We start from the raw sequence: 60,948 nt of genomic DNA, 5'->3' as shown, positions 1-60,948 counted from the left end.
TGTGTGGCCACGTGGTGAGAGAAATCGTGACTGATCCTTGTAACCCTGACCTTGTAATGATATGGGGGTAGTTTTGGCTTCTGCCTCTTTCCGCTTTAAAGAATCTGCCTTATTCAGTAACAGCACATTTTCTGTACCAAACGAACTACAGCAAACAACGGACGGGCCCTCATGGCTGTGAGCCGGGAGCGGGGACCTTGTCTGCGAGTGAGAGCCGAGCGCGAGGTTAATTCACAAGCACCAGCGCAGATCCAGGCTGGGAAAGAGGGAGGACACCCAAAAGACTGCCGGGAGCAGGAAGCCACGCTCGGCAGGTCCGGGCAAAGCCCTGGAGGCCTCCACGCGTCGCCATGGCAACGCGAAGTCCGCGCCCGCCCGGATTGGCCGCGCCGGCGCGCGCAAGGCCTGCTGGGAAAGCACGTCCCCGCCGCGGTTCCGCCGGTTTGAACTTGGCGGGCCTGATGTGGGCCGCAGGGCGGTGGGGGACTGCTTCTCCCCTTCTCGAACCCCGTTTCATGGCCGACTGCAGATCCGGGTCGCGGCCCTCCTCGGGCTTCTCTGTTCTCACGGCAGGCCCCCGGGGGCCGGGCCTGAAGGCGGTGGAGGTATGCTCGCTGTCGACACCGCTGAGCTGCAGCAATTCCACCCTGTCGCTGTTGTCTCCCCTCGGCCACCAGAGCTTCCCGTTTGACAACGACGATGGTGACGGGGAGGAGGAGGAGGATGTGGACGAAGATGCTTATAACTCAGAGGCCAAGGCGGAGAGCCTGAGAGGAGTGGAGTTACAGGGGTGCACCAGGTAAATCCGAGATACAGCCCCCTCAAGATTCCTTGGACCCCACTAAGTACCTTCGTCTGGCGACCAGATACCTTCCTGTCTTCCCTCTCAAAAGGTAGCGCGGGCACTTGCAGCCGCAGGTGCTGCCCCTTTTGGCCCAGAGTCTTGGGCCGGTTCTTAGTCATGACTACAGATTTTTCCATCGTTCTTAACCCCTTTTCCTGACACAAGAAGCGAGCACTAAACACACAAAATTGGTACAGTTTCAGACATTTTATGAACACTCAAAAGTCAGAGTGGGGACACCAGAACTTTTGTTCCAATCTTTAACACCCAAATGTGGTTTACTGCATCTTAGTAATACCTGTAGCGATTATGAAAAAAATCTGGTTGTCAGTGAAGTAGGTTGTAGTAAGTAGTATACCTTTTATGTCATAGATTAAAAGCTGAAGCTTTGAGGTTAGCAGTGACTTTAGCATTCAGAGACAATGTCAGGTCTGCTCTTAGCAGTTACTAAAAGTAGAAGCCATTGAATGCTAGAATCAAAGGGGTTATTAAAGTCATCTTAATTTATTTTTACAATTGTTCTTTCAGCAAACATTTAGTTTGTGCCATATGTGCTGAGTCGCTCAGTCGTCTCCCACTCTTTGTGACCCTATGGACTGTAGCCCACCAGGCTCCTCTACCCATGGGAATCTCAAGGCAAGAATCCTGGAGTGGGTTGCCATGCCCTCATCCAGGAGATCTTCCCAACCCAGGAAACGAACCCAGGTCTTCCTCATTGGGGGCAGATTCTTTAGTGTGTGAGACACCAGATAAGGGCCTATAGATAAGACAGGCATGGTCTCTACTCTCTTGGAATTAAAGCCTACGTCAAGCCATTCATTTTACAGATAACAAAACTGTGGCTCAGAAGATAGATTAAAAAGTCTAATTCAAAGGCTTCCACCTAGTCATTAGAGGAGCTGGGCCTAGTACCAAGGTATACTGATCATGTTTTCTCTTGCCTATGCTACATGCCTATTGTTGGGTATATAGAAATATAAGCAAAGGGCCTATCCCTGCAGGAATATCTTTTTCATAGAGAGGCTTGACGATGCAGGTGCATTTGGAGTTAGACTCATTATGTCAACTTCAGAAAGCATTTACAAGGTTCTGATTGTCAGGCTGCACAAGGCAGTATCAGTTCAGTTCAGTCGCTCAGTCGTGTCTGACTCTTTGTGACCCCATGAATCGCAGCACGCCAGGCCTCCCTGTCCATCACCAACTCCCGGAGTTTACCAAAACTCATGTCCGTCGAGTCAGTGATGCCATCCAGCCATCTCATCCTCTGTCGTCCCCTTCTCCTGCCTCCAATCCCTCCCAGCATCAGGGTCTTTTCCAGTGAGTCAGTTCTTCCCATCAGGTGGCCAAAGTATTGGAGTTTCAGCTTCAGCATCAGTCCTACCAATGAACACCCAGGACTGATCTCCTTTAGGATGAACTGGTTGGATCTCCTTGCAGACCAAAGGACTCTAAAGAGTTTTCTCCAACACCGCAGTTCAAAAGCATCAATTCTTCGACACTCAGCCTTCTTCACAGTCCAACTCTCACATCCATACATGACCACTGGAAAAACCATAGCTTTGACTGGACGGACCTCTGTTGGCAAAGTAATGTCTCTGCTTTTCAATATGCTATCTAGGTTGGTCATAACTTTTCTCCCAAGGAGTAAGTGTCTTTTAATTTCATGGCTGCAATCACCATCTGCAGTGATTTTGGACCCCCCCAAAATAAAGACTGACACTGTTTCCACCGTTTCCCTATCTATTTCCCATGAAGCGATGCGACCAGATGCCATGATCTTAGTTTAGTGACTGTTGAGCTTTAAGCCAACTTTTTCCACTCTCCTCTTCCACTTTCATCAAGAGGCTTTTTAGTTCCTCTTCACTTTCTATACAGGAGATCTAAGAAATACAGACCAGAGAACCCATGCTTTATGTGTAGGCAACCATTTAGCCTCTGTAGCTATAGGGCATGCATACCTGGGGTGAGTAAATTGAATATGAAGCCATATGAAGTGACTCACATACACAGTTATAACAGTGAGTCTCTTAAGAAGGAGCAGTAATAGTAAGTACATTAGTAGGAATGGATATCAGTAACAGTAAGCAAGCAAGCCACTTGTCCACACAGTTTGTAGCAACAAGAAACTGTTTCAAAGGAGTCCATTTTCATGTGGGCCTTTGTACAGATTCTTCAGGACTGAGTTGGTCCCAGTGGTGTTTAGGAGGATATTTATTATTTATTTGGCTGCCCTGGGTCTTTGTTGTGGCCCAAAGGATCTTTGATTTTAGGTGCAGCATGTGGGATCTAGTTCCCTGATCAGGGATTGAACCTGGGTCCCCTACATTGGGAGTACAGTTTTAGCCCCTGGACCATCAGGGAAGTCCTGGTCCCAGTGATTTTTTAAGCTTTTGGAAAATCCTGAGCTTAATCAGCAGGACTGCGCTATGTAGACAGTTGAGCAGCCCCGGGAATGATGGCTATCCAGAGGCCATCCACAGCTCTGCTGCTAAGACCTTGCTTTAGCTTCCAAGAGCCAAAGTCCTGACCAAATGGAGCTTACCATGGGAGGAGCTAGTTGTATTTATGTCAAACCTAGCCAGAGCCCAAATGAGCTGGTAACACCTCGAGGGTCTAGCTGCCTTCCTTATCGCAGTTCATCCCCTCTGATTCAAAGCAATTGATAGGACCTGGTCTGGAAAAAATGCAAGAGTTGTCAGGCCTGTGGGTGGCAGGTGTCAGATGCCTGTGATGTGTTCAATAAACGTCTGCTGAAGGTGTGCTTATTTCCCACTTCCTAGAGAACAGATAGATGCAGTGATTGTTCTCAAATGCTTCAGAAAATCAGTACCTCTTTTCAGGAAAGAAAAGTGTTTAGAACTTTTCCTTATTCCACCTCTCTACCTCTTACCTTTGGTTGGGGCCCTGATTGGGCCTCCTGAGAAATCTGTATGCAGGTCAAGAAGCAACAGTTAGAACTGGACATGGAACAACATACTGGTTCCAAATAGGGAAAGGAGTATTGCAAGGCTGTATATTGTCACCCTGCTTATTTAACTTATATGCAGAGTACATCATGAGAAACGCTGGGCTGGAAGAAGCACAAGCTGGAATCAAGATTGCCTGGAGAAATAGCAAGAACCTCAGATACTCAGATGACACCACCCTTATGGCAGAAAGTGAAGAAGAACTAAAGAGCCTCTTGAAAGTGAAAGAGGAGAGTGAAAAAGCTGGCTTAAAACTCAACATTCAGAAAACTAAGATCATGGCATCCGGTCCCATCACTTCATGGGAAATAGATGGGGAAACAGTGGAAACAGTGTCAGACTTTATTTTGGGGGGCTCCAAAATCACTGAAGATGGTGACTGCAGCCATGAAATTAAAAGACACTTACTCCTTGGAAGAAAAGCTATGACCAACCTAAACAGTATATTAAAAAGCGGAGATAGTACCAACAAAGGTCTGTCTAGTCAATGCTATGGTTTTTCCAGTAGTCATGTATGGATGTGAGAGTTGGACTATAAAGAAAGCTGAGTGCCGAAGATTTGATGCTTTTGAACTGTGGTGTTGGAAAAGACTCTTAAAGGAGTCCCTTGGACTGCAGGGAGATCCAACCAGTCCATCCTAAAGGAAATCAGTCCTGAAGCTGAAGCTGAAACTCCAATACTTTTGCCACCTGATGGGAAGAACTGACTCATTGGAAAAGACCCTGATGCTGGGAAAGATTGAAGGCAGGAGAAGGGGATGCCAGAGGATGAGATGGTTGGATGGCATCACTGACTCGATGGACATGAGTTTGAGCAAGCTCCGGGTGTTGGTGACAGACAGGGAAGCCTGGCGTACTGCAGTACATGGGGTCGTAAAGAGTAGGACACAACTGAGCGACTGAACTGAACTGAACTGTGTAGGTGTGGGAGTGAGTGGCACCAAATGTGGTTGGGGAGCAGGAGTCAAAGATCTTTTGTTTCTGGCTTGGCTAACTGGGTGAGTGTGGGTACTCTCCTCTGAGGTGGGATTATGGGAGGAGGGTAGTGAGTGAGTGGTAGGTGACTAGATTTGTTTTGGATTGATTGAGTTTGATATTTAAGTGAAGCCATCTATCTGATGGTAGAAAATAAAAGTTTGGAACTCAGGAGTAATATCTAGCCTGAAATGCCTGGAGTGGGCCTCATCTGCACCTTCATGACCAGTGAAGCTATGGGAGGATGAGGTAGTGTTCTGCAAGACTTAGAAGGAAAGATACATAGAAAGTAAACAACATACCAACAGTGTTCCTTTCCCACTAGAACACAAATTACATAATTGGATGAACGAATGCAAAAATAGGGGAAAAAACCACCACCACCACCAAGTAAATGGAAATTACAAGGCAGAAAAAACTGAGCATGGCCATAGGGGAGGCAGTTGGTTGCCTGAAGCAGGAATGTTAAAGAGACAAAGAGGCGCTGAATCTTTAATAACCTAGTCTTTCTCTAGCTGCCGCCTGTCCTTTCTTTCCGTGGGCACTAATGGTTCACCTTTTACTATGGGGATCTTGTACCTGGCCAAGGCCTGTGTTCTTTATGTATATATGCACTCACGAGTACTTCCCTTTCCCTTTTCTGTTGAGCTTGACTGAATGGTTACTTTTCCATGTACCTAGAAGAGACAGAGTGACAACTCTGGGAAAATCGTGGCCACTTTGTCTGAGAACTGGCAAAATGGAGTCCACCAAACCATTAAAGAACACAAGGCCATATACTTTATGTACCTTTTTATTTCAAAACAACTTCAAACTTACAGAAAAATCGAGGGTATAAAGAACTCTGTCCACCCTTCACATCAAAACCATAATTGTTACCACATTGGCATTACCATCCTCACTGTGTAGATCTGTATTCTTTCCTTTGTGAACTACTTAAAGGAAGAAAAGGGAAAAGTCTGCACCAGGATTTGGTTAGGATCATGTGTTGTAATTAGTTGTCCAAGCAAGAATGAAAAAAGTTATTGTAATTGAGGTAAATGGACGGAGTGTGATTTTAGATTAGAGAATTCAGAGGCTGTCTAAAGGATAAACTAATTTAAACAATGGACTCTTGTTCTTAGTTTCTTAAGTGTATATTTACATATAAAAATCACAGTATTGTCAGTGTATCATGGAATTCTACTTTTATTGTGCAGCTAAATCATTTTGACTGCTAAGTCAAAGAGTTTTGAGTGCAAGGTCTGCAGTATCCTCTCTTTTGTAATAGCACGGTTGGATCCGAAGATAACCAAGAAGAACAGAAGCAGGTGCGCTTACCAGAAAGCAGCCTGACACCGTGGGAAGTGTGGTTTGTTGGCAAAGAAAAAGTAGAACGTGACCGTCTGCAACAGAAGGCTCTAGAGGTAAAACTAGACAGTCTTTTTTCTACTTAATCCACAAGCTCACAAAGTTGAGCTGCTGTCAAAATCAGAATGTTATTATCAGGATGTTATTATCCCTTACAACAAAGTTTTAGCATATTTTGGTATCAGTTTGCTATATCTGTATTTATAGCTTACTAGAGAAATGATATGTGTTTCAGATTATAAGAACATTTGGAAAATACAGCTAAGCATAATTAGGAAAATTAAAATCTCCAAACTGACCCCCTGAAAACTATTGTTATAGTATGGCGTGTAGCCTTCCAGATTTTCTTCTCTGTAAATTTTTTAAAAACATATGTGCAAATATATATTCATACAGAGTGTCATCATATATATGTTTAACTAAGGTACAGTCAACCTCATATATTTGGTAAAATTTTTGAGAGAGAAGAGAAATAAAAACTGAAGTAGAGGCAGAAAGTCTAGCCTATACGATTCAGAGCTTGTGCCCCAGAGTGAGTTTATGCTGGGAGAAGGGAGTCTGAGGGGCTTTCAGGTTTTCCTGGTTTCTCTTTACCTCCCTGCCTCACTTCTGGGCATTTTTGTATTTTTAATTCTCTCTGAATTCTCCCTCTCCAAACTCAAAAAAATACATTTTCACATGAATCCGTCATTCTTTCAACTCTTACTGTTTGCTATTTAGAATCTAGCAGCCAAATAGATTTGGGTAGTTTTAAATCCTTCAGTATCTAGGTTATCTGAATTCTCTCCATCCAGACATGGAAACCAGGTAGATGTGTGTGGTGAGGGCTATATCTTGTTTTTAATAAATATGATCACTCTTTTGTAACCTGTTTTTTTTTGCCTATTACATTATTAATATGTTTTTATATCATTAAATATTTTATATCATTAAAAAATGGCTGATTATTAAAATATATTTAAAATATATCATATATATAATAGAAGATAATTAGCCAGTTCACTATTGTTGTGTGTTTAAGTTTATTCTCATCTCTTAGGGGCTCCCTGCTGGCTCATCCACCTGCCAATGCGGGAGACATGGGTTCGATTCCTAGGTTGGAAAGATCCCCTAGAGAAGGAAATGGCAATACCCACTCCAGTATTATTGCCTGGGAAATCCCATGGACAAAAGAACCTGGTGGGCTACAGCCCATGGGATCGCAAAATAAAAGCACAGTGATAAAAACAACAACTAATCTATTAGTATCCCTATTGCTGTAAAAATCCTGGGAATTAAAGCTTTGCCTTCCATGATCTTTTTGGAGTAAATTTTCCATTTCAGTTTTGAAACTAGTTGTTTTTTCTGTGATGGCTTTCTAGCCAGGTTCTTGACATGATTCAGATAATTGTAGAAACCAATACGTTCTGCTTTTTCCCTATTGAAGTATACTTTGTATTCTAAAAACAAATTTATTCCTGGAAAAGTACACTGTAGTACTTGTTTCTACTGAGAAGGGCTAGGACTTGAGAAAAACCTTATGGTTTCATGTCAGATAGACTTATTGAAACTTTTACACTTAAATTTCCTCATCTCTACAGTAAGGATAAAATAATACTACCCGGTCACAGTGTTTTAGAGGATTAAATGAGACAAAGTGTGAGGATAGCTAGTAATTTTATTGGTATTGTTATTGATATCATTGCTAGTCACAGTCTTTTTTCCATGAAATATAGTTCATTTACAATGTTGTGTTAGTTTCAGATATATAACAAGCTGATTCAGTTTATACATATATGCCTGCGTGTGTGCTCGGTTGCTCAGTGGTATTTGACTCTTTGTGACCCCATGAGCTGTAACATGCCAGGCTCCTCTGTCCACGGGATTTTTCAGGCAAGAATACTGGAGTGACACACACACACACGCATTTTTAAGTTTTTTTCTGTTTTCACTTCAGTTCAGTTGCTCAGGCGTGTCCGACTGTGTGTGACCCCATGTACTGCAGCTCACCGGGCTTCCCTGTCCATCACCAACTCACACACACACACACATTTTTAGATTCTTTTCTGTTTTCACTTCGGTTCAGTTGCTCAGTCAGGTCCAACTCTGTGTGACCCCATGGACTGCAGCACACCAGGCTTCCCTGTCTATCACCAGCTCCCGGAGATTACTCAAACTCATGTCCATTGAGTCAGTAATGCCATCCAACCATCTCATCCTCTGGCATCCCCTTCTCCCCGCACCTTCATTCTTTCCCAGCATCAGGGTCTTTTCCAATGAGTTAGTTCTTTGCATCAGATAGCCAGAGTATTGGAGTTTCAGCTTCAACATCAGCCCTTCCAATGAATCTTCAGGATTGATTTCCTTTAGGATGGACTGGTTTGATCTCCTACAGTCCGAGGGACTCTCAAGAGTCTTCTCCAACATCACAGTTCAAAAGCATCAATTCTTCAGCTCTCAGCTTTCTTTACAGTCCAACTCTCACATCCATACATGACTACTGGAAAAACCATAGCTTTGACTAGATGGACCTTTGTTGGCAAAATAATGTCTCTGCTTTTTAATATGCTGTCTAGGTCGGTCATAGCTTTTCTTCCAGGGAGCAAGCATCTTTTAATTTCATGGCTGCAGTCACCATCTGCAGTGATTTTGGAGTCCAAGAAACTAAAGTTTGTCACTGTTTCCATTGCTTCCCCATCTATTTGCCATGAAGTGATGGGACCGGATACCATGATCTTAGTTTTCTGAATGTTGAGCTTTAAGCCAACTTTTTCACTCTCCTCTTTCACTTTCATCAAGAGGCTTTTGAGTTCCTCTTCACTTTCTGCCATAAGGGTGGTGTCATCTGCATATCTGAGGTTATTGACATTTCTCCCGGCAATCTTGATTCCAGCTTGTGCTTCATCCAGCCCAGCATTTCTCATGATGTATTCTGCATATAAGTTAAATAAACAGGGTAACAATATACAGCCTTGACGTACTCCTTTCCCGACTTGGAACCAGTCTGTTCGTGCACGTTCTACCTGTGCTTTTTGACCTGCATACAGATTTCTCAAGAGGCAGGTCAGGTGGTCTGGTATTCCCATCTCTTTCAGAATTTTCCACAGTTTGTTGTATTCCACACAGTCAAAGACTGGTGTAGTCAGTAAAGCAGAAATAGATGTTTTTCTGCAACTCTCTTGCTTTTTCAATGATCCAACACATGTTGGCAATTTGATCTCTGGTTCCTCTGCCTTTTCTAAATCCAGTTTGAACATGTGGAAGTTCACTGTTCAGAAACAGTTGAAGCCTGTCTTGGAGAATTTTGAGCATTACTTTACTAGCGTGTGAGATGAGTGCAATTGTGTGGTAGTTTGAACATTCTTTGGCACTGCCTTTCTTTGCGATTGGAATGGAAACTGACCTTTTCCAGTCCTGTGGCCACTGCTGAGTTTTCCAAATTTGCTGGCATATTGAGTGCAGCACTTCCACAGCATCATCTGTTAGGATTTGAAATAGCTCAACTGGAATTCCATCATCTACACTAGCTTTGTTCATAGTGATGCTTCCTAAGGCCCACTTGACTTTGCATTCCAGGATGTCTGGCTCTAGGTGAGTGATACCGTTGTGGTTATGAAGGTCTTTTATGTATAGTTCTCCTGTGTATTCTTGCCGCCACCTCTTAATATCTTCTGCTTCTGTTAGGTCCATACCATTCCTGTCCTTCATTGTGCCCATCTTTGCAGGAAATGTTCCCTTGGTGTCTCTAGTTTTCTTGAAGAGTTCTCCAGTCTTTCCCATTCTGTTGTTTTCCTCTATTTCTTTGCATTGATCACTGAGGAAGGCTTTCTTATTTATCTCTCCTTGCTTTTCTTTGGAACTCTGCATTCAAATGTGTGTATCTTTCCCTTTCTCCTTTGCGTTTAGCTTCTCTTCTTTTCTCAGCTATTTGTAAGGCTTCCTCAGACAACCATTTTGCCTTTACGTTATTATAAGATATTGCCTATAATTGCCTCTGTTATATAGTAAATCCTTGCTTTTTATGTATTTTATATATAGTAGTATGTACCTATTAATATTAAACTTCACATCTTTCCCTCTCTTTGGTATCTATAGATTTGTTTTCTGTGTATTTCTGTTTTGTAAATATTGTGCTGGCCAAAAAATTTCATTTGGATTTTTCCATAACATTTTATGGAAAACCTGAATAAACCTTTTAACCAAACCGATACATTCATTTGTATCATTTTTCAAGATTATGCATATAAGTGGTATCATATGATATTTGTCTTTCTCAGTCTGTCTGTATTCACTTAGTGTGATAATCTCTAGGTCCATTCATGTTGCTACAAATGGCATTATTTTATTTATTTTTATGGCTGAGTGATATCCCTTTGGTGTGTGTATACACACAGAAACACCACATCTTTTTCCACTCATCTGTTGATGAACAATTTAGGTTGCTTCCACGTCTTGGCTGTTGTAAATAGTGCTGCTGTGAACACTGGGATGCGTTATCTTTTCAAATTTGAGTTTTCATGTTTTCTGGATACATACTCAGGAGCAGAATTGCTGGCAACTCGATTTTTAATTAAGGAACTCCATATTGTTCTCCATAGTGGGAACACCAATTCTATTCTCCCCAAAGGTGTAGAAGGGTTCCTTTCTCTCCACATCTTCTGTAGCGTTTATTTGTAGACTTTTTAATGATGGCCCTTCTGATCAGTGTGAGATTATACCTTATTGTAGTTTTGATTTTCATTTTTCTATAATTAATGATGTTGAACATCTTTTCATGTACCTGCTGGCCATCTTTATATCTTTGGAGAATGTCTGTTTAGATTTTCTGCACATTTTTTGATTTGGCTGTTTCTTTTTGTTTATATTAAGCTGTATGAGCTTTTTATATTTTTTTGAAATGAATTCCTCATTGGTTGTATCAGGTGCAAATATTTTCTCTCATTCTGTGGGTTGTCTTTTCATTTTGTTTATGATTTCCTTTGATGTACAAAAGGTTTTAAGTTTAAACAATTGCTTTTGCTTATTACTACATTTTGGTTAGTATTTCCATTACTGTAAAAGATGGATCTAAAAATATATTGCTGCAATTTATATCAAAGAGTATTCTACCTACGTTTTCCTTTAAGAGTTTTTATAGTATCTTTCTTTACGTTTAGGTCTTTAATCCATTTTGAGTTAATTTTTGTATATAATGTCAGAGAATGGTCTAGTTTTATTTATCTACAGATAGTATCCAGTTTTCCCAGTACCACTTCTTGTAGAAATGTCTTCTTCATTGTATAGTCTTCCCTCTTTTGTCATCAATTAATTGACCCTAGGTATCTTGGTTTATTCCTCAGCTCTATTCTGTTCTCCTGATCTCAGACTGTTTTTGTCCCAGTGCAATACTGTTTCTGATTACTGTGGCTTTGTAGTATAGTCAGAAATCAGGGAGCATATTCCTTGAGCTCTATTCTTTTTTCTCAAGATTGTTTTGGCTATTCAGGGCCCTTTGTGTTTTCATATAAATTTAATTTTGTTCTTGTTCTTTGAAAAATGCCATTGGTAATTTGATAGGGATTGCACTGAATCTCTAGATTCCCTAAGGTAATATGGTGATTTTAACAATATTGATTCTTGCAATTGAAGAACACAGTATATCTTTCAATATGTTTGTGTCATTTTAGTATCTTTCATCAGTGTCTTATGCTTTTCAGAATACAGGTCTTTTGCCTCCTTAGGTAGGCTTATTCCTAGGTATTTTATTCTTTCTGATGAGATGGAAAGTGAGATTGTTTTCTTAATTCCACTTTCTCTGTTAATTCCTTGTTTGTGGATAGACATGCGACAGATTTTTGTATAATAATTTTGTGTCCACAAGTTTACTGAATTCATTGAGCTCTAGCAGTTTTCCGGTGTAATAGCATCTTGAGGGTTTTCTACGTATGGTATCTTGTCATTTGCAGTGACAGTTTATGTCTTCCTTTCCAATTCAAATCTTTCCTTTCCCCTTTTTTCTCTCTCATTTTCTTGTCTGATTACTATGTCGAGGACTTCCAAACTGTGTTGAATGAAAGTGGTGAGAATGGACATCCTTGTTTTCTTCCTGATCTTCACCACTTTGTATGATGTTAACTGTGGGTTTGTCATTCAGTTCAGTTCCGTCGCTCAGTTGTATCTGACTCTGTGTGACCCCATGGACTGCAGCACACCAGGCTTCCCTGTCCATCACCAACTCCCAGAGCTTGCTCAAACTCATGTCCATTGAGTCCGTGATGCCATCCGACCATCTCATCCTCTGGCATCCCCTTCTCTCGCCTTCATTCTTTCCCAGCATCAGGTTCTTTTCCAATGAGTTGGTTCTTTGCATCAGGTGGCCAAAGTATTAGAGTTTCAGCTTTAGCATCAGTCCTTCCAATGAATATTCAGGACTGATTTTCCTTTAGGATGGACTGGTTGGATCTCCTTGCAGTCCAAGGACTCTCAAGAGTCTTCGCCAACACCACGATTCAAAAGCATCAATTCTTTGGCATTCAGCTTTCTTTATGGTCCAACTCTCACATCTATACATGACTACTGGAAAAACCGTAGCTTTGACTAGATGGACCTTTGTTGGCAGAGTAATGTCTCTGCTTTTTAATATTCTGTCTAGGTTGGTCATAGCTTTTCTTCCAGGGAGCAAGCGTCTTTTAATTTCATAGGTGCAGTCACCATCTGCAGTGATTTTGAAGCCCCCCCAGATAAAGTCTGTCACTGTTTCTATTGTTTGCCCATCTATTTGCCATGAAGTGATGGGCCCAGATGCCGCCATCTTTGTTTTTTGAATGTTGAGTTTTAAGCCAACTTTTCCACTCTCCCCTTTCACTTTCATCAGGAGGCTCTTGATGAAAGGGTTTATCATACATGGCCTTTATTATGTTGAAGGTATGTTCCCTCCATGCCCAGTTTCTAGAGAGTTTTTTTTGTTTGTTTTATAAGAGGATATTTTATTTAATTGGAAGCTTTTTCTTCTTCTACTGAGATGATCATAAAGCTTTTATCATTTAATTTCTTAGTGGGGTATATCAAATTGATTTGTGGAAATTAAAAAGTCCTTGGATAGCTGGGAAAAGTATTACTTGATTATGATATATGATCCTTAATTTTTAATTTAATCTTTATTTTTATGGGGTATAGTTGATTTACAATGTTGTGTTAATTTCAAGTGTACAGCAAAGTGGTTTAGTTATACTATATATCCATTCTCTTTCTGATTCTTTCCCATATAAATTATTACACAGTTTTGGGTAAATTTCCCTGTGCTATACAGTAGGTGCTTGTTGATAGCTATTTTTAATATTTTAGTGTATATATAAATTAGGAGACTGTTAACCCCAGTCTCCTAATTTATCCTTCCCCCTATTCTTTCCCTTTTGGTAACCATAAGTTTGTTTTCAAAAGACTGTGAATCTGTTTCTGTTTTGTAAATAAGTTCATTTGTATCATCTTTTTTATTAGATTCCACATATAAGTGATATCATATATTTGTCTTTCTCAGTCTAACTTGCTTCACTTGGAATTATAATCTCTAGGTTCATCCATGTTGCTTCAAATGGCATTATTTCATTCTTTTATGTAGCTGAGTAATATCCCATTGTGTATATGTACTACTTTTTTTATCCATTCATTTATCAGTGGCGGAGAAGGCAATGGCACCCTGCTCCAGTACTCTTGCCTGGAAAATCCCATGGACGGAGGAGCCTGGTAGGCTGCAGTCCATGGGGTCGCTAAGAGTCGGACATGACTGAGTGACTTCACTTTCACGTTTCAATTTCATGCACTGGAGAAGGAAATGGCAACCCATTCCAGTGTTCTTGCCTGGAGAATCCCAGGGATGGGGGATCCTGGTGGGATGCTATCTATGGGGTTGCACGGAGTGAGACACAACTGAAGCGACTTAGCACCAGCAGCAGCAGCAGCAGCATTTGTCAGTGGGCATTTAGGTTGCTTCCATGACTTGCCTATTATAAATAGTGCTGGAGTGAACACTGGGGTGCAAGTATCTTTGTAAATTATGGTTTTCCCTGATTATATGCCTGACAATGGGATTGGTAGGTCACATGCTTATATTTTTATTTTTTAAGAAACCTCCATACTGTTTGTGATTTTTTAAGAAACCTCCATACAATTTACATTTCCACCAACAGGGTAGGAGGGTTTCCTTTTCTCCACACCCTCTCCAGCATTTTATTGATAATGCGTCAGCCTGTTGATGGTGGCCATTCTGACTGGTATTAGGTGATACCTCATTGTAGCTCTGATTTTGCATTTCTCTAATAATTAGTAATGCTGAATATCTTTTCGTGTGCTTTTTTGACCTTCTGTATGTCTTTTTTGGAGAAATGTCTATTGAGATCTTCCACTCATTTTTTTGATTGGTTTATTTATTTAGTTTTTGTTATTGAGCTAGATGAGCTGTTTATATATTTTGGCAATTAATCCCTTGTTGGTCAATTTGCTTGCAAATATTTTCTCTCATTCTGTGTGTTTTTTTGTTGTTCATGATTACCTTTGCTGTGCAAAAGCTTTTAAGTTTAATTACGTGCTTTTTCTTTCTTTTTATTTTCATTATTCTAGGAGGTGGATTGGAAAAAATCTTGCTGCAGTTTATGTCAGTGAGTGTTCTGCCTTTCTTTTCCTCTAAGAGTTTTATAGTATCCAGTCTTATATTTAGGTCTTTAATCCATTTTGAGTTTATTTTTGTATATGGTGTTAGAGACTGTTGTAATTTCATTCTTTTACATATAGCTGTCAAGTTTTCCTGCCACCACTTACTGAATAGACTTTTTCTCCATTATATATTGAAGACTTTCTTTGTCATAGATTAATTGACCATAGGTGAGTGGGTTTATTTCTTGGATTTCTGTCCTGTTCCATTGATCTGTAGTTCTGTTTTTGTTCCAGTAATATACTGCTTTTATTACTGTGACTTTGTGGTATAGTCTGAAGTCAAGGAGCCTGATTGCTCTAGCTGCATTTTTTTTTTATCAAGATTTCATTGACTCTTTGGCGTCTTTTGTATTTCCATACAAATTTTAAAAGTATTTGATGTGGTTCTGTAAACAGCATCATTGATAATTTGATAGGGATTGAATTGAATCTGTGGATTGCTTTGGATAGTATAACATTTGGTCAATTCTTCCAATCCAACATTTGGATTCTTGGATTCTTCCAATCCAACAACATACTTTTGCTGTATCTTCCCGTCTCTGTGTCATCTTCAATTTTTTTCACCAGGTTCTTAAGTTTTCAGAGCAAAGGTCTTTTGGCTCCTTAGGAAAATTTACTCCTAGGTATTTTGTTTCTTTTTGATGGTACAGTAAATGGGACTGCATCCTGAATTTTTCTTTCTGATAGTTCATCGTTAGTGCATAGAAATTCAAGTGATTTCTGTGTATTAATTTTGTATCCTGCAACTTTGCTGAATTTCTTGCTGAGCTCTAAGTAGTTTTCAGGTAGCACCTTTAGAGTTTTCTCTGTGTAGTCTTGTGTCGTCTGTAGTGACAGCTTTACTACTTCTTTTCCAGTTGGGATTCACTTCTTTTTCTTCTCTGATTACTATGGCTAGGACTTCCAAAACTTTGTTGAATAAAAGTGATGAGAGTGGTCATTCTTATCTTGTTCCTAATCTTAGAGGAAATGCTTTCAGCTTTTCACTGTTGGGTATGATGTTAGTTGTGGATTTATCATATATGACCTTTAGTATGGTGAGGTAGGTTCCCTCTATGCACATTTTCTAGAGGTTTTTTTTTTATCATAAATGAATGTTGAATTTTATCAAATTATTTTTCTGCATCTACTAAGAAGCACCTACTCCAGTATTCTTGCCTGGAAAATCCCACGGACAGAGGAGCCTGGTGGGCTGCCGTCTATGGGGTTGCACAGAGTCGGACAGGACTGAGCGACTTCACTTTCACTTTTTACTTTCATGCATTGGAGAAGGAAATGGCAACCCACTCCAGGGTTCTTGCCTGGAGAATCCCAGGGACGGGGGAGCCTGGTGGCTGCCGTCTATGGGGTTGCACAGAGTTGGACACGACTGAAGTGACTTAGCAGCAGCAGCAGCAGCATTAAGATGATAATATGGTTGTTAGTTTTCAATTTGTTAATGTAGTGTATCACTCTATTTGCAGTTATTGAAAAATTCTTGCATCTCTGGGATAATCTCACTTGATCATGGTGCATGATCCTTTTAATGTATTGCTGGATTTGGTTTGCTTATATTTTGATGAGGATTTTGCACCTATGTTCATCTATGATATTGGCCTGTAATTTATTTTTTGGTGGTATCTTTGTCTAGGTTTGTTATTCGGTGGCCTCATAGAATGAGTTTGGGAGAGTTCCTTCCCCTTCAGTTTTTTTGGAATAGTTTGAGGAGGATCAGTTTAACTCTTTTTTTTTTACATGTTTGCTCAGTGGTAAAGAATCCACCTGCCAATGCAGGAGACTTGGATTTGACCCCCGTGTTGGGAAGATCCTCTGGAGAAGGAAATGGCAACCCACTCCAGTATTTTCTTGCCTGAGAAATCCCATGGATAGAGGAGCCTGGTGGACTACAGTCCATGTGGTCACAAAAGAGGTGGACATGACTTAGTGACTAAACCACCACAAATGTTTAACACTAAAGAATTCACCTGTGAATTCATCTTGTCTAGACTTTTGTTTGTTGGGAGTTTTTAAATCATGGTTTCAGTTTCAGTACTTGTGATTGATCTGTTCATGTTTTTTATTTCTTCTGGTTTAGTCTTGCAAGATTATGCCTAAGTATTTGTCCGTTTCTTCTAGGTTGTCCATTTTATTGACATACAGTTGCTTATAGTAGTCTCTTATGATCCTTTGTATTTCTGTATTGTCAGTTGTGACTTCTTTTTCTTTTCTAATTTTATTGACTTCAGCCCTCTTTTTTTCCTTTTTTCTTCTTAAAAAATATTTATCTATTTCAGCATCAGTTCAGTTCAGCATGCCAGGTCTTTATTTCAGTGTACAGGATCTTTAGTTGTGGTATGCAAACTCTTTAGTTGTGGCATATAAACTCAGCGTGTGGAATCTAGTTCCCCCAGCAAGTCTGCCTGTTTGAGGAGTGCGGAGTCTTTGCTGCTGGACCACCAGGGAAATCCCTCTCATTTTTCTTGGTGAGTCTGGCTAAATCAATTTTATCTTTTCAAAGAACCAACTTTTAGTTTCATTGATCTTTTTTACAATTGATTTCTTCATGTTTATTTCATTTATTTCTATTCTGATCTGTTGACTTTCTTTCCTTTGTGTTATGTTTGTTGTTCTTTCTCCAGTTGCTTTGTAAGGTTAGGTTGTCTGAGATTTATCTTGTTTCCTAAGGTACAGTTGTATTGCTGTGAACTTTGCTCTTACAACTGCTTTTGTTATGGCACAAAGCGTCAGAGGTTTTGGATCATCATGTGTTTGTTTTTGTTTGTCTCTAGGTTTCCCCCCCCCCCGCAATTTCCTCTTTTATTTATTCAGTGATTCATTAGTTGTTTAGTAACATGTTGTTAGGCTTCACATATTTGTGGTTTTTTACAGTTTCTTTCTTATAATTGATTTCTAATCTCTTAGTGTTGTGGCTAGGAAAAATGCTTGATATGATTTCAGTTTTCTTAAACTTACTGAGGTTTGCTTTTTGGACTAGCATGTGATCTACCCTGGAGAATATGCCATGTGCTCTTGAGAAGAATGTGTAGCCTGATGCTCTCATAGGAATGTTTTATAAATATCAATTAAGGCTGTCTGGTCTAATATATCTTTAATGGTCTGTGTATCCTTATTGATTTTCTGTCTGGATGATCTGTCCAGTGATAGAGGTGGAGTTTCAAAGTCCCCACTATTATTGTGTTACTGTTGACTTCTCCTTTTGTAGCTATTAACAGTTGCCTTATATGTTAAGGTGCACCTATTTTGGGTGCATATGTATTTTCCATTGTTATATCTTACTTCTGGGATTGATGTAGTATCCTTCTTTGTCTTTTGTAGTATCCTTCTTTGAGTCTTTAATTTTAAAGCCTGTTTTGTCCGATATGAGTATTGCTACTCTGGCTCTCTTTTGATGTCCATTTGCATGGAATATGTTTTTCCATTCCCTCACTTTCATTCTGTGTGCGTCTCTGATTCTGAAATGAATATTTTGTAGGCATCATATGCACGCTTCTTGTTTTTGTATCCATTGAGCCACTGTGTGTCTTTTGGTTGAAGCATTTTATCCACTTACATTTAAGGTAACTATTGATATATATGTTTTTATTGCCATTTTGTTAATTGTTTTTATTTTTGTAGGTCTTTTCCCCCCTTTTCTTGTGATTTGATGACTGTTTTTAGTGTTTTGTTTGAAATTCCATCTTATTTCTTGCGTGTATATCTATTATGCATTTTTGGTTTGCAGTTACCATGAAGTTTTTATATAGCAGTCTTTTTTAAGTTACTGAATTCTTAATTTCAAATGCATTTAAAAAACCCTGCATTTATACTCTTCCCTCATGATTACAGCTATTGATGTAATATTTTACATCTAATTGTTTTTTGTATCCCTTAACTGCTTATTGTGGATACAGATGACTTTATTACTCCTGTCTTGTAACCTCACTACTAACTTTGTGAATGGATTCTTATCTTTACTGTATGGTTGTCTTTACCAATGAGGCTTTTCGTTTTGTAATTTTCTTGATTCTAGTAGTGGTCTTTTCTTTTTTGCCTGGAGGAGTTTCTTTAACATTTGTTGTAATGCTGGTTTGGTAGTGCTGAATTCTCTTAACTTTAGCTGGACTGAAAAGCTTTTGATTTTGCCAGCTAATCTGAATGAGAGCTTTGCTGGGTATAGCATTCTTGATTGTAGGTTTTCCCCTTTCATTACTTTAAATATATCATGACACTCCTTCTGGCCTGCAGAATTTCTGCTGAAAACACAGCTGATAGCCTTATAGGAGTTCCTTTGTATGTTATTTGCTACTTTTAATATTCTATCTTTAGTATTTGGTGTTTTGGTTACAATGTGTTTTGGTGTATTCCTCTAGGTTTATCCTGTATGGGACAACTCCATTTTCTGGGCTTGCGTGACATTTTTCTTTCTGAGGTTAGGAAAGTTTTCAGCTATTACATCTTCAAATATTTTCTCTGGCCCTTTCTATCTTATCCTCCAGTGACCCCTATAATATGACTAATTATATGCTTGCTGTTGTCCCAGATGTCTGTTTAGTGGCAGTGATTTTCACTACTCAGTCTTCCAGCTCACCAGTTCATTTTTCCATATCATTTAGAGTACTGTTGATTCCTTCTAGTGTATTTTTTATTTCAATTATTGTATTCTTCATCTCTGTTCAGCTGTTCTTTATATTTTCTCTTTGTTAAAAGAATTCTGACTTCTCTCTCCCTCTGTGCATCCATTTTCTTCCCAATTCTTTCCCTCATCTTTACGATCCTACTGTGAACTTTTTCTCAGGTAGATTGCCGGTCTCCTCTTCACTTAGTTCTTCTTTTGGGGTTTTATCTTTTTCATTCATCTGGAACATATTCCTGTGGTGTCTCATTTTGTCTATGTTGGTATTTGTATTTTTGTGTATGTGGCAGCTTTGTTACCTTTCTGGACTTTGGAGTAGTGGCCTTTCATGTTCCAGCAGTGCCCTCTCTTCTTGTTACCTAAACCATATACCTGCATAGGCCCTTCTCTTGTGGCAGGCTGACTGTGAGTGGTCTGGTAGGCCTGGTTGGCTGCTAGTCTAGTTGGTTGCCAGGCACTGCCTTGTGTGAATGCTGCTGGCTACTCGTTAGTGTCACCTGGTCATGAGGCAGAACCCTAGGGAGTGCTGGGGGTAGTGCTGGCTCACTGTTGGCTAGAGATAGTATCCTGCAGACTCTGGGGCTCTCGCCCACCTATTGGCAGGTGAGGCCAGATCCTGGGGTTAGTGCAGGACCACTGGCAGGTAGAGCTGTGTCCTAGAGCCCAGTCCAGGGCCCAGGGATCCCAGAGCTCATTTTAGATGATTGTTGTTGGAGGCTGGTTCCTGACACAGTTGGATATGGGGCCTGGGTGTCCCAAAGGTTGTTGGCCTGCTCGTGGGCAGGGCCAGTGCCCAGCTGGTCCCAGGGTAGGGTCTGACCTGCTGTTGCTGGACTCAGTGTGCAAGCTGTGGTATTATAGTTTTTTGCTTCTGGTGTCTGCCCTCCTGGTGGTCGAGAGGCTTGTGTGAGCTTCCCAGTGCAAAGGGCCCAGACCCAGCTCTTGGCACCCTGGTGAGGAAATCTGTGTTTAGGGCCTTGTCTGGTGGTGACTGTGAGCTCAGGAAGTCTTTAAGCAGCCTGTTTGTGGATGAGGCTGTGTCTCTGTTCAGTTAGTTGTTTGGCCTAAGGCATCCTACAAACTGTTGGGTGGGTCCAGGTCTTGGCGATAGTGAGCCAACATGGCAGCCACCATCAGCTCATGCAGCTGAATGCCCCAGCTATGCCTGTCACCAGTGTCCATGTCCCTAGGGTGAGTCACAGCCACCTCATGCCTGCCTAGAGGACTCTCCAAGACCAGTAGGTAGGTCTGGCCCAAGCTAATTTCAGATTACTGCTTTTGCCCTGGGTTCCATTGTACATGATATTTTGTATGTGCCCTTTAAAAATGAAATCTCTTTTCCCCCAATTCTGTGGGGCTTCTGCAAGTAAGCCCACTGACCTTGAAAGCCAAATGCTCTTGGCACTTGTCTTCCTAGTGCTGGACTGCAAGGCTTACATGGGGCTCAGATCTCTCATTCCTGTGAGAGAGCCTCTGCAGTATACTTATTCTCTACTTTGTGGGTTGCCCATCCTCAGGGGCAATATGAGTCTGTCCCTCCTACCTGTCTGATTATGGTTCCTTCTTTGTGTCTTTAGGTTCCATCCTTTTTCATCTGCAGTTGTTCTGTAGAGAGTTGTGGTTTGGGGTGTACTGGTGGTGCCGAGGTAAAAGCATTTGCCTACAATGTGGGAGACCTGAGTTCGATCCCTGGGTCGGGAAGATCCCCTGGAGAAGGAAATGGCAACCCACTCCAGTATTCTTGCCTGGAGAATCCCATGGACGGAGGAGCTTGGTGGGCTACAGTCCACGGGTGGCAGAGAGTCAGACACGACTGAGCGACTTCACTTCACTTCAGTTCACTTCATGAGAAAAGGTGAGCGCAGGGCCTTTCTACTCCATCGTCTTGCCCACTCTCTTCAGTCATAGTCTTCTTAATGCTTTTTCGTTTATTTTCAGAATTCATTTGTTGTTAAGGCCCCAGACGCTTAATTTTCTTCCTTCAATCTTAAGTTTTAACATTACTGATTCCATTGTTTAGTTTGTTGTTGTTCAGTTGCTAAGTCCTACTCTTTGTGTCCCCATAAACTGCAGCACGCCGGGCTTCTTCTGTCCTCATTCTCCCTGAGTTTGCTCAAACTCATGTCCATTGAGTCAGTGATGCCATCCAATCATCTCATCCTCTGTTGCTGCCTTCTCTCTTGCCCTCAGTTTCTCCCAGCATCAGGGTCTTTTCCAATGACTTGGCCCTTCGCATCAGGTGGCCAAAGTATTGGAGTTTCAGCTTCAGCATCAGTCCTTCCAGTGAATATTTAAGACTTGATTTCCTTTGGAATTGACTAGTTTGGTCTCCTTGCTGTCTGAGGAACTCTCAAAAGCCTTCTCCAGCACCACAGTTCAAAAGCATCAGTTCTTTGGCACTCAGCCTTCTTTATGGTCCAACTCTCACATCTATACATGACTACTGGAATTATTTAATTTCGTACCTTTCTAAATAATTGTTCACACTGAGAAATCTGCTTTTCTTCATTTCACACAAATGCATAGATATATACACACTTATGTATATACCTGAAATATCTTAACTTTGTGGAGAACTTGGAAATATTCTAATTTTTTTTAAAGCTAGTCATAACCCATGCATTAATTGTAGAATCACAGTTTTGCAAAACACTGATCTAGTGAATCAGTGGTGTTGTGGAGCCCAGTTTATGTTATTTAGCTTTATCTCCAGCCTCACTAGAAGTCACTTGTTATCCTAAGAAAAGGAGGGTCACTTCAAGCCATTTTTAGAGTCAGCATACCATAAATGAATGTAATTAAATTACAGAAATTATAAGAAACTCTGAGCTTTGGAGTAACATGGAACTAGGCTGAAATTCTAGTCTTGCTGTTCTAAATCTGTGATCTTGGAAAAGTTACTTCTCTGAGCCCCAGTCTCTTCATCTATAAGCCAGATGTTAGACAATATTAGAGTGGTTGAAAGCATAAATTCTTAAGTCGTACATCCTGGATTCAAAACTAAGATCTTGGATCTTTAGCCTCTCTCTGCTGGATTATCAGTGAAAGGGGAGAGTGACATTTACCTCATAGTGTTTTGGGAACTAAGTGAACAGCAGGATGTGGCCTAATATATAGAAATCACTTTGTAAAAGTTAGTTGTAATTCTGAAGCAGTTACAGTATGTTAGCATGAATCTTAACTGTATCAGTCATCCCAGAGACATCATAACATACAGATAAATTACTTACTTTGGTATAAACTTATTTTGATCTATTGTGGTATTCACATTTTTTTTCATGCCTTTCCTTTTGTTTTAATTTTCTAAGTCATGCTTTCCTTTTCTGTTCTTATTTACTGTATTCTCTGATTTATTTATAAATCATATCATTAAAATCTCAGATTTTTAACCACAAGGAACAGTTCATCTCAGATCCTAATAAAAGATGAAGGCCAGAGAGCAGGTTTGCCAATGCTTCAGTTAGTGACAAAGCTGGATCTAGTGACTGGATCCTGGTTCTTTTGACTTCCAACTTAATAAATATTTTTTCCACAGTACCAAGGTGCATTTTAGAAATAAATAGGTCAGACTCAGTATTTTATTTTAAGTGTACACTGGCTTTCATATATTCTTCCTTGAAATCTTAAAATTTAAAGGTAGTTAAATCATTAAAAAGTTCATCACCTTTCATAAATTTGATTTTAGCAGCATTTTTTTTGTTGTTTTTCATGTCCCTGTAAGATTAACGCATCAAAATTATGTTTATAGTTTTTATATTTGTAACTGTTGAAGTGATAAAAATAGTAAATATTTCACATTAGTATTGTGAAAAACTAGTATATTTTTGTAGGGTATATAAATTTTATTTAAATTTTTATTATTAAAAAAAAATATTTAGCAGACTGACCGAAATTCTTTATGGCCTTTGGATAATTTTTGTTTTTAACATTTGCTTTAACATTTTGGTACTGTCTATTCTAAACTATAAAAGTTATCTAATTTGTGAATAATCCAGGTTTGTTTGTTTTTTTCCCGTCATCTTGCTTTTGCCCTTTATATTCATCAGTGCTTAATGAAGGAAAAGAGCAGGATATAGAGTTGGTGAGACTCAGAAACTCAGTTTTTCTGATTGTTACCTTAATCGGCAAAAGTTATTAAAATAAAAAGTCCATGTTTAGGATCCTCTTTGGATTTTGGTTTCCTGTAATCAAGTGTTTACTCTGTGGGAAGATGTATAATTCTGTTGAAATTCAGTGGTGTACCAGAAGACGACATAGGGCCTTATGAGAGAAGGCTCCAGCAGTGTCTGGTAGAAACTTGCTTTGGTGGTAAACAGATGGAGGCCTTTAGGGTGGGAAATTCTGAGAGGGGCCAGCCTTGGAAGGAGGGTTGTTTCTCAGAATGTGATGTGTATTCTGAGGTGGCAAATTGCTTGCACAGATACTCTGAGATTAGAGCACTGTTTGGGTCAATGGCAGCATTTTCTAGATACTTTTGACCTTTCCTTCATCTTTAATTCTTACATCAACATTAGAATTTGTGAACCATAAAATCAGAATACAAAGTCTGATTTTTTTCCCTTACTTTTGAGCTTAATTATATGAAGAATCTGAAAAGGTTCATAAAAGTAATCAACCCTGTTTTTAGTTGTATATTTAAATCATTACTTTTCTTGATGATAAAATTTAAGACTTTTTTGGAAAATGTGGTTGTCAAATCTGTATCTGGCTTGTCATACACATAGAAGTATATCCCTCCCTTATTTCCTGATCCAAGTCCAGACTCATATATATCTCCTTCTGACTCATATACTGTGGCAACCTCCTAGTCTGTCTCCCTCAGAATAGGTCTGATCCCTTCAAATGCAGTTTTCAGCCTTTATCATTGAGAGTTCTGAATCATTCCGTTTGCGAAGTATTCCTACTCCACAGTGTTTTCTTTACTCTGCCTGTCTCAAAAGACCTTTTCCTGTCTAGTTAGTATTAATACCACACTCTGATTTTCTAGTCTTCACTCCTCCCCCTTGTAATCAAGCCATTTCCTCACTGTTCCTCTCATGGTGCTTTTTTTTTTTTTTTCTTTTACTTCTTTGGACCATACTCTCTCCTCTCATCTTCCTTTTCCTTTTCTGAGCTCTTATTCTACACAGTACCTCACCACACAGCACTTAATTCTTTTGTGTATACAGAATCAGATTAGGTCAGAGACTTCTGGAATTTCATCCCTGCTATCTTTAGAGTAGGTGCTCCATTAAAAAAATAAATAAGTGAATAATCAAGGGATAGCAGCCACAGAGGTAATGAAGAATCCTTTAAAAACCAAGGTGGATATTTTACTTGGCGGGTAGGGGAGTACAGAGTTGAAAAGTTGGAAGACTGAATGAGTGAGGACAGTTGTTACCTATGCTGAAGGATTTGGGGATGAGAGATCATGGAAGACAGGTATCCTGAGACCAGTTGTTCTGAAATGCGTGAGATATATTCTTGGTGTCAGGTTTCATCTTCATTTCATTTAACACACTGGAATTGTCTGAGAGTTGAAAAATTGTCCTTCCCACTGCCACCCATTGCTAAGGTAGGTAGGTCCTTGGGAAAGGGAGGCATGGGGATGGGGAGCGAGGTCCAGTGAAAGACATGTAAAAGTATCCAATTGCTGGTATCTATGGAGAGAGAAGGAAAATAACTGGTAATTATGGTAGTAGAGTCCTAGGAGTCTAGTTTGAACAGCATTCTCAACTAATGCAGTAATTTAACTGCTGAGTGACGGAGTGGTGGCATTCAGCTTGTAGTTTTATTTGGCCATACTTCCCACATTCTTTCTCCTGAGGAAATGCCCAAACGTGTAGATTCGAGTGACAGCAAGGCAGTTAAATAATCTAGGATATGAATGTGGTTTTGTTTTACACTCCAACAGCTATAAAATCAATGAACGAAAATCTGGATCCTTTTTTTTTCACTCCCTTTAAAAAATTGAATGGCTTCTTTACATTTCTTCTTTGGCATAACTCTGAATTAAAAGTTTAATTTAGGGATTATTTAATTCCTATCCTTTATCTTCATCAAGAATCTAGAAGCTTTTTATAACTGTAAAAAAGTTGCAATTCTCTTGAGCTTCTGCCAGTAGCATAAAGTGATGCCAAAATTTATGTGTGGGAAAGTTGATTTCAATGAGGGTAATTTAGCTGAAGTTTAGTCTAAGAAACTAGTGTTTTGCTGCCAAGCAATTATTTGCATTTCTAACAAATGACTTATACTTTTTACCAGTGCTTTCCTTTCATCATAAACTAGTTACTTAAGTAAGTTATTGTCACTAATGGAATATTTCTATAAAGGCAACTATATTCTTGTTTAATTTGGTTAACCTCAGACTTTTATTTTTAATATGCAAGGTTGAATACTTCTATTAAATGTTGCCTTTTGTTTGAATAAAATCTATAGGAATTAAATCAACAGCTAGAAAAAAAGAAAGAAGTGGAAGACCGTGAAAAGAGAAAGATAATTGCTGAAGAAAAGCACAAGGAATGGGTTCAGAAGAAGAATGAACAGGTAAGGAGAAAAAAGGGCACACACGTACTGTATCTCGTTTATAGTCTTCATCCTGTTACTCCTAGTCATTACCTATGTGTTTCTCATTTTCTCGTAGATTTTTTCTTTTCTGGCCTAGTTTCTGCCCCCTTTCCACCCCACCCCAGCCCTCTCCCCACCAAGGGACAGCTATCAGATCTTTTGTCCTTTGCTCTCTGCTCTCTCTCCCTTTTCCATCATGTGGCTTCCATTTGGATGTGGTTGCAGGTAGTCATGAAGTCTGTTACCTCCAGACCTGGCCTCCAAGAGCCTTGGATTTTCGTTTCTTCAGTAGGTAGGCACCTCTGGGCCTGCAAATCTAAAACAACCCATTTTTATCCACGCTCCTCTGACAGAACCATCGTCCTGACTCCTTGATTTCTGATCTTAGTGTAATTTCTCAGTCACCAAGACGTAATTGGAATTCTCTTATTTCTAATTGTCCATGCCTTTCCTTTACGATCACCTCTGTCCTGTTTGTGCTTTCTTCTTGTCTAGACTCATTATATTTTTCAGTTTATTTATTGTTCATTTGCTTCCCTAGTGGCTCAGATGGTAATGAATCTGCCTGCAATGCAAGAGACTTGGGTTGGATCCCTGAGTCAGGAAGATCCCCTGGAGAAGGGAACGGCTACCCACTCTAGTATTTTTGCCTGAAGATTCCATGGACAGAGGAGCCTGTGGGCTACAGTCCATGGTGTCTCAGATTCAGATATGACTGAGATTTCACTTCATTGTTTATTTCCCATACTGGAATGTAAGCCCCATAAGGGCAGGGGTTTGTGCCTCTTTGTTCAGTTATCCAGCAGATAAATCAGTATCTTGATGCTTAAAAGCCACCCAAGATTTGACTTCATCCTTTGTATCCTTTGCAGAGAAATCTTATCAAAAAACCAAATGTCATTCCTCAGTTCACAAATACATCTTTTGTCATTCCCTACTCTCCTCTGAATAACGTTTGAACTGTTGTGGCCCGGCTGGTTAAATACCTTCTGCTCTCTGAACCATGTCTCCTTCACCTGTGCTACTCTTCCTTCCACACTATCAGCCTCTGACTGGCATCTTTGGGGAGCACATTCAGGATAAGCATGGCCCATCTTCTTGGTGTATTAGTTTTGTTGGAAAATATTGAGAAGAAAAACATTTTTATGCTAAAGCAAGCACAGATATTTAATAGTATAGAACATAAATTTTATGGTATTTTTAAAATACACAATAGAATTCAAAGAAATATTGGGCTTTGGATTGTGCTCCCAGGCCCTAGGAATATATGTTCACAAGAACTTTTGAGAACATTTCTGTTCTATTTCTCACCTTTTTTAATAATTATCTCCTCAATGTGGGATCTCATCACATTTTCCCCCCTACCTTTGGTGGCTCAGATGATAAAGAATCTGCCTTCAGTGCAGGAGACCCGTGTTCAGTCCCTGGGTTGGGAAGTTCCCCTGTAGAAGGAAGTGGCAACCCACTCCAGTATTCTTGCCTGGAGAATTCCGTGGACAGAGGAGCCTGGTCCATGGGGTCACAAACAGTTGGAAATGACTGGGCGATTTTCACTCAACCTCCTTTTGTTATCCAACTCAAAGTATTTCCTACATGAAGTATTCTCTGATCACATACTGGAAATTCTTTTCTTCTCTGAATCCTTGTTTAATTAACATCACTTCATCGTATACTGCCGTGTGTTATGTATATATTTTGTGGCTGCTTTTATTATGCATATGTCTTAACTTCTCATGTAATTTTAAGACTCTTCAGGATAGGAATTATTTTTTAGCTGGTTTCCCCTCTTTTTAACTTTCTATTTTTTATTGGGTTATAGCTGATTAACAATGTTGTGGTAGTTTCTGGTGAACAGCAAAGGGACTCAACCATACATATTTACGTATCCATTCTCCCCCAGACTCCCCTCACATCCAGTCTGCCACATAACACTGAGCAGAGTTCCCTGTTCCCTATACAGTAGGTCCTTGTTGGCTGTCCATTTAAAATATAGCAGTGTGTACATGTCCATCCCAAACTTCCTAACATCCCTTCCCCACATTCTTCCCCTCTGGGGACCACAAGTTCCTTCTCTGTCTGTGAGTCTCTGTTTTGTAACTAAGAAGTTATTTTTGTATTACTTTTTATCTATTATAAGCTCTGACACAATGCTTTTTTTGCCATACATCAACATGAATCAGCCACAGGTAAACGTATGTCACCTCCCTCGTGAACCTCCCTCCCGTTTCCTCCCCAACCCCACCCCTCTGGGTTGTCATGGAGCACTGGGTTGAGCTCCCAGTGTCACACAGCAAATTCCCACTGGCTGCCTAATACAGAGAGAACAGACTTGTGCACACAGGTGGGGAAGGGCAGGGTGGGCCAAACGGAGAGAGGACCACGCAAACATACATAGCATTTTGGAGGTGATAAGTTATTGAATGAATAAATGTATCATCTTCCTTTGAATTTTAATACATTCTTGTATTGGATCACAAGTTAGAAATTTAAAAAATATTTATCTTGTCACTTTGTTTCCTGTTGTGAGTTTTTGCATATTTGGAATGGTGCTGCTTTTATTATTAAGGTCCAGCTTCATGAATGCAGTTAGATATTGAAATTGTAAGCCAAAACTTTAAAATTATTTCTAATTTTTGATTCCTAGCTATTTTTTAATGTAACGCCTACTGGTATTAATAAGAGTACCTAGTAAATACTTCCCCAGTAAATTGAAGATTGCATAGCTTTCTTCATCCAAATATTGTGAGAAGGAATTGGCTAGACATGTGTGTGTTATAACCATAAATATATTTGTTCTTTACTTAAGTAAATTATTTTTTAAAGTTTGCTACATCCCATAATACAATAAGAAAGAGTTCTTTGTGAATAAATGCCAAAATCAAAATAAGCCTCTGTGACCACTACTAAGCCTTGAGTGATACTTTTTTGAAGTATATAATTATAAAACAGTTTTGTGTGTATTATATAAGTATATTCTCTCCTCTAAAAGCTTCTCTTATCTTCTGACTCCATTAAGCTCATTTTACCACGCCAGGCAAACATAGTTGTTGTTTGTCTAAGAATGTAAAGATGATACATTCCCTGTTTTAATTAGTGGTGGTAGATCTAATCCAATTATTTGAGGAAAAAATTTCTTTCTTTTGGAGGGAAGTGGCTTGCCCTGACATAAATCACTAATTCCTAAAAGCAAGATCCCATAAGGTTGAGAAGAGTTTAAAAATGAACCTTGAGAATTAAAAATTAAATTTACTTATTCTGTAGAATTCTTATGCATGCTAAGGAATAATTAGGATACTCTTGTTTTTTTTCTTTAAGAACTCTCAGATTTCTTATTTCAGTCTTGGTTACATTTACCTCTATTTGTAAAGACTGCTCTTCTGGTTCTTCTCTTCCTGTCTGGCATCTAGCTTTTTTCTCTTCTGTTTACATTTCATGGTGTGTGGTCCTCTGCTGCCTCCAGCCTCATTCACATTTTAGCTATATCTGTGGCATTATTTTCTCTAAGTCATTTTCACTGTGTTCTATCAAAAAATCAGACAAAAAGAATTTATGTATCCATTAGCAAAGCTGGTTTCCTTTATTGTGACTGGTTTCTTTTATTGTAAATCTTTTTTCAAATAAAGGGCTTATCTCATCTGGTACTCTGATACTTGTGTTGCCATACTAATTTATTTTTTAGATTTTTTTTTATTGTGTGTTACCACATATTTTGTCAAAGGGCATTTGCCTTCACTGAGAATTAAAAGTAAATTTATTTTTAAAGTTTTCTTTATCCAAGGAACCGCTTTTTAATGTAAAAAATTAATTCAAGCCAACAAGCCATATGATTGATAACTGTCATCAGTTCTCATTCATGCCTTCAACACTTTTATTATGTGCCAGGTACTATTGAAGGAATCAAAATAGAAATTCAGGTTTGTTAGTTTCCTTTAGTTGGAAGAAACAAAGGTTCTCTCAAGGCACCATCTTAAAAAAAAAAAAAAAAAGATTTATTGTTGTACTCTGTGTGGTATAGAACTGGAGCGCCAGAAAATCTGAAGCCACTTAGTGGCTGGCTATTCCCTCTTGGTACTCTGTCTGAGTGCCTGTTCTGGTATCCTTTTGCTAACTAAAGACATTCCATTCCCTCTTCTGTAGTTTAAATGCTGCAGAGAGCCTGTCTGATGTTGTAAAATCAATTTCATTGAGCTATATTTTACATACAATAAAATACACCTATTTTAAGTTTGATGAGGTGTGACAAGACAGAAAGAACTCTTTCTTCACTCCAGAAAGCTCCCTTGTGCTCCTTTGCATTTACCCCCTGCTTCCTACCCCCCACCTAACCCCAGCTCCAAGGAAGCCATCAGTCTGCTTTCTGTTCCTATAGATAAGATTTGCCTTTTCTAGAATTTCAGATAGACTCACTAAATGTATATTCCTTAGCATCAGGCTACTTTTTTAAAAAAACTATTTATATTTTTGGCTGTGTTCTGTCTTTGTTGCTGTGCACAAGCTGGCTCTAGTTGTGGCAAGCAGGGGCTGCTATCTGCTGCACGGCGTGGGCTTCTCGTTGCGGTGGCTTCTCTTAGTGCAGGGCACGGGCCCTAGAGCTCAGGCTCAGTAGTTGTGGCTCATGGGCATAGTTACTTCTCTGCAAGTGGAATCCTCCTGGACTAGGGATCAAACCTGTGTCCCCTGCATTGGCAGGCAGATTCTTATCCACTGTACCACCAGGGTAGTCCCAAGCTACTTTGTTTTTAAAAATTGCTAATATTTCTTATATTAAGATTCTTCCTTTTTATTGCTCAGTATCACAAATTATGTATCCATTCACTAGTTGATGGATAATTAAGTTGTTTCCAGTTTGGAGATATGAGTAAAATTCTGTGACCACTTATATACAAGTCTTTTTGTTGATACTTGCTTTCATTTCTCCTGGGTAGATGCCTAGGAACTGAATTGCTGGGTTGTATGGTAGGTTTTTAGGTTAAAAAAAAAAATTGGCAATTTCTTATAAAGTGCTTCTGCCATTTTATATTCCTGCCACTAATATCTGACAGTTCCAAGTGTACCATATCCTTGCCAGATTCTCAGTCTTTCTCATTTTATATCATTCTGTTACATGTAGTATGTCATTGGGCTTCCCAGGAGGCACTAGTGGTAAAGAATCTGTCTACAAGTACAGGAAATGCAGGTTCAATCCCTGGTCGGGAAGATCCCCTGGAGTAAGAAATGGCACTTCACTCGTGTTCTTACCTGGAAAATTCCATGGGCAGAGGAGCCTGGCGGCCTTCATAGGATCACAGAGAGTCAGACATGACTGGCTAAGTAGCAGCAGTATGTCATTGTTTTAATTTCCATTTTCCTGAGATCTAACGATATTTAGCAACTTTTCGTAAGTTTATTCTATTAGTCTACTGGGGCTACCACAGATTGAGTGACTTAAAAGTCCTATCTCAAAATACAGCATCAGGCCAGGGGATCAAGATTGTGGAGGAGTAGTAGGGGAGCTCACCTACTCTCACAATAACATTAACATATCAGTAAGTGGAATGATTTACACAGAACATCTAGTGAATGCCAGCAGAAGACCTCAGACATCCAAAAGGACAAGAAAACCTCCACATGACCAGGTAGGACAAAGGAAAAAGGAAAGGAAAGGAATTAGGACAGGCTTGCACCCCAGGGAGGGAGCTATGAATAAGGAAAGAGTCCCATACCCTGGGGAGAGCCTTCACTGGCGGGGGATCAGCCTGGATGGAGAGGGACATTCAAAGCCTAGGAGGAGAGCGCAGCAACTGGTTTGTAGAAGGCAAAATGGAGAATAACCTGCACAGAAGGTCAGCATCACTGCCCTGTGTTCCTCAGCCTAATATGCTCCTCTGTTGATACAGGAGAGGGCTGGGGGCTGAAGCTCAGGCTTCAGAGATCAGATCCAAGGAAAAGATCAGGGTTGGCTGTGCGGAGACAGCCTGAAGAGGGTGGACTGTGGTAACTGAGGGTGTGCTCAGTAGCAGCCAGCACCTGCCAGAGAGGCAAGGTGCCATTACTAGGGGCACACAAGGAGCGGGGCGGGGGGAGGGGGGGTCGAGGGGGGACACCATGAGAGCTCTTTCCCCTGTAAGTGCTCCCAGGCAGCAGGACACGACCTTACAGAAGCTCTGGGAGTGGGCGCAATTATCGCTGCCATGGTAGGCTCCAGAGGCAGGCTTGGGCAACCACTAAGATCCGCAGGCTGGTGCCAGGCACCGCCCCTGCTGTCCTGGGAGTGTGCAAAGGCTGCTACACCTGCACCCCCCATATCAAGGGGGTAACAGCCAGCTCACCTTGAGGAGAGAGACAGCAGATATCCAAACTAAAAGCAGCCCCTTGATTCCAGAAAAGATGGCCAAGCAGAGGGACTTGAGCTCACCTACTCTCACGAAAACACCAAAAGCACAACAAACTACTGAACAACCATTGACAAAGGAGACTGGAAACTACCAAAAAAGATATTTTACATTCAAAGACATAGAAGAAGCCTAAAGCGACAATAAGATGCATTAGTGACATCACAAGTGGGAGTCCCACAAACTGCAAAATAATTATATTGCAGAGGTTCTCTTGCCAGAGTGAAAGTTCTAAGCCCCATCTTAGGCTCCTGAGGCTGAGTATCTGGCATCAGGAGGTGGAACCCTCCAGAGGACTTGGCTTTGAAGACCAGCAGGCTTGAGTGCAAGAGCTCCACAGGACTGGGTGAAACAGAGACTCCACTCTTGGAGGGCTCACATACACTGGGACCCAACACAAAGCAGAAGAGGTTGACCTGTGAGTCTTGGAGAGTCTCCTGGGGAGGTGAGGGTTGGCCGTGGATCAGTGAGCTGGGGGCAAGCCCACTGGAGGCAGTGGCCCGAGAGAGTATTGATTGGCATGAGCTCTCACAGAGGTCACCATTTTGATATCAAGACTTGGCCCTGTCCAACAACCTACAGGCTCCAGTGCTGGAATGCGTCAGGCCAGACAGCCAGCAGGATAGGAACACATTGCTGCCCATCAGCAGACAGGTTGTCTAAAGCTGTACTGAGCTCACAGCTCCCTCTAACACAGTTTGACATGGCTTTGGCTCACCAGAGAGACACATCCAACTTTTCCCACCAGTGGGCAGGTACCAGAAGTAAGAGGAGCTAAAATCCTGCAGCCAGCAGAAAGGAGACCACAAACACAGAAAGTTAGACAAAAATGAGACAGCAGAGAAATATGTTCCAGATGAAGGTCCAAGATAAAAAGCCATAAGACATCTAGATGGAGATAGGCAACCTTCCTGAAAAAGAACTTAGTGTAATGATAGTAAAGATGATCCCAGAATTCGATAAAAGAATGGAGGCACAGATTAAGAAGATACAAAAAGATACTTAACAAAGAAAATAAAGAAAATTTAAAGAACAAAGATGAAAAATAGAATAACTAGAATGAAAATACAAGAGAAGGAATCAATAGCACAATAATTGAGGCAGAAAAATGAAGTTAGTGAGCTGGAAGATGGAGTGTTGGAAATCACTCCTGTGGAACAGAGCAAAGGAAAAAAAGAATGAAAGGAAGGACAGTCTCAGAGGCCACTGGGCCAACATTAAAAGCATGAATATTTGCATCATGAGGGTCCTAGAAGGAGGAGAAAGGGCTTGGGAAAATACTTGAAGGGATAATAGCTGAAAACTTCCCTAACATGGGAAGGAAATAGCCACTCAAATCCAGGAAGCACAGAAAGTCCCAGGTAGATTAGACCAAGGAGGAACATGCCAAAACACCGATTAATCAAACTGACATAAATTAAAGCCAAAGTGAAAATGTTAGAAGAAGCAAGGGAAAAGCAACAAGGGAATCCTCATAAGGTTGTCAGCTGATTTTTCAGCAAAAACTGCAGGCCAGAGGGGAATGCCATGGTGTATTTAAATTGATGAAAGGGAAAAATCTACAACCAAGAATACTCTACCCAGCAAGGCTGTCATTCAGATTTGATGGAGAGATCAAAAGTTTTACAGACAAGCAAAATTTAAGAGAAGTCAGTACCACCAAACCAGCTTTACAACAAATGCTAAAGGAACTTCTCTAGGTGAAAAATAAAAGGCAACAACTAGAAACAAAATTATGAATGGGAAAGCTCACCAGTAAAAGCAAACTACAGTAAAGATAGGAAATCATCCACACACACATATGATATAACCAGCAGTTGTGAGGACAGTACAAATGGAGGATATTGGAAATGCATTTTGAAATTAAAAGACCAACAACATAAAACAATCTTGTATATGTATAGACTGCTATATCAAAATCTCATGGGAATCAAAAACTGAAAATTTACAAGAGGTATACAAAAAAGAAAAAGGAATCCAAGCAAGTTAGTCATCAGATCACAGAGAACAAAAGAGGAAGGAAAAAGACCTACAAAAACTAATCTAAAACAATTAACAAAATGGCAATAAGAACATATTAATACATATTGATAATTACCCTAAATGTAAATGGATTAAATGCTGCAACCAAAAGACAGGCTGAATCGATACAAAAATAAGACCCTTATATATGCTATCTATAAGAGATCTGCTTCAGATCTAGGGACGCATACAAAGTGAAGGAAAATATATAGATGGTCCCAAGTGGTGGGACACAGACCTGAGAATCACCTGTGCCAGCCACATTTCTCCCAAGAAGATACACAGATTGTGAAAAAGCACAGGAAAAGAGGCTTAACATCACTAATTATCAGAAAAATGCAAATCCGAACTACAAGTGAGATATCACCTCAGACCAGTCACAGTGGCCATCATCAAAAGGTCTATAAACAATAAATACTGAAGAGGGTGTGGAGAAAAGAGAATCCTCCTACACTGTTGGTAGGGCTGTACATTGGTACAACCACTATGGAGAAAAGTATGAGAGGTTCTTTAAGAAAACTACTAGTAATAGAGCTACTATACGATACAACAATCCCACTCCTGGGCATATATCTGAATAAAGTCATGATTTGAAATGATACATGTACCCCAGTGTTCATTGCAGCACTATTTACAATAGCCAAGATGTGGAAGCAACCTAAATGTCGATTGACAGATGAATGGATAAAGAAGATACAGTATATGTTTACAATGGAATATTAGTCATAAAAAAGAATAAAATAATGCCGTTTGAAACAACATGCTTGGACCTAGAGACTAAACAGAAACAGACTTACAGGTTTTGAAAACAAAGTTATGGTTACCAAAGGTAAAACCTGAGGGAAGTGGTCAGTAAATCAGCAGCTTAGAATTAACATACACATGCTACTATATATAACAAGGGCCTACTGTATCACCCAGAGAACTGTACTCAAATTCTGTGATAACCTGTATGAGAAAAGAATCTTAAAAACAATGTAGGTACATGTATAGTTGAATCACTCAGCTGTACACCTGAAACTGAACAACATTGTAAATCACTTATACTCCAGTTAAAACAAAAACCAGTACACTGAGGATTAGAGTTTTAATACATGAATTTTGGCAGGGCAGATTTCAATCCATAACACTGTTGACCATTTCTATGTCTCTTGTGGAGTTTGTTTTGTGTTTAAACTTTTGCCCATTTTGTATGTGTTAATAGTAAGTTGTAAGAGTTCTTTTTATATTCCTTTAAGTCCTGTAACATGTATTGTAAATATACCCTCCATTTAATTTTTAATGGTATTTTTTTAAAGAGCAGAAATTTAAAATTTGGGGTAGGTTCTGTATTTCTGTTTTTTTCTTTTATAGTTTGTGGGTTTTGCTTTCTGTTGAAGAAATGTTTGCCTACGCCAAGGTTGTAAAAATATTCTCCATTGTTTTCTTTTAGAGGTTTTATAACTTCAGCATTTGCCTGTGTTTGTATTTTGAGTTAATTTTAATGATAGCATGCATTAAGGGTCAAGGTTCATTTTTTTGGAGTATGGATATCCAGTTATTCTAACACTGTTGAAAGATAATCTTTTTCCCTATTCAGTTATCTTGGCACTTTCATTTAAAATTAATTGAGCAAATATGTTTGGGTCTCTTTCTAGACTCTATTCTGTTCCTTTGATCTGTGCCAGTACTACACTGTCTGGTTACTGTAGCTTTATAGAGTAATTTTTAATTTAAAATTCTTCTAATCAAATACTGTAAGTCTTCCACCTTTTTTCTTTATTTCAGAATTGTTTTATTTGCTCTGTACCCTTTCCACGTACAATTTAGAATTAGCTTATCAATTTCCCTAATCATGCTTGCTTGAATAGTGACTGATACTTATTGGGACTGCATTGAACACATAGATCATTCTGGAGAAAATTATTGTCTTAATAATATAAACTTATAAGTGTGATTTTTCTTTTCTATTTATTTAGGTCATATTTATCTCAATCAGCTTTTTTTTTAAGTTCAATGTACAGGTGTATTTAAATGTCTTTTGTTAAATGCATCCCTAAGTATTTCATGTTTTGATGAAAGGAGTTATTTTGCCTTATTCCTAATATTTGCTTATTTCATATTTGGTTTTGATATTAGAGAAATATTGCGCTCCTAAAATGAGCTTGGTTGTGTTCTTTTTTCTGTTTTTTAAAATAGTTTGTGTGGTAATTGGTACTGTTTCTTCCTTAAATGTGTAATAAAATCTACCAGTGACACTATTGGAAGCTGGAGTTCTCTTTATATGAAAGTTTTAAATTCTGAGTTATTTTTAGTAAGTAGAATTACTTATAACAGTTACTTCAGTTACTCTATTTCTTTTTGAATCAGTTTTGAAAAGTGATGTATTTTTAAGGAATTTTAATGTCTCATTTAAATTGGATTTATTGGCCCCCCAAAAATTGTTTTCAGTGTTATCTCACATGTATATGAGAGATCTATAGTGGTCTTTCATTTACCATTTGTGTGACCTTGGGCATATTACTTAACTTCTTTGTGCCTTAGTTTCCTCATTTATAAAATGAGATCTTAATAGTATCTTTCTTATATTGTGCTTTTAAGAATTAACTGACATAGTGTATGTGTATACAATGTACAGAACAGTAACAGGCCGCGTTAGCACTGAATAAATGTTAGCTGTCAAAAACTGAAAATAGTGTAAAGACTGGTTGACTCCTCTTTTTTTTTTTCTGACAGATGACTCCTTGTTGATGAGCTTGTGGAGGAGTCTTATGAGTCAGATAGAGCTGCAAGATCCTTTTTAATCTTGTAGATTTTCTGACTGTAGGAAGTAGTTAAAATTCCAGTGTTATTTTAATGGATATTGAGTTCTCAGCAAGAAAGGATTTCCTTTTACAGGTATTGGCTGCCCAACAATAAGGAAATATAACAACTTGGGGAATGATGGGCTTTGATTTTCTTCTCTCTTTTGGCCTTGCCACGAGGTTTGGGGGATCCTTAGTGCCCCAACCAAGGATTAAACCTGCACCCTCAGCAGTGAAAGCTCAAAGCCCTAACCACTGAACTGCCAGGGGATTGCTGGGCTTTGATTTTTAACCCCTGCCTTTCTTACACAGGGGCTTCCCTGATAGCTCAGTTGGTAAAGAATCCACCTGCAATGCAGGAGACCCTGGCTTGATTCCTGGGTCAGGAAGATCCACTGGAGAAGGGATAGGCTACCCACTCCAGTATGCTTGGGCTTCCCTTATGGCTCAGCTGGTAAAGAATCTGCCTGCAATGCGGGAGACCTAGGTTCAATTCCTGGGTTGGGAAGATCCCCTGGAAAAGGGAAAGGCTACCCACTCCAGTATTCTGGCCTGGAGAATTCCCTGGACTGTATAATTCATGGAGTCACAAAGAGTCAGACATGACTGAGTGACTTTCACTTTCACTTTTTCTTGCACAGCACTGTACATCTGTTGAATATAACTTGATATTTGTTACTTGGATCTTATTTGAATTGCTTGTATTGAGGTATTCTACAAGATGCTTTCAAGAGAAGAATTTCTTGGTTCATATTTCTTTGCTCCATGAAGGGTGATATATATGACATTTATATTACATATATTTTATGCCTTGCAGATTATTTTCTAAACCTTTGATAAAGAGAGCTAGCCATGTTATTGGTTATTTAGAATTTCACTGTGTTGGTAGATTATCCTTTGGGTGAGAAAAGGAAAAAATATTCAGTTAGAATCTATGTCAGGTTTTTTTCTGCAAAGGGTCAAATAAAATTTTAGTTTTTGTGGATCATACAGTCTCTGTTGTAACTATATAACTCTGCTGTTGTGGTGCAGTAGCAGCCATAGACAGTAAATATGTAAATAAATATGTGTGGCCACATTTCAATAAAACTTTATAAATACAGGTGGTAGTGGACCATATTTGGCCTGCAGGACATAATTTGCCAACCCTTGATCTATGTAAGACTTACAAGAATTGCATAGCCAAAGATTAGTCTGTATGTGCCCTGATAACAGTATTTAATCGGCTAAAACTGGTCCTCTGTAACTCTTTTATAGTGAAGACTTATCCAAGTATTCATATTGGCAGATTGTCTAGGAAATACATACCTATGTGGCTTCTGTTTTAGAGTGAGGGTAAACATCTATTAAGAAACACTAAGATTCAGGCTTCTGGTTCAAGATGGCAGAGTAAAAGAGTGTGCACTCATCTCCTCCAAGAGCCTCAGAATTATAACTAGCTGTTGAACAACCATCGATAGGAGGATGCTGGAACCACCAAAAACAGATATCCCACGTCAGAAGACAAAGAAGAAGCCACAGCCAGTGATGCTGCTGCTAAGTCGCTTCAGTTGTGTCCGACTCTGTGCGACTCCAGAGACGGCAGCCCACCAGGCTTCACCATCCCTGGGATTCTCCAGGCAAGAACACTGGAGTGGGTTGCCATTTCCTTCTCCAATGCATGAAAGTGAAAAGTAAAAGTGAAGTTGCTCAGTCATGTCCGACTCGTCGCGACCCCATGGACTGCAGCCTACCAGGCTCCTCCGTCTATGGGATTTTCCAGGCAAGAGTACTGGAGTGGGGTGCCAAAGGGCACAATCAAAATAAAATCAAATCCCATACCTGCCGGGTAGGTGATCCACAAACTGGAGAATAATACCAGAGAAGTTCTCCTACTGTTGGGAAGGTTCTGAATCCCACGTCAGGCTTCCCAGCCTGAGGATCTGACAAAGGGACTGGAATCCCTAGGGAATATGGCCTTGAAGGTCAGCGGAATTTAATTATGGGATTTCCACAGGACTGGGAGAAACAGACTCCAGTCTTGGAAGGCATGAACAAAACCTTGCATGCACCAAGAGCCGGAGGAAAGGAGCAGTGACCCCACAGGAGACAAACCAAAACTACCTGCTCAGTGTTGGAGGGCCTCCTGTAGAGGCCTGGTTCAGGAGGGTCTCACCCCAGGGACAGGGGCACTGGCGGCAGCAGGCTAGGAAAGTCCCCCTTGGTGTAAACCCTCTTGGGCTTCTCCATTAACCCTACCATAGAGCCAGTAGATCCCAGGGCTGAGTCACCTCAGGCCAAACAACTAACAGGGAGGGAATACAACCCAACCCATCAGCAAATAATTGGATGAAAGCTTTACTGAGGGAGGTCCTTCTCAGCAGAGCAAGACCCAGTTTTTCCCACTGCCAGTCCCTCCCATACAGGAAGCTTACACACGTCTCTTAGCCTCATTCATCAGAGGGCAGACAGAAGAAGCAAGGAGAAACACAGTCCCACAGTAGCTAAAACAAAAACCATATTACAGAAAGTTAATCACTATGAAAAAGCAGAAAGTTATGTCCCAGGTGAAAGGACAGGGTAAAACCCCAGAAAAGCAACTAAATGAAGTGGAGATAGGCAACCTTCTAGAAAAAGAATTCAGAATAATGATAGTGAAAATGATCCAGGATCTCGGGAAAACAATGAAGAAGATGCAAGAAATGTTTACCAAAGACCTATAACAACTAAAAAACAAATAAAGGTAAATAATACACTGGAAGGAATCAGCAGCAGAGTAACTGAGGCAGAAGAATGGATGAATGACCTGGAGGACAGAATGATGGAAATCACTGCCACAGAACAGAATATAAAAAAAAAAGAATGAAAAGAAATGAAGACAACCTAAGAGATGGTCATGTATGGATGTGAGAGTTGGACTGTGAAGAAGGCTGAGCGCCGAAGAATTGATGCTTTTGAACTGTGGTGTTGGAGAAGACTCTTGAGAGTCCCTTGGACTGCAAGGAGATCCAACCAGGCCATTCTGAAGGAGATCAGCCCTGGGATTTCTTTGGAAGGAATGATGCTAAAGCTGAAACTCCAGTCCTTTGGCCACCTCATGCGAAGAGTTGACTCACTGGAAAAGACTCTGATGCTGGGAGGGATTGGGGGCAGGAGGAGAAGGGGACGACAGAGGATGAGATGGTTGGATGGCATCACTGACTTGATGGACATGAGTCTGGATGAACTCCGGGAGTTCGTGATGGACAGGGAGGCCTGGCGTGCTACGATTCACGGGGTTGCAAAGAGTTGGACACGACTGAGCGACTGAACTGAACTGAAGAGACCTCTAGGACAACCTTAAACACACCAACAATCACATTTTAAGGGTCCCAGAAGTAGAAGAGAGAAAAAGTTCCTGAGAAAATATTTGAAGAGATAATAGCCGAAAAGTTCTGTAATGTGGGAAAGGAAATAGTCAACCAAGTCCAGGAAGCACAGAGAGGCCCAGGCGGGATAAACCCAAGGAGGAACACACCAAGACACATAATAATCAAACTGACAAAAATAAAAGACAAAGATAAAATGTCAAAAGCAACAAGGGAAAAAGGACAAATAATATACACGGGAACTCTCATCAGGCTATCAGCTGATTTCTCAACAGAAATGCTATAAGCCAGAAAGGAATAGCATGATATATTTAAAGTGATGAAAGGGAAGAACCTACTACAACCAACAATACTCTACCTATGAAGACTCTTACTCAGTTTTGATGGAGAACTCAAAAGCTTTCCAGACAAGCAAAAATTAAGAGAATTTATCCCCAACAAACCAGCTTTACAACAGATGCTAAAGGAACTTCTCTAGGAAGGAAACAAGAGAAGTAAAAGACCTACAGCAAATAAACCCAAAACAATTAAGAAAATTGTAACAGGATCATACATATTGATAATTATCTTAAACGTAAATGGATTGAATGCACCAACCGAAAGACATAGACTGGCTGGGTGGATGAAAACATGTGCATGTATGCATTTCCACTTATCACATTGTTCTGCTTGACGCCCCAAAGGTATGTAATTATTTTATATTGTTAAGCTAATCATGTTCCTCTTATGGCTTGCAGTTGTAATTACCTTTTATTTTTTTGTCTGGCTATTGATTGTGAAAACTGATAAATACCTTTTACTGTTGTGATTATGTATCTTTTATTCACTTAATACCATTGTATCATGATTGGTCAACAGAAAAATAATAGAACTCTATATTACCAAAACTAGGATTTAATAGAAAAACCTGTAATCACTTTTTAAAATCAGAATTATCCATTTTTTGAAAAATACAAATGCTCATGTATTGCTTTTTTTTCCTCCAGAGCTCCAGATATGTTTCTAATAAGCAGTCATGTTTAAAAGCAACTGGCTATGTGATGATCTTTTACTTTTATCTAGTTTGTTCACTTTTTCTATTTCATATTCAGTGCTCCCATTTCATTTAGTTTATGTTTTCCAATCTCTCCATCTCGTCTCTCTTTTTTTAATGTTCTTTCTCAGGCATAGTAGGAAGGCTTTTGTATACATACATATAAATAATATGTACACTATATATATTTTAGAAAATTTACAAATTTTTGCTGAACTGAAAAATTTATGACATTTTGATTCTACTTGTTTGACTTAGTATGACTAGAATGCTAGATTTCTAATTTAAAAAAACTAGGTATGTAACAAGCAACAAAGGGAACTATAGTCACAGGGAACTATAGTCAATATCTTGTAATAACCTACAGTGGAAAATAATTTCAGAACTAATATATGTGTCTATGTATAGCTGAATTGCCTTGCTGTGCACTTGAAACATGTAAGTCAACTATATTTCAATAAAATACATATATTAAGGAAAAAAAAACCACTAAGATTCAAGACAGTCTAACAGGTTGTCATTTCTGTTCACTCATTTATTCAGCAAATCTTTATAGAACACCTACTATTTACTTAACACTGTTCCAGGCTCTGAATATACTTGGTTGAACAAGATCTTTGTTAGGCCATCATGAAATACATACTCAAGCTGGTACACTAAAATTGATCAGGTAAGTTCATGCATGTTATATATTTTCATAAGCCACATTGTGTCAACCACTATGTTACCACCTGTTTTTAGAAAATTACTGTCTATAACACTTTCCTTGTATGAGAATGATTACAGATTCCAATGAAAATTCCTTCATTTTTATTTAAGAAAAGAAAAGAAAGGGAACAAAAAATTAATAAGGAAATGAAAGAAAAAGCAGCAAAGGAACTGGAGAAAGAACATTTACAAGAAAAAGCAAAGGAAAAATATCAAGAATGGCTAAAGAAAAAAAATGCTGAAGAATGCGAAAAGAAGAAGAAAGAAAAGGTATTTTCACTAAGGTGATCAGTTAGACTACATGACTTGGTGTTTATATTGTGCCAACTATGTTGTGTAAAGAATTTCTAATGGAAAATTGGCATTATCTTAGCATAATATAAATACATGTAGCTGTCCCTACTTGTTATATTATGATTAAGCTTCATAAATGAATATGCATTGGTGATTTTTTTAGACTGAAAAATATTAATAAGCCTGTTGATACTCCTGCAGTCAGGTGCAAGCTTTTTACTGTTGTTTAGGCTTTTAAATATTATTCAGTGTACTTTTATGGAAAGTTTTATTACATTATTGTAAATTACTGATCTATTTTAAAAGAACAAATTGCTTTTTTCTTCTTGGATTTAATATCATTGTTTAGAAGCAATATGATTCAGTGTTTCTGATCAGTAAGCCGTTGGGATGGGGAGCTACTGGGGAGCAAGTCAGTAGACTCTGAATAGAATTTTTAGTTACAGAATATCCCTGGAGATTCTTTGGTCTTGTCATTTTAAGGAAAAAGAAAAACAACGGCAGGCTGAATTACAGGAAAAAAAGGAAATAGCAGAAAAAAAGTTTAAGGAATGGTTGGAAAATGCAAAAAATAAACCTCGTCCAGCTGCGAAGAGCTATGGTTATGCCAATGGAAAACTCACAGGTTGGTTTTTATGTTATGTGGCTTACATAAATATGGCTTGCAGGAGTGAATATTATACATTATGTTTCCTTTTGACAGAAATAGAAGTGTGTAAAAATCATTTTTCTTTCAAATTACTATTTTCTGGAAGATTATAACATACTGTGTTCCTGTGGAGATACTACAAATTTGTTGTCATTCTCTAAAATCAGATACATTTTAAAGGCAACAGTGGCAAAACTGCAAAGTAATGATTTCTAACATTAAGAAATAAGTAAAATTTTTACATTCCTTGGACCTTAAAGCCTTAATCAGGATATATTTAAGGGGTCATTTTCTTTCCCTTTTCTAACCTCTCTGAGGCAGAGTTCCCAGTGTCTTTGGCTCATTATTTTTGCAGGGTGGAATACTAGATGCCACACGAACCAGACACAGACCTGGTTGGCTTTTTTGGCTTGGTCTGATTATAAATGGCAATGTGTGTTTTCCTTTGTACTTCCATGTTGGAAGCTCATACCTTGCTGACAGCTGCCTTCACTTGTTTAAGTGATTTATTATTAAAAATACTCCCATTCTGTTTTGTTCACACAATAGAACATATTCCAGACTTTGTTTTGACCATCATGGTGAAGTGTGTGTTGACATATGTATGCGGTCAAAGTGGGTTGCCAGTGTCTGAATGACACATTCCTTCTGTCAGGATTTAGGCCTCTCCTGCATGTCACAAAGGTCATCCATTACAGCTACCGAGCAGAGTCTGCTCCTTTATTTTGCTCCCTTGTTTGAAATAAGCAGTGGTTTCAACAAAACGATTGGATAGTAAAGTTAAAACTTAGATGGAATATATGTATTGACTAGAACTTAATTGCCAAATAATGGATTATTTTACCAAATTTGTGTTTAAATAAGTGTTACAATAAACATTGTAGTCTGCAAATGGCCTACTGCTCTTAATTACAAAACTAGAGTGTATGAAATCTGCTTAATTTGAGTGACAATGATTTAGAGTTTCAGTGGTTCTGAACCACAATCTTGATTCACTTTAGCTACATATGCAACATACGGTTTTTTCCTGCAAGCTCTAGTGTCCAACTAGGGGAAACTAGTACATAATCAGAAGTTTCCCAGACTGAAATAAGAAAGTGAAGATTTTGTTCAATGTAAGGGTTCTAAAATTAACTTCTTAGAAGAAATTTTGTATGAGTTTTTAGTTTTGAACATTAATGTTCTTTGAATATTCAGAATTATCATTTATATTTTAACTTTTACTACAATATTACTGTATTTGAAAAGTATTGTTTGAAAATATTTGGGTTCAAGTTTTAAATGAGTCAGGTTTGTCAGTGATATTTTTGCCCTTTTAACATTTTAACATTTTTCTATGAATTTTAAAATAGTTTCTTTGATCTCAAAAAGTTGTTCTTGTTTTATTCTGATTTTTAAATAATTTTAGGTTTTTACAGTGGGAATTCTTATCCAGAACCAGCCTTTTATAACCCAATTCCATGGAAACCAATTCCTATGCCTCCTTCCAAAGAAGTGAAGGATCTATCAGGAAAGAAGACTAAAAGGCCTGTGATAAGCCAGCCACACAGGGCATCCTCTCTGGTAATGCATAAAGCTAGAAGCAATCTTTGCCTTGGAACTCTATGCAAAATACAGAGATAGTAGATGTGGGAAATTGCGTGCTTTTACCTGGAGCTATTTAATTTTAACATCAGAAATTGTTGTTTTGTTGCTCTACTAGTAGTAGCTCAACATTTGATGTATTATTGTTAAGTTCACATTTTTGCATTTGTATATGGAGTCCTTAGAGTTAATTGAGGAAGATATTTTATTCATTTTCATTTTTATAAATGCTTCAAGGTTGATCTTGGAATATTGTTTTGCAAGATAAGTGACAATATCTAACAATTGTGTTTATATTTAGCTTATATTAAAACTACCCTCTAAATACCAATAAAACAATTTTCCATGTATTCTTTCATACACACGTTATGTGTTTGTGTTTATGAACATAATAAGAATAAGTCATTGAAACAAGCATTTCTAAACTGTATGTTCAAAATAAGAGAAGAATCTAAAATGAGTTAGAATCCCAGAGTAATGAAAAACAGCTTTTGTTGATGACTTTTAGTATGTTTTTCCCTTCATAAATATTTGTAAACCACTAACTGGAATCATGTTTGGTAATGGAGAAATAAAGGTTGGGTTTTGAAAGGACAATTTATAAACATTGTTTTGGCTCTCAATCTTAATTGATTGTAGTAATCTTTGGACACTAATATATTTTGCTATACTTTGTACATATACTGACACATTATAATTAGGTTGTTAATTTTGTAATTAGAAATGTCTGCTTTAGTTTTTAATGTAAAATGTTAAGTCATGTTTTAACTAAAATTGAAATAAAAAATCTTTATTAATAAATACTTGTTAAGGAAAGTAGATCAAAAGATTACTAAAATAGCACTCAGCCCTTCTTATTAAATTTTAAAAGTCTGTGTATCTTTTTTTAGGGGGCCATCAAGAAATGAAAATTTGTGGTGGCAATATAAAAGTTCAGTAATTTCATTTAAAAGTGATTCCTATTTAGAATACATTCCATATTTCTGTGAGGTTAGTCATCTACCAAGTTTTTGGTGATTAACCTGCAGTGGTATTGGTCAATGCCAGGAAACAGCAATGGGATTTTTGAAGGGTATTCGTATCATCAGAAATCTAGAAAAATGCACTTTTTAAGAAATTTCTTGCTCATGGAGGTCTGTGAGCCCCATAAGGATTGAGCACTCAGCCTGAATGCTCATTCAGTTCAGCCATCTTCATTTGGTTTTGTTTTATTTTTTTCACTTCTAAGTGGATAACAGTTTAGGAGGAATCAGTCAGTCAAGTTGATTGCGTCAAAATGTTGCTGAAATTTAGAGACCTGACCATCTTTCTCATAACCTTAGATGAAGTACAACTCCCAGGTGATCATTCTACTCAACCAAATTCACAGGCCTCCCTGTCTATCACCAACTCCCGGAGTTCACTCAGACTCGCTTCCATCGAGTCAGTGATGCCATCCAGCCATCTCATCCTCTGTCATCCCCTTCTCCTCCTGCTTCCAATCCTTCCCAGTATCAGAGTCTTTTCCAATGAGTCAACTCTTCGCATGAGGTGGCCAAAGGACTGGAGTTTCAGCTTTAGCATCATTCCTTCCAAAGAAATCCCAGGGCTGATCTCCTTCAGAATGGCCTGGTTGGATCTCCTTGCAGTCCAAGGGACTCTCAAGAGTCTTCTCCAACACCACAGTTCAAAAGCATCAATTCTTCGGTGCTCAGCCTTCTTCACAGTCCAACTCTCACATCTGTACATGACCACTGGAAAAACCATAGCCTTGACTAGATGGACCTTAGTTGGCAAAGTAATGTCTCTGCTTTTGAATATGCTATCTAGGTTGGTCATAACTTTTCTTCCAAGGAGCAAGTGTCTTTTAATTTCATGGCTGCAGTCACCATCTGCAGTGATTTTGGAGCCCCTCAAAATAAAGTCTGACACTGTTTCCACTGTTTCCCCATCTATTTCCCATGAAGTGATGGGACCGGATGCCATGATCTTTGTTTTCTGAATGTTGAGCTTTAAGCCAACTTTTTCACTCTCCACTTTCACTTTCATCAAGAGGCTTTTTAGTTCCTCTTCACTTTCTGCCATAAGGGTGGTGTCATCTGCATATCTGAGGTGATTGACATTTCTCCGGGCAATCTTGATCAGCTTGTTTCTTCCAGCCCAGCGTTTCTCATGATGTACTCTGCCTATAAGTTAAATAAGCAGGGTGACAATATACAGCCTTGACGTACTCCTTTCCTATTTGAAACCAATCTGTTGTTCCATGTCCAGTTCTAACTGTTGCTTCCTGACCTGCATACAGATTTCTCAAGAGGCAGGTCAGGTGGTCTGATATTCCCATCTCTTTCAGAATTTTCCACAGTTTATTGTGATCCACACAGTCAAAGGCTTTGGCATAGTCAATAAAGCAGAAATAGAACTCTCTTGCTAAGGTAATGCTCAAAATCCTTCAAGCTAGGCTTCAACAGTACTTGAACCAAAGAACTTCCTGATGTACAAGCTGGATTTAGAGGAACCAGAGATCAAATTGCCAGAATCGTTGGATCATAGAAAAAGCTTGCAAGAGAATTCCAGAAAAGCATCTGCTTCATGGACTATGCTTAAGCCTTTGACTGTGTGAATCACAAGAAATGGGAAGATTCTTTAAGAGATGGGAATATCAGACCACTTTACTTGCCTCCTGAGAAATCTGAACAAAAAGCAACAGTTAGAACTGGACGTGGAACAACAGACTGGTTCCAAGTTGGTAAAGGAGTACATCAAGGCTGTATATTGTCACCCTGTTTATTTAACTTCTGTACAGAGTGCATCTTGAGGAATGTTGGGTTGGATGACTCACAAGCTGGAATCAAGAATACCGGGAGAAATATCAATAACCTCTTCTCCAACACCACAGTTCAAAAAATCTATTCTTCGACACTCTACCTTCTTTATGGTCCAACTCTCACATCCATACATGATTAGGAAAATATCGTAGCTTTGACAATATGGACCTTTGTTGGCAAAGTAATGTCTCTGCTTTTTAATATGCTGTCGAGGTTGGTAAAAGCTTTTCTTCCAAGGAGCAAGTGTCTTTTAATTTCATGGCTTCAGTCACTGTCTGCAGTGATTTTGGAGCTCAAGAAAATAAAATGTGTCACTGTTTCCATGTTTTCCTATCTATTTGCCATGAAGTGATGGGACCAGATGCCATGATCTTTGTTTTTTGAATGTTGAGTTTTAAGCCAGCTTTTTCACTCTTCTCTTTTACCTTCATCAAGAAGCTCTTTAGTTCCTCTTTGCTTTCTGTTGTAAGGGTGGTATCATCTGCAAATCTGAGGTTATTGATATTTCTCCCAGCAATTTTGGTTTCAGCTTGTGCTTCATCCAGCCCGACATTTCACATGATGTACTCTGCATGTCAGTTAAATAAGCAGGGAGACAATATATATCCTTGATGTATTCCTTTCCCAATTTTGAGCCAATCAGTTGTTCCATGACTGGTTCAAAAATATTCATGCACATGAATAGGGTCAACATTGCAGGAAAGTGTAGATCAAAACCACAGTAAAATATCATGTCACATCAGAATGGCTTTTATCAAAAAGAAAACAAATAACAAATACTGGTGAGGATATGGACAAAAGGGAACCCTAGGACACTGTTTTGGGGAATGTAAGTTGATGCAGCCACTATAGAAAACTGTGGAGGGCCCTCCAAATACAATTAATTTCTAAATATACCCAGCAATTCCACTCCTTTGTATATATTTTTGAAAAAACACTAATTAAAAAATAAACACGCACCTCAGTGTTCATGGCAGAATTATTTTCAGTTGCCAAGATATGGAAGCAACCTAAGTGTCCATCAAGCAATGATTGGATAAAAATACGGTATATTACACACACATAAAAATGTGTTTTTTATTAGCCATAAAAAATGAATGAAATTTTGTCACCTGTAGCAACATGAATGCAATTGGGGGGCAGTATGCTGTAAAATTAGACAGAGAAAGGCAAACATTGTATGATGTCACTTATGTGTAGAAGCTAACATATACAGCACACTAGGAACTATAACAAAAGAAGGAGGAGATTCAGAGAGCAGATTAGGGTCCAGCTACCGGTCACGAGAGGGGAGCGAGGAGAAGAGAAAGGAATAATCTATTAGGTATAAAGTAAACTACACGGATATGTTGTACAGTATGCAGGATATACTATACATTTCATAACAACTATAGATGGAATATAAACTTTAAAAATTGTGAATCACCATATTGTACACCTATTACATTATGCATCAACTGTACTTCAATTTTGAAAGTATAGGGATTTGGATATAAAGAGGAAGAGAAGCCATGGGGAAGGTGGGAAGAGGGTACAAGGAGGGGTTCTCACTGTGAGACAGGGAAGTTTTAAGGCAGAGTTCATGGTCCTATAATACCAAATGCGGTGGGGCTCCCTGGTGGCTCAGCGGCAGAGAATCCACCTGCCAATGCAGGAGACAGGTTCAAACCCTGATCCGGGAGGATCCCACATGCCCTGGAACAGCTAAGCACCATAACTATTGGGCCTGTGCTCTAGAGCCCAGGAACCGCAACTATTGAACCCATGTGCAAAACTACTGCAGCCCAAACGCCATGGAGCCCCTGATCCACGACAAGAGACACCACTGCAATGAGAAACCGCTGACTGCAAAGAGTGGCCCCCACTTGCCACAACTAAAGAAAGGCCCACATGGCAACGGAGACCCAGCACAGCAAAAAATAAATATAAAATTATTTTGAAATGCTGCCTAAGGGTTTGGACGGAATGTGGGAAGCCCTCTGTTTGCTTATTCCACTAGTGTTTATTGCATTTCTAGCACTGCTGGATTCTGGGATACAGCAGTCAACACCTAATTCAAGGCCTAAACTTGAATCCTTCAGAGCTTACAGTCTAGCGAAGATGACCAGTTAACCAGTCCTTATCCTAAAGCACAAGCTGAGGCTACCTCAGGAGGAAGCTAACCTTTATTGGGGTCAGGAAAAACTACCAGGAGGAAGTGATTAAGCTGAGACTCAGTTTTGACTGCAGTCTTAAATAAATAACCCGAATAAACAAGGCTCAGCATTTAATCATGTTGGTACTGGAGAGTAAGAAATGGGCTTAGAACAATGTGATTCCATGTATAACCTTTCTTTCCAAGACCAAGGACAGGTGATATGAGAGCTTTTAAACATCAAAGGGACTTTCAGATGGCTCATATACATGAACACACAGCTACAAGGTTACAAGGGAAATTTCTAAAATCTTAGTCATTTCTAAAGAAAATCTTTATACTTCCATGGGAAAGTAAACCTTAAAGTTTGATGATAAAAATGCACCCTCTGTGGCCTCAGCATCTGAATACAGATGGGGCTGTTTATTTAAAAAATAAATCGCCGGTGATCTCATTAGCAATTCAAAGACTGGACTTTCAGACTTTCTTCTCCTGCTACCCATGGCCCAGGTGCATAACAAAGCTTCGAGTAGTATATGCTCATAAATTATATTTTATGTTTTAAACTAAATTTTTTTGATCCAAAAAAGAAAATATATATTCAAGTGTTTACCATACCCATTAATATTCTAAATTAAATTCATATGTTGGCTTGAGAAAAAAAAAAAAAGTAGCTTTATAGTGAATATTTACCTACTACTGTTGATAATGGCAGCCTGCCTGAGAAAGAAAATTTTTCAGAAAGGGCGGTGGTATCTTGAATTTCCTCTTAAAATTGGAGGGGGAGGTAGGAGCTCTGGAGAAGGGAAAATACTCAATTATCTGTCAGCAGGGAGAAAGCTCATGGGCAGGAGAAAAAAGTCAGCAAGGAACACTGCCCTTTTATTTCCCTGAAACCACAGAGCCACCTCTCTTCCTCTTCTCACTCCTATGCTTTAAGCTGATAGAAGTAGCACAGGAACCTGGGAAAAAGGAGGAGCTTGTCCCCTGCCACCAACTCCAGAGTCCTGAGAACCACCCAAGGGCCAGAAGGAGATTGGAGCTATCTTTGTTTCTCTTTGGTGGCCACCATGCAGGGCAGCGTGGGAGCAGAATGTTTGCTTAGTTTGAATAAATTTACCAAAACAGCCATCCAGCGCCTGCAGGCTTGTACCTCCCCCTCCATCAGCCAAGGGCTTTCCCCTCTGGGTGCAGGCTGAGATGTAAAGTGCTCATAGGTAAATCTAAAAGATGTCTGTCTCATAACCTAGAGGAGATTCTCAGATTGTTTGCCTGCCTAACATTAGATGATCTTGAAGGCTCTTTTCTGCTTCAGGCTTCTATTCTGTGTGGTTCATTTTTGTATTTTTAGAGTGTGGACATACGTCACTGCTTATTCCCCGGTAACGATGATGAGGGCAGCGTCCCTTCCCTCTTGGAATGTGACCTGGAAACAACTGCTTTCAGGAAGCCTTCCTATGGCTTCCTGAAGTTGGCTGTGTCCAGCTTCTGCCAGAAGGCAGCCTGACTGCAGGGAGCAATAAAGATTCACCTGAGTTTGAATATATGCTCTGCTACCTAGGCCATGGGAACTAGATGTATCTCCACCTCTCGAAGCTTCAGTTTTTTCTTCTTAAAAAAAAAAAAAAGAAGACTTAATCATCTTTTCTCCATAAGTTGGTTGCTAAGATTAGTATACTATGTAAAGTACCTTGTACAATATATGACACATGGAAGATGCTTCATATATCATTTACTTATATGTACTTATGGGTAGAAGTAACATTATACTTCCTGGCAGTATATGAGGCTACACATTTTCCAACAAGTTGCGTAACAGAATTCTTCATGGAATTCTCCCTGTGATGTTTTCTGCATTGTGGTGCCATTTTTTGCAAATGCTTTGTGAAACATTTGGTCTTTGAAAGTTGCAGAAGTACTTTCAGATACGTGTATGTTTTATGGGATGTCAGTCATATCAAGATGTGGAGACTTTAATGTAATTGGTTTCTTTGTTACGACTTTGCAGAACTCTTCCATGTGACTCTGATGAGGGAAAGTCTTGGTATGTCTTGGCTTTTTTTCTGGCTAGGTTGGTTTGCCTAATTAAATTTGAAGTGCCGCCAATGTGCTCCTTGGAAACTTGTTTAGTTTGTCTTTGACTGAAATGAGGAGAGTTGTTTCCCGTATTTCATAAGATTCAAAGAGAAAAATTAAAATTTAATAAAGTTATAATCTTATGCTAGTTTGGATTCTGAGAAATAGACACCAAGACATAATTAGGCAAAGGATTATTTGAGTAATAGCCTATGAGAGAAAACAGGGAAGGATTCAGAGTTGGCCAGGACAGCTATCACACCATGATGTAGGTCTGACCACTGTGGCGAAGAGAGGGAAGGAAGGATCTTAGGTTGCACTGCAGTTCTAAGAAAAGTTTAGTGAGGACAATGAATCCCCCACTCCAAACTGCCCTGCAGAGAAGTCCACAACTGTGGACTGCCTTAGAACCGATCTGCCTTAGAACCCCTGCCATGCTCGGTCAGGAGGGACCAGCATGTGGGAAGAGTGGCCTTGGCAGTTAATGTTTTCCCCAAGTGTTAGAGTCACAACACAATCGAAAAGGAACATACATTGCTGTATTGTGACATGCTTGACAATATTCTAAAAGCACTTTCAATTGCAAACTGAGGCTCAGGTAGGGATCAGGCCTTGGTCCTATTCTCCCAGCTCTGCCAGGTGTCCAGTGCTAGAATCCCAGGCGTTAGCCATCCTTCACATGCCTCTCCCACATTCTCAACTCTGTCTAATCAGTCACTGATTTCTGCTGATTTTACTGCACGAATCAACGATTCCCATCTTGTGTCTGTACATTAGAATCATCCAGGGAGCTCTTAAAAATTCCAAAGTCCAGGCCACATCCCAGACCAATGAAATCATAAGCTTTTTCTGAAGCTCCCCCAAAGACTCCAATATAAAGAAAAGTTTGGAAGCCACTGTCTTCAATATTTTTCCAATCTGACTCTCTCATCCCTTTTCCCAGTCATTTCTCAAATGGATGATTGCACCCACCAGTTTCCTATCTGGTCACAGTGCTTGTAATCTTGTCCCCTCCTGTTTATCTTATTCTCAGTGACTGTTGACCTCTCAGAAATGCAAATCTGACCGTGTCATAGGTCTGCTTCTAGCTCTCACATGGCCCTCCATACCTCCAGCATTGCCTTTAACTCGCCCCAACTCCCACCATCACCACTGCCTCTATAGTGTTCATTGCATGAGACATGTCCTTCAGTAAGCAGTGTATGTGGTGATTTGCAGCCTATCTGGACATGTTCCCCCTGGAAGAAGAGTGTCAGAGTATTAGAAAAGCATTCCATGTGGGCAATTTGGGGAATACTTTCACCCCGCCACTGCTTTTTCTCCCTGTCCACTTCCCACTTGACTTCTGAAGTCAAGTGGGCCTTAGGAGGCATTGCTGTCAATAAAACTAGTGGAGGTGATGGAATGCCAGCTGAGCTATTTAAAAATCCTAAAAGATGATGCTGTTAAAGTGTTGCACTCAATACATCAGCAAATTTGGGAAACACAACAGTGGCCACAAGACTGAAAAAAGTCAGTTTTCATTCCCATCCTAAAGAAGGGCAGTGCTCAAAAATGTTCAGACTACCAGACAATTGTGCTCATTTCTCATGCTAGTAAGGTAATGGTCAAAACCCTTAAAACATCTTCAGCAGTACTTGAATCAAAAACCTCCAAATGGTTTCAAATTGTGGTACTGGAGAAGTCTCTTGAGAGTGCCTTGGACAGCAAGGAAATCAAACCAGACAATCCTAAAGGAAATCAACCCTGAATACCCTTTGGAAAGACTAATGCTAAAAGCTGAAGCTCTAATACTTTGGCCACCTGATGCAAAGAGCCAACCCATTGGAAAACCTTTCCCCCATGCTGGGAAAGATTGAGGACAGGAGGAGAAGAGGACAACAGAGGAAGATATGGTCGGATAGCATCACCAACTCAATGGACATGAACTCGGGCAAACTCCAGGAGACAGTGAGGGGCAGGGAAGCCTGACATGCTGCAGTTCATGGGGTTGCAAAGAGTCGGACATGACTTAGCAACTAAACAACAAGAACAACCCCTTCCACCATCCTGATGTGTGTTTTCCATCCAAGAGGTTTAACCCTTAATACAGACTACAGGACTACCTTTTCATCTTGCCCTGTCTCCCTAATCTCATCTTTCACCTTCGTACTTTTACTCCTTATACTCCCAACTTCTGAAAGTTCCCAGCATTAACCATGTTATTCCCACCTTTTATGCCTTTGCTTATTTCATCACCCCCACTTTTTTTTTTAAGAATGCCTCACCTTTTACTTTCCCCTGCAATGCTGTCCCTTAAACTGACTTCAAGTTTTGAAAGCAGCCCCGTTAAATCTCAACTGTGGGGTTATAGCAGCAAAGCCTCCCTTGACCCCCAATTTGGCTGAGTTAGGACTCTTCCTTCATCATCCAGGACACTGTGTACTTATCTCAATCTTGCGATGTTTTGCTGTCATTAGATGTTTGAAGGGGTCTCAATTCACCATTCTGTATGTTTTCTAGATTTAAAATTCTTAAATACTTTGGTGTCATTTACTCAGATTGAACCCAAGTCATTCAGAATAGGGCATTATAATTAATAGAAACTAGAATCATAAAATATCAATATTGGGAGACGTTTAGAGAATGTTAAAAAGCAGAGACATTACTTTGCCAACAAAGGTCCGTCTAGTCAAGGCTATGGTTTTTCCAGTAGTCATGTAGAGAGGTGAGAGTTGGACTATAAAGAAAGCTGAGCTTTTGAACTGTGGTGTTGGAGAAGACTCTTGAGAGAACCTTGGACTGCAAGGAGATCCAACCAGTCCATCCTAAAGGGGATCAGTCCTGAGTGTTCATTGGAAGGACTGATCTTGAAGCTGAAACTCCAATACTTTGGTCACCTCATGCAAAGAGCTGACTCATTTGAAAAGACCCTGATGCTGGGAAAGATTGAAGGCAGGAGGAGAAGGGGATGACAGAGGATGAGATGGTTAGATGGCATCAGCGACTCAATGGACATGAGTTTGGGTAAACTCCGGGAGCTGGTGATGGACAGGGAGGTCTGGTGTGGTGCAGTCCATGGGGTTGCAAAGAGTTGGACACAACTGAGTGAACTGAACTGACTGAAAGGTAATTTTATTCAATCACAGAATTTTATTGTTGTTTTACAAGTGAACTTGAGGAAGGTGCAGTGTATCCAGATGGAAATATCCCAGCATGGAAATACAAAATTACAGCACATGCTGGAGAAAGGTGGATGAGAGAAGGATGGATAAATGCTCCAAGGGAAGAAGTGTAGCAAGAAAAAGGATAGATAACCCATTACTAGACAACATTGGGCTTCCCAGGTGGCTGGTGCTAGTGGTAAAGAACCCATCTGCAAATGCAGAAGACATGAGAGATGTGGGTTTGATCCCTTAGTTGGGAAGTTCCCTGGAGAAGGAAATGGCAACCCACTTCAATATTCTTATCTGGAGAATCCCATGGACAGAGGAGCTAGAGGGATACAGTTCACAGGGTTGCAAACAATCTGACGCTACCGAAGCGACTTAACAGACAACTTCAGCCTTCAGGAAACATGAAGTGGTTAAGAGATGCCAGTTCAGGGGACAGAAGGTTTGCAGAAGGAGTGTTATAAAAATCAGAGTCAGGAGTGTTTTAAGAAGTAGGGAGTGACTGTGGAGCCAGTTCTCCAGGAAGGCTCAGACTATAGTGGTCCAGGGATATTCCTGTGAGTTCAGGTGGCACACCTGCTCCTGGGAAGCAGCATCCCAGGAAGAATCAGATTGGACACATTTATGGAGATCCCAACCCCTCCAGCCAGAACTTAAACCCATGTATTTCTTAACATTTTTTACATGACTCAGAAACTTTTGATAATCTGATGAATCCATCAGATCTGATGAGTCCTCAGAAAAATGCCCACAGGCACACACAATTTTATATACAACCTCTCCTAATCCACTCTACCACCCCCTACATGCATCCCCACTCAAGTGTATACATGAATTCCCAGATAAGCACGCATAGTTCCACTGTCAGTTACCACAGCTTGCTCAGGCAGTGAGGACAGGTGATATACTTGAGGACTAAGAGTTATTCCTCCCCCTACTCATATCTTAGCTGGTCTAAGATTTCTAGTAGAAATATTCTACTTTACCCATTTTGGGAGCAATAGGTTGAGTAGTATTCCTTGGTGCTTTTAATTTGCCCATTCTAAACAATTGAATATTTTCTGGATTCCTGTCTGTTGACTAACCAAGTCACTAATTCGGGCCAGCTAGCCACTGTACTTCTCTGTGCCTTGGCTTCTGAGAAGTCCTCTTGTAGAGTTTTAACCAGCAAGCATGACTTAACCTCATTTCTACCTGTCTGGCTTCTGACTTCTACCTCTTTTAAATGATTTACCCTCAGTTATTCCTTTTTCAAATTAAAAAATTTAGGAAAGCAATGAAAACATTTCAGTTTTCAGAAGTAGAAACATGGTTGTTAAAATTTTATGAGAAAAGGGAGCAGTGTTAAAAGTCAACTTTTGTCAATCTCAGCCCAAAAGAAGAGCAGCAATATGAAAACTTCAAAAAATACCGGAGAATTAAAAAAAATACTGTATTTGTAATTTATAAAGTTATTTTTGTACCTATTTTTCTGATTTTCTTTGGCTCACTATGGAAAGGTTTTTGCAATGACTCTATGGAAAATGGATGAGGCACGTTGAGAAATGGACTTGGGTTATAGAATGTACTTTGGTTAATCCATATGTGTCATTAGCAATTGAGGTTTAATATCTCTTCAAGAGAGAATTTTAGAGTCTGATAAATAATGGAGATTTCTTAAAGTATAACATCAACTTTGGGTAGAAAAAACTAAAGATAGTGTGAAAAAATATTAGTCTAAAAATGATTTTAATCACTTGCATATTTGATTTTTAAAGAGGTATGAGTCCAGATAAATAATTTAAAATGCTGCCCCCACAGCACAACAGAATTTTTAGGATGATGGGCCTGGTCTGTATAGTACTATGGTATTAGATAATATCACTATATACATTTTTCAAAACTCATAGAATTATATACCACAAGAAAAATTTTTACTGCATGCAATAAAAACACAAAAACTCAGAATACCAGGGGAATCCAGGATGGAATGCAGACTGTGACAAATGAATCTAACTATGTTACAAATACAGGATAGAGTCTCTCTGAAGTGGAAGGAAAGAAAGGAGTTGGCCTAAATAACTGGAAAACAGTGTTTTGCATAGATCCTGTAAGGATGAAGACAAAAAGAACTGTACAAAAACACTAGTAAAATTTTCTTCTCTTGGGGATAGAGTTTGGCAATTCTGACACTTTACATATTTGCCAGGGTTAGACCAGTAATTGTAGATAATGGGAGCCAGGTGCCAGGTTTTGTTTTATTTTTTTAAAGAGAAAAAATAGAGAAGGAAATGATAAGTAAGTGGGAGAAGGTGAGAATTAGAGTTTACCATACAAACAAATAGGTGTAGATATACATGTAGATAGGTGTGTTTGCCCTGGTTAGTACAATAGATATAATTCCCAACTCTGTTCCTTGAGAGGGCTAAGAAGCACTAACACCCAGTAGCAATGAACACACCCATCGTGGTTTCTAAATACCATTCAACCATTTTAAAAAGCCAGAATTCCTTGGAGAAATGCCTGTTTGATTCGAGGGCTAGGGCGAGAAACATACTAGAGAAGCCTGGAACACCACATAGTATCAGAAAGTAAAAGGGTGAGGAAGAGATGAGAGCATATCAAAAGGACACAGGGATCAACCTTAAAGAGCTGCTGATGGCCAAAACTGGAACAATGTGAATGACAAAGTAAATGAAAATAACATTGAATTATAATCTAGAGAATAAAGTAAATATCCATGGATCCATATACATAACAGATTACTAGGTAAATAAATAAATGTGCAGGGTGGAGAAATCTTCCTATGAAAGAATTCCAGTTACAAATCAATATTAATGGACATAAAGGGGAAATCAGCAGTAACACAAAAATAGTAGGGGACTTTAACACTCCACTTATACCAATGGACGGATGATCATCCAGACAGAAAATCAATGAGACTCTGGCCTTGAATGATGCACTAGATCAGGTAAGCTTAATTGATACATAATAGAACATTCTATCCCAGAGCAGCAGAATACATATTCTTATCAAGTGCATATGAAACATTCTCCAGGCGAGAACACAAGCTAGGTCACAAAACAGACCTCCATAAATTTACAAAAACTGAAGTCATATCAAGCATCATTTCTAACCCACAATGCTATGAGACAAGAAATAAACTACAAGAAAATAACTGCAAAAAACACCAACACATGAAGGCTAAACAATATGCTACTAAACAACTAATGGATCACTGAAGAAATCAAAGAGGAAATTAAAAAAATGCCTAGAGACAAATGAAAACAAAAACACAATGATCCAAAACATAATGGGATGTAACAAAAGCAGTCCTAAGAGGGAAGATTAGCTCGGGAAACAAGAAAATCTCAAACAACCTGATCTTACACCTAAAGAAGCTGAAGAAAGATGACCAAACAAAATCCAAAGTTAGTAGATGGGAAGAAATCATGCAATAAGAGCAGAAATAAATGAAATAGAGGCTAAAAATACACAGAAAAGATCAACTAAACTAAAAGCCAACTCTTTGAAAAGATAAAGAAAATGGATAAATATTTAGCCAGAATCAAGAAAAGGGGGAGGGCCCAAATCAATGAAATCAGAAATGAAAAAGAAGTTACAACAAATACCACAGAAATACAAAGGATCAGAAGACAATATTATGGACAACTATAAGCCAATAGAATGGACAACCTAGAAGAGATGGGCAAGTTCTTCAAAAGGTCCAATATCCCAAGACTGTACCAGAAAGAAATAGAAAATATGAATAAACCAATTACCAGTAATGAAATTGAATCAGTACTTTAAAAACTCCCAACAAATAAAAGTCCAGAACCAGATTCACAGGTGAATTCTACCAAACATTTAGAAAAGAGTTAAAACCTATCTTCCTCACACTATTCCAAAAACTACAGAGGAAGAAACACTTCTGAACTCATTCTATGACATCTGTATCCCATTGATACAAAAAAAAGAGAAAATTATAGGCCAATATAACTGATGAATGTATATGCTGAGATCCTGAACAAAATATTAGCAAACCAAATCGAACAATACATTAAGAGCTCACACACTGTGACTGAGTAGGATTTATCCCAGGGATCCAAGGATTTTTCAGTGTCTGCAAATAAATTAATATGATACACCACATTAACAAGTTGAAGAATACAACCCATATGATCATTTCAATAGATGCAAAAATCTGAAAAAAAATCAACAAAAAATTCCAGAAAGTGGGCATAGAGGGAATATGCCTCAGCATAATAAAAGCTGTATATGAGGAACATCATACTTGATATTGAAAAGCTGAAAATGTTCCCCCTAAGATCAGCAACAAGACAAAGATGCCACTCACCACTTTTTCAACATATTTTTGGAAGTCCTAGTTACAGCAATCAGATAAATGAAAGAAATAAAAGGAATCCAAATTGGAAAGAGAGTAAAACTGCCCTTTTTTGTAGATGGCAGATACTATACTTAGAAATTCCTAAGAGGTCAGCAGAAAACCGTTAGGACTCAATTAATTCAGTAAAATTCATAGGATATAAAATTAATATACAGAAATGTGTTTCATTTCTACACATTAACAAAAATCTCTCACAGAAATTAAGAAGACAGTCCCATTTACCATCACATCAAAATAAATAAAATACCTAGGAACAAGCCTACCTAAGAAGGTAAAAGTCCTATCCTCAGAAAACTGTAAGATACTGATGAAGGAAATTGAAGATGACACAAACACATGGAAAGTTATACCATGTTCTTAGATTACAAGAATTGATATTGTTAAAGTAACCATACTACCCAAGGAAATCTACAGATTCAATGTAATCCTTATCAAAATACTAATGGCATTTTTCACAGAACCAGAACAAATAATTTTAAAATAGCTGAGTCAATCTTGAGAAAGAAGAGCAGAGCTGTAGGAATCAAGTTCCCTGATTTCAAACTATGCTACAAAGCTATAGTAATCAAAACAGTATGGTACTGGCACAAAAACAGACACATATTAATAGATCAACAGAACAGAACAGAGAGCCTGGAAATAAACTCACATACTTATAGTTAAATTAATCTATGACAAAGGAGTTAACAATATACAATGGAGAAAACACAGTCTCTTCAATGAGAGGTGCTGGAAAAACTGGACAGTTACATGTAAAAGAATGAAATTAAAACATTCTCTAACACTATATACAAAAATAAACTCAAAATGGATTAAAGAGCTGTGTAAGACTAGAAATATAAAACTCCTAGGGAAAGACATAGGCAGGACATTCTTTCACATAAGCTGTAGCAATATTTTTTGGATCCATATCCTGAAACAAAGGAAATAAAAGCAAAAATAAACAAATGCAACCTAATTAAACTTACAAACTTTTGCACAGTAACAATCACCAAATGAAAACACAACCAATGAAGAAAATATTTGCATATGATATGACAAATAAGGGGTTAATTTCCAAAATATGTAAATAGCCCATACAACTAAAAACAAAAAAACTGATCAAAACATGGGCGAAAGAAATGAATAAACATTTTCCAAAGAGGACATACAGATAGCCAACAGGAACATGAAAAGATGCTCAACACTAGTCCTCATCAGGGAAACGCAAATTAAAATCACAATGGTATGTCACCTCACACCTGTCCAAATAGCTATCCTCCAAAGAACACAAATAACAAATGTCAGTGATGATGCTGAGAAAGGAAAACCCTCATACACTGTTGGTGGGAATGTAAATTGATGTAGCAACTGTGGAAAGCAGTACAGAAGTCTCTCAAAAAACTTAAAATAGGACTTCCATAATACCCAACAATTCCATTCTTGGGTATATATCTGAAGCAAGCAAAAATACTAATCAAAGAGATATATGCATCCCAGTATTCACAACAGCATTATTTGTAATTGCCAAGATATGGAAGCAAACTAAGTGTCCATGGATGGATTTGGAGAGCATTATGCCTAGTGAAATAAGTCAGACAGAGAAAGACAAATACTGTATGGTATCATTTACATGTGGAATCTAAAAATTACAACAAACTAGTG

At 39.1% G+C, this 60,948-nt stretch overlaps 1 protein-coding gene across 1 annotated transcript; it reads left to right on the top strand.

Moving 5' to 3' along the window:
• Window positions 1–452: 452 nt before the first annotated feature.
• On the top strand, window positions 453–45,208 carry CCDC34 (coiled-coil domain containing 34). The gene is made up of 6 exons (XM_068989219.1): window positions 453–799; window positions 6,056–6,191; window positions 25,832–25,939; window positions 42,336–42,494; window positions 43,002–43,143; window positions 44,576–45,208. The coding sequence occupies exons 1-6, from the start codon at window positions 462–464 to the stop codon at window positions 44,788–44,790; spliced, it is 1,098 nt and encodes a 365-aa protein (XP_068845320.1). The 5' UTR covers window positions 453–461; the 3' UTR covers window positions 44,791–45,208.
• The last annotated feature ends 15,740 nt before the right edge of the window (window positions 45,209–60,948 follow it).

The sequence above is a fragment of the Capricornis sumatraensis genome, chromosome 16 (assembly GCF_032405125.1).
Source record: "Capricornis sumatraensis isolate serow.1 chromosome 16, serow.2, whole genome shotgun sequence".
Classification (NCBI taxonomy): domain Eukaryota; kingdom Metazoa; phylum Chordata; class Mammalia; order Artiodactyla; family Bovidae; genus Capricornis; species Capricornis sumatraensis.
This window is presented reverse-complemented; position numbering and strand designations above follow the sequence as displayed.

Coding starts and splice junctions, on each gene's coding strand:
- CCDC34 (XM_068989219.1), top strand. CDS start 462: ATGTGGGCCGCAGGGCGGTGGGGGACTGCTTCTCCCCTTCTCGAACCC. Junction 42,495..43,001: donor AAAAGAAGAAGAAAGAAAAG/GTATTTTCACTA, acceptor TGTCATTTTAAG/GAAAAAGAAAAACAACGGCA. Junction 43,144..44,575: donor TGCCAATGGAAAACTCACAG/GTTGGTTTTTAT, acceptor AAATAATTTTAG/GTTTTTACAGTGGGAATTCT.